This window comes from Balaenoptera borealis, assembly GCF_965194805.1.
Source record: "Balaenoptera borealis genome assembly, chromosome: 2".
NCBI classification, from domain to species: domain Eukaryota; kingdom Metazoa; phylum Chordata; class Mammalia; order Artiodactyla; family Balaenopteridae; genus Balaenoptera; species Balaenoptera borealis.
In genome coordinates, this window is record NC_138867.1 from 166,385,666 (window position 1) to 166,457,754 (window position 72,089).

Below are 72,089 nucleotides of genomic sequence, written 5' to 3' on the forward strand. Positions count from 1 at the left end.
CAATCACAGGCACTGAAATTGAAACTGTGATTAAAAACCTTCCAACAAACAAAAGCCCAGGACCAGATGGCTTCACAGGTGAATTCTATCAAACATTTAGAGAAGAGCTAACACCTATCCTTCTCAAAATCTTCCAAAATATTGCAGAGGGAGGAACACTCCCTAACTCATTCTACGAGGCCACCATCACCCTGATACCAAAACCAGACAAAGATGTCACAAAGAAAGAAAACTACAGGCCAATATCACTGATGAACATAGATGCAAAAATCCTCAACAAAATACTAGCAAACAGAATCCAACAGCACATTAAAAGAATCATACACCATGATCAAGTGGGGTTTATCCCAGGAATGCAAGGATTCTTCAATATACGCAAATCAATCAAAGTGATACACCATATTAACAAATTGAAGGAGAAAAACCATATGATCATCTCAATAGATGCAGAGAAAGCTTTCGACAAAATTCAACACCCATTTATGATAAAAGCCCTGCAGAAAGTAGGCATAGAGGGAACTTTCCTCAACATAATAAAGGCCATATATGACAAACCCACAGCCAACATTGTCCTCAATGGTGAAAAACTGAAACCATTTCCACTAAGATCAGGAACAAGACAAGGTTGCCCACTCTCACCACTATTATTCAACATAGTTTTGGAAGTGTTAGCCACAGCAATCAGAGAAGACAAAGAAATAAAAGGAATCCAAATCGGAAAAGAAGAAGTAAAGTTGTCACTATTTGCAGATGACATGATACTATACATAGAGAATCCTAAAGATGCTACCAGAAAACTCCTAGAGCTAATCATGAATTTGGTAAAGTAGCAGGATACAAAATTAATGCACAGAAATCTCTTGCATTTCTATACACTAATGACGAAAAATCTGAAAGTGAAATTAAGAAAACACTCCCGTTTACCAGTGCAACAAAAAGAATAAAATATCTAGGAATAAACCTACCTAAGGAGACAAAAGACCTGTATGCAGAAAATTATAAGACACTGATGAAAGAAATTAAAGATGATACAAATAGATGGAGAGATATACCATGTTCCTGGATTGGAAGAATCAACATTGTGAAAATGACGCTACTACCCAAAGCAATCTACAGATTCAATGCAATCCCTATCAAACTACCACTGGCATTTTTCACAGAACTAGAACAAAAAATTTCACAATTTGTATGGAAACACAAAAGACCCCGAATAGCCAAAGCAATCTTGAGAACGAAAAATGGAGCTGGGGGAATCAGGCTCCCTGACTTCAGACTATATTACAAAACTTCAGTAATCAAGACAGTTTGGTACTGGCACAAAAACAGAAATATAGATCAATGGAACAGGATAGAAAGCCCAGAGATAAACCCACACACATATGGTCACCTTATCTTTGATAAAGGATGCAAGCATATACAGTGGAGAAAAGACAGCCTCTTCAATAAGTGGTGCTGGGAAAATTGGACAGGTACATGTAAAAGTATGAAATTAGAACACTCCCTGACACCATGCACAAAAATAAGCTCAAAATGGATTAAAGACCTAAGTGTAAGGGCAGACACTATCAAACTCTTAGAGGAAAACATAGGCAGAACACTCTATGACATACATCACAGCAAGATTCTTTTTGACCCAGCTCCCAGAGAAATGGAAATAAGAACACAAATAAACAAATGGGACCTAATGAAACTTAAAAGCTTTTGCACAGCAAAGGAAACCATAAACAAGACCAAAAGACAACCATCAGAATGGGAGAAAATATTTGCAAATGAAGCAACTGACAAAGGATTAATCTCCAAGATTTACAAGCAGCTCATGCAGCTCAATAACAAAAAAATGAACAACCCAATCCAAAAATGGGCAGAAGACCTAAATAGACATTTCTCCAAAGAAGATATACAGATGGCCTACAGACACATGAAAGAATGCTCAACATCATTAATCATTAGAGAAATGCAAATCAAAACTACAATGAGATATCATCTCACACCGGTCAGAATGGTCATCATCAAAAAATCTAGAAACAATAAATGCTGGAGAGGGTGTGGAGGAAAGGGAACACTCTTGCACTGTTGGTGGGAATGTAAATTGATACAGCCACTATGGAGAACAGTATGGAGGTTCCTTAAAAAACTACAAATAGAACTACCATACGACCCAGCAATCCCACTACTGGGCATATACCCTGAGAAAACCATAGGTCAAAAAGAGTCATGTACCAAAATGTTCATTGCAGCTCTATTTACAATAGCCAGGACATGGAAGCAACCTAAATGTCCATCGACAGATGAATGGATAAAGAAGATGTGGCACATATACACAATGGAATATTACTCAGCCATAAAAAGAAATGAAATGGAGGTATTTGTAATGAGGTGGATGGAGTTAGAGTCTGTCATACAGAGTGAAGTAAGTCAGAAAGAGAAAAACAAATACAGTATGCTAACACATATATACGGAATCTAAGGAAAAAAAAAAAAAAGGCCATGAAGAACCTAGTGGCAAGACGGGAATAAAGACACAGACCTACTAGAGAATGGACTTGAGGATATGGGGAGGGGGTGGGGTGAGATGTGACAGGGTAAGAGAGTGTCATGGACATATATACACTACCAAATGTAAAATAGATAGCTAGTGGGAAGCAGGCGCATAGCACAGGGAGATCAGCTCGGTGCTTTGTGACCACCTAGAGGGGTGGGATGGGGAGGGTGGGAGGGAGGGAGATGCAAGAGGGAAGAGAAATGGGAACATATTGTATATGTATAACTGATTCACTTTGTTATAAAGCAGAAGCTAACACACCATTGTAAAGCAATTATACTTCAATAAAGATGTTTAAAAAAATAAATAAATAAATAAATAAAGTGAATTTGTTATAGGAAGAATACAGATGAATTGTATTTTTAAATCTAATCTGACAATTTCTGCCTTTCTGTAGGAGTAAAATAAGTTTATCTTTATTTAAAATTTTTTTCAATTTATTTTTGAGTTATAATTGACATGTAGAATTTTGTAAGTTTAATGTGTACATGTTGATTTGATACGTTTATATATTGTAATATGATTACCACCATAATGTTAGTTAACACCTCTATTATGTCACATAATTATCATTTTTTTTGAGGTGGGAATAATTATGATCTAGTCTCTTAGCAACTTTGACGTTTATAATATAGTATTGTTGTCTATAATTACTATGCTGTGCATTAGATCTACAGGACTTATTTATCTACTAGTTGCAAGTTTGTACCCTTAATCAACATATACTGAATACACCCTCCCCAGTCCCTGGTAACCACCACTCTATTCTCTGTTTTTATGAGTTTGGCTTTTTTAGATTCCACATATAAGTGATATAATACAGTATTTGTCTTTTTCCATCTGACATATCTCACTTAGAATAATGCTTTCATGGTCCATCCATGTTGTCTCAAATGGCAGGATTTTACTCTTTCTCATAGCTGAATAATATTCCATTATATATCATAATTTCTTTGTCCATTCATCCACTGATGAACACTTCAGCTGTTTCCATATCTTCATTATTGTGAATAATGTTGCAGTGAACATGGCAGTGCGTATCTCTTTGACATTCTGTTTTCATTTACTTTGAATATGTACCCAGATGAAGAATTGCTAGATCATATGTAGCTCTATTTTTAATTTTTTGAGGAAGCTTCCTACTGTTTTCCATAGTGGCTGAGCCAATTTGCATTCTTCCCAAACAGTGAACAAGGGTTCCCTTATCTCTGCATCCTCTTCAACACTTGATATCACTTATCTTCTTGACAATAGCCATTCCAACAGGTGTGAGGTGATATCTCACTGTGATTTTTATTTGCATTTCCCTGATGATTAGTGATATTGGCCATCTTTTCATGTTCCTGTTTGCCATTTGGATTTCTTCCTTGGAAAAATATCTATTTTGTTCCTTTGCTTGTTTAAAATATTGGATTGTTTATTTGGTATTGAGTTGTATGAATTCTTTATATATTTTATATATTAACCCATTAACTGATATATGGCTTGCAATTGTGTTAGTCACCTGTACAGCAAAGTGATTCAGTTATACATATATACATATTTTCTGATTCCTTTCCATTATAGGTTATTACAAGATATTGAATATAATTCCCTGTGCTATACAGCAGGATCTTATTGTTTATCTATTTATATCTAGTGGTGTGTTTCTTTTAATCCCGTACTCTTAATCTATCCCTCTCCCCCTTCCCCTTTGCCAACCATAAATTTGTTTTCCATGTCTGTGAATCTATTTCTGTTTTGTAAATAAGTTCATTTGTATTATTTTTTAAGATTCCACATATAAGTGGTATCATGATATTTGTTTTTCTCTGTCTCACTTACTTCATTTAGTATGCTAATCTCTAGGTCCATCCATAGTACTGCAAATGGCCTTATTTCATTCTTTTTTATGGCTGAGTAATATTTCATTGTATATATACTCATCTTCCTTACCCATCCATCTGTTGATGGACATAAAGTCCAGCTTTCTAATTTCAACTGACCAAGCCCTTCCTGACCTGGTTCCTATTTACTCCTCTGACTGCATTTCCTGCCAGCCACATGGGACTTCATACCCTTCCTGCCTCAGGGCCTTTGCACTGGCTGTTCTTGGCCTGGCATTTTCTCTGCCTGAACCTTCAAATGGCTGATTTATTGTCTTTGTATCTCTGTGGGAGGTGATCTTGTTTGTCAGGTAACTTGTTTGTAGTGTGGTTTCTCTATGAGGCTGTGTCCTCCTGAGAACAGGGCATGTCCATCCCATTCACTGCTAGGTGCCCAGTGCCTGGAATAATACCTAGCACATGGTCAGTGCTCAACAAAGTAGTCAAATAAAAGAATGAACTTTCACAAAGGTATTGCACACCAAAGTCACCAGTACAAAATCCAGACCCTGTGTTGAGGGGGAAATATTTTGTTGTAGTTAATGAATGCAATTAAGAAGCAAAATTGTGACTTAAAGCATAAAATGCAGGCTTTTCTAAGTGAGCGGAGTGGAAAGGAGGCAGTGTCATCATTGTCAATGTAGGTAAGTCCAAGGTTCCATGTCAGTGGGAATTTCCTCAAATGTGTGAATAAGGAGAAGGAATTGTGTGCCTGGCTGATGTGACCCAGGACTTGTGACCACTATAGACCAGAGGGATGCAAACTGGCTCCTGTGAGCCAGATGCAGTCTGTGAGAAGACCTGGTTTGAAGCTTTAATGTTTTATGAAACATTTCACATTTGCTGACATTTTTAGAAATCAATGATTTTATATAAAATCTGGAATTCTACCTCTTCTAGAAAAACTGGCAGACCTGGTGTCCTTGGACTCCTGTTCTTGGAGAGCAGAAATCAGTTAGAGAAGGAGAGGTGCTAATACTCACTGAGTACTCCTTGTGCTGAGCTCTGAACATAGATGCCCAGGCATCACTCAAAGCCTTCCTGTGCAGTCAGTATGCATGTCCCCATTCTACATGAGGCAGGCGATGCACAGCAGAGCTAAATGACTTTCCCAGAGGAGCAGAGTAGTGATCCTACTCTCCAGGCTGCCCCACGTCAGCATGATTTTTATAGCTGTGGTCACTTCCTGTTATGGCCTCTGGAATCACTTGGGAAAAGTCTACTCACTTTCCATGCTCCATCCTCTCTAGTATCTGCTGGAAGCTATCATTTCTGGAAATTTTCTTATCCCAGGCAGTTGAAATTGTGAAGGACTTCTGAAATCTGGGATGAAGAATTTGGACAAAGTTCAGTAGGTTATGGAAATCTTACTTTGATTTTAGATGCAGAGTTGTTCAGGTCTATAATTTTAAGCAGAAAATCGAATAAAATATTTAACATAACGTTGTTTGGCTGCACCCAGCAGGCCTACAAGGCCTACATTTGCCCAGCCTTAAGACTGAAGAAAGAGCCTGGAGTCAGCAACAGAGACATCAGTGGTTTAAAGAATGGGGGATCCTACATGTCTGAAACCAGGTTCCGGAGTGACACCCTACCATGTGCGGCACACAGTGGACAGGACATGGTGGCAGTCTTCATTCCCGGGTGAGAGGGGAAAGGAGATTGCCAGTTATAGGGGAAATTAGGTCAGGTTGGCTCATTAGTTACCAGGGAAACTAGCAGAGGGTCATGCCCCACACCACTCCTTTGCTAAGGACAATCACTAGCTGGGGTCTGGGGTAAGCATGTAGGAAGGTCAGTCATGTGAGTAGGGTATAGGTGAAGAAGGCACTGGTCGAGCAGGGGATGTACAGAGAGTAAGAGAGCCCCCATCTTGAGTGGCCTGACAATACACTCCACCCCTACATACCCTGCATGACACTTAAAATCTTGGTCTGCCCCTTTTCCACAATATCCCTGTGGTCAGGTATGTAGGGGGCGCTGCCACCAGATACCACAGATACAATACAAACAGCAGCAGCCAGAGAGCATCAAGAGTAAGAGACCTAGTATGCTCAGGACAGTCATTTGCCAGGATGTGTGCAAATTTTGGAGACAAGCACTTACCAGGTCAATGGAGAGGAAGCCAATAGCAGCAGTGCCCTGTGCAGTTATAAGGAAGGTAAGGCCACCCCTGGTTTTCACAAACCCAGAGCCACTCCCATGGGGAGGGGAAGGCCCCAGCTTTAAAAGAAACATTCTGTTGGCCTAGCCAGGAGTCAGCACAGTTACAGGTCTGCCACCCAATATTATGTTGGGTGCCATTAGGAGTGGATCCATTAAGTCTTTCTAAACAAAAAAACAGTTAATCCCACTAGTTGGACTTGTGTGTTCTGAGGCCAGCCTATTCCACTCCACACAGCATAGCCCAGGGGGCTTATGGGCAGTCAGTTGTACAGTAAGTTTACCGACGGGGGTCCTTCTGATGTGGTGGCATGTGAGACAGGAAGGTGGTGAGAGCCTTTCTCCCCCATTTTCAGTCATCCCCACATAGTCACATTAGCCGGTTTGATTTTTCGTGGAAGTCCAGAGGAGGACGACAATGGCATCTCACTGTAGACGCAGGAATTAGACTCATTTTGCAGTGAGGCCCATGTTGCTGCTCAGTCCTCAAATAGATTTCCTCCCTCAGACTAAGGACGAAATGTAAGACATCTAACAGGCGCAGCACAGGGGAGATCATGACAATAAAGCAAAATACCAGCAGTACCCACATTCTGAGATAATACCACACCCACCCGTGGTTTTTGTCTTGGTCTGCAACACAATTCAGAAAACTCAAGTTTTCAGTGATACAAGAACGTGTCTAAAAGGACGTACACAGTGGCCACCTAGTTTTACCTTGGATGTCTGAACCACAGTTACTCCAGTTTGACCTTCAAATGCATTTCCTTCCTCAATGGCCAAAGCAGATGCACAACACATGTCTGAAAGTCTGCAAAACAGGCTTCTCTGGTCAGTAAAATTTAAGTTAAAACACGCATAAGCCTTCTGACTTCCCCATACCTGAATATGGGCATATTTTCCATCATTTCCCCTTTTGATTGCAAATCTTTTGATAGAAATCAATGATGCTCAAAATATCCATCCCTCAATGCTGGGGTGCTGGCTCCTACCCCAGGTTCGGATCATGTCCCTCGCTGTTAGGTCTCCTTTATATTCACCTAGTCATTCACGTTGGGGGAAAACTAATCTGATCTCATGAACAGGCTCAGAGATATGTTAATGGGGAAACACTTTATAGGCTATACATTTTATCACTTACACTCAATTGTCACACAAGCATTGCACATGTGCTATTAGCAGCAGACTTAAAGCAAGCAGTGTCACATTTCATGAGTAGTTATAATCTGTGAAAATTTCGCTAGATAATTTTCTTTCCATCCAGAACATCAGGGCAAAAGCATGGTTAACACAATAACTGTCATAAATACAGACCTTAGCTAACAGAACTAGAATTTAACATCCACTAAAACATAGTCTTTTTTCTCTCTGAAATTAGCCTCATCTCCACCAAACACAGCCAAATCAAAACTAGTTTGTTTGCAATTGACCATATCAGCTCCTTCAAACTGGCTGAGGTAGAAGTCCTCAGGAGTTTCAGACTGAATTCCCCAAAGGCCTCTCAAGGCCAGGAAAGCCATGACAAAATCCTGCCATAAGCCTCCACCTCAGTGGATTTCTCTCTTCTAGAGGTCCCCCAAATATCAAGATTCGTGCACATGCCAGGAGACAGTCTTTCCCATTCACCTGATAAGGCTACTCAGAAACCAAGAGTCCCAGTTTTTGGAAGAACTGGGCAGAGAGAAAAGAAAAATGTTTCAATTCTACCCTCAGGAGTAGTTTACCCAGTTGCTGTAAGTCACAACTAATGTGAGGGGAGGGCATCCCTCTATCTGGAAAACACAGATCAAAACATTCCAGACAAAACCCATAAATATTATAACCATATTCACCAGTTCACTCAGTAACCAATCCTTTCATTAACTTTTTACGTAGCCATCAGGTTTTCCTTTAGGATTATTTAAGTTCTTACCCAGTTCAGCAGTGTAATCTGAAATTTATCAGAGACCTGTTATTGTCGAAAGGTCGTTCCTATGAATCTTGAAGATGAAGCACTTTTGCAAAAGCATCAGAGTACGACAATAACTGTCTATAAAAGACAAAAGACTTAAAAAGTCACAGTTAAACATCTTATCACAATGTAAGCGATAAAGAAACTTGGTTATAATAACTAGAATTATGACTGATTATAATCTTAACCTTAAAAACCTTAATCTCTGGCAAAAACCAAGAAACAATTGTGCATTTCCTGATGGGAAAGCTTAATGCTTTAGTCTTATTCTCCTAAGAAGGCAAAAGTAGATAAACTTAGACCTGCCCAGTAATTAATGTTCCAATATTTTATCTTTTTTGAAATGACCTAGATAGTCAATGAATTCTCTTCATTTAACTTAGTTTAGTTTCAAGTTACCAAAATCTTGAGAGACTATTTTAGATAGACATTCCCAAAACATAGTTACTCCCATAAAGATTTTTAAAAACCTTGCTCCTTTTTCTTCATTTACTCTTAGAGATCACATATGATTAGATTAAAGTTCCTGAGAACCCAGGTAGATGATATACATCTCAAAGGTACAGGAAGAGAAATACCAATTCCTTCTAGAGAGCTAGCTTAACCAATTACAGAAGGCTCACTTTGATACAATAGCAGAGTCATGAGGGGCCATTGTTCTCCAGATCTCTTGGCAGCCCCCATTCATCATGGACAGCCACTACAGTGTCCCACGTATTAGTAGGTATCCACTGCAGTACTACCCCTGCAACTTTCAGGATTACCCCCTCAACTTTTGGACCCCACGTGTGAATGGACACCACCCCGGGATAAAACCCACAACTTTCGGGCCCCACAAGCTAGTGGACAGCCCCTGCAACTTTCCATTCCCCATCCTGTATTTCAAAACATCTCAGTGCTCACAGGAGTTTTCTTGTTCTCCTGGATGGCTCCGCCAACTGTTGGGTTGCACCCAGCAGGCCTATAAGGCCTACATTTGCCCAGTTTAAGACCAAAGAAGAAGCCTGGAGTCAGCAACAGAGACATCAGTGGCTTAATGGATGGTAGGGGGTGTAGATTGCCAGTTATAGGGGGAATTATGTCAGTTTGGTGTATTAGTTACCAGGACACATACTACCCCTTTGATAAGGACAGTCACTAGCCTGGGCCTGGGGCAAGCATGTAGGAAGGTCAGTTGTGTGAGTAGGGTATAGGTGAAGCAGGCAGTGGTTGAGCAGGGGATGTACAGAGAGTAAGAGAGCCCCTACCTTGAGTGGCCTGACCATATAAATGTCATCAGTATTATACCATGTCCCTGTTCCCTCCTTCCTGATCCTCTACTCCACACTTCATGTAGTAAAGTCAGAGTAATTTATTTACCTATTTGGCTTTGAATGATTTCTTTACCAAAATATTATATTAGATATGATTTCTCGAGACTACTTTTGGCTTCATTATGACAATTTTTAAGGATATAAGCTGAATTTGTTTACGATAGAAATTTCTTGAAACAACTGGATCACTAGGCAGTTCTTTGGTCTTTTAAGGTTCTATAGGGAGTTTGTGTTGTAATCATGGCTTTGTATTGTGGGATTTGATCTGCATCATCAAGTCTGAATTCTTAAGGGACATCTGCAGCTACTTTCATGCAACAAAAATAACCTCACGTCCTTCTTGGCAAATATATCCATCCACAATACAGGGGCAAGTTTGTGCCTAAATATCAGTTGTATCTCACATTTAGAAATCATGATGAACCCGAACCAGTAGTTTTTGATGAGCAACAGGATATACCTGAAGTTTAGAATGAATAAAAGGTGGCCTGTTTTGACGGTGGGCTTGGCAATACACTGTGTACCTCTGTGTGGCTCACAAATGAAAAGTTAATCTAGAAAACCAGATTCATTTGGAATCAGAGTTCATAAGTTAGACATAGCCAGCTCTCAATATTCAAGTGACCAAAGGTCAATGCCGAGAATAAAGTCATCTGCTTGAAGGCCAATTGACAATGTGATAGATAAAATTCGTATAAAGCCTAGCTTTCTGCCCTCAAGCACAAGGAGACAAGATATTACAGGCAGAACAGTAAGAATCTCTACTAGGCTACAATATCCAGGGAATAGCAGGAAGGGCTTCTTCAGCTCATAAGAGATGGTGCTGGACTCTGATGGAAACAGTGGCCTTGGAACAGACACTTGAAGGACAAGTTAGAGGAAAATGATTCCATGAAACTTGAATATCTCCAATGGCCATGACATGGAGCAATCCTTGTTCCCTCCAGTGAGGACAGTATCTGGGGAAATGTGCCAGGAAGAAGGATGAGACTTTATTTCAACATTCACTGAGGTGAAGCCAAACTTTTCTCTCCAAATGGTTTTAAGTGGCTTACAAAGAGCTGTTCCCTGTTGGCTAATTAGTGCTAGATGGAAGTTGCCTGTGGTGAAGTGGGAGTGGTGCCTTTAGGGAGTCCCAGCTGCAGAGAAGAGGCTCCTGGCACAGGCCCAGCCTCTGCTAATTCAGGCCCTGGAGGGTGAATTCCCAGACACAATCCTGATTTCCTGGCTGCTCCCAGGGGGGACTCTGCCAGCCTGGCACTGCTTTGCTTCTATGGGGAGAGGGCACTAGAAGCCTTGCATGATGCTGAGCTTTAATTTATGACCACTTCATGTCATGTGTGACTCTCACATGCAGGAAACCACAACAGAGGCTGATTCTACCTGGACCCTAGAGTAAACCCCTTTTCTTATTTCCCCTTCATTCCCCTTAAGTGGTTGAAGTAATGCAGGAAGCCAGTGAAGATGGAGTTGAAGGTGGTCCCCAGAAGTAGGAGGATTAAAGACTTGAGGCTCTGGTAGAATTAAACAGCATATAACCTCTCACACCACAGCCAGTCTGAGCAAGACAGAGACCTTTCTTCTTTCTGCTCACACCACACTGCTGAGATTTCTTTTCCCCTTCAGACAGGATCTTCTGTCTGGTGAATGATGATTTCTCCCCTGAGGTGAACGAATGGGGACCATGTAGATAGAGAGTGATTTTCCCTTTGACTTTGTACCCTATTGTCAGTTCACTGATTTCTCTCTATCCTCATGCTCCTTCTCACAGCCAACTTCTGACTGAGAGTTGAGGGGGAGAGGGATGAACAATAAAACTATATCCCAAACATGGCTCTTTTCATTCAACCCTGCTGCTTCATTGGGTCCCAGAATGCAGTGAAATCTTTCTGTGTTCTGGAGTAACCTTCTCAGTACTTTAGGTCCCTAGATTTAAATTTTTACCCTTCTGATTTTTTTGTGTCTAGGAATGTTCACTTCCCAGTTTCCCATTAGACTTGCCTACCACATCATCAGTGATTTTTCAATACATGATTACATGGGATGACCAAAAACTCTACTGAGCATTGTATGGGATGTGCCCATGCATAATCTATGGTATTTTATCAAAGTGAATATGTAATGTAATAACCAGAGGAGACATGTATGCAGATATGGGTAATGCAAGGAAGAATATGATGAGACCAAAATGAGTCATGTAACCTTAAACACCAACATTAGTCCATGTTATTATATCTCGAACATTTGCACTAAACTACTTCTAAAATAAAACTTAACAGTTCAGAACACTACATTGATTTTATCACATGTAGTCAGGTTCCCACTGGCACCAACATACATTTGGGAGTTCATTTACTACATCCAAGAAGAACTATGTTGTGTGCTCAGTACATGTCTGTGAGATGTAATTAGTAAAGGAGTTAAGGGGAATGCACAATTATTAGAGTCTTAAAAAATCAAGGGAGTCTTTCAGCAGATGAATGAAAGAAAGAGGAAGAGAATTAGGAGAAAGTCATGGAACATATAATTATGTGAGTTGATGACAAATAAAGTTGTAAGTATGGCTCAGGGCCAAGACATCTTGGGCATTGTATTTGAAGGTAATACTTGGATTTATCCTGGCCTCTTCAATATTTCTATAGGGATTGGCTGACAGGATGCCATCAATGTTTTAGGAGGATTAAACTGATCCTGTGTGCAGGACAGATATGTGTAGGGGGAGGCAGGATGTAGTCAGAACCACTATAATCCTGTTGCTGTGCTCATGGTAAGAGCTGGTCAGTGTTGGGACCAAGTGGGAAAGGAGGTGATAGTGAGGACAATGAGTACTGATTTTTCACAAGAGTAGAGAAGATTGAGAAAGGAGAGAAGGCCAATGAGGAATTGAAGGCTATTGAAGAATGACCACTGGAGATTTAGGTGAGTGCTCTCTGGACACCAGGGAAGACAAGGTGGGAACCCTCAGATGTAGAGTAGGAAAAGAGGCAAGGCCTCCTGGAAACTTGCCCCATGGATTGGAACAAACTCTGGACTTGGAGTCAGAGGTTCTGGGTTCTAATCCAAATCCTGTAATTAATTCATGTTTTCATGTTCCTAAGGTGCTATAGTAACTCTGGACACTTTAGCATTAAGGGAACCTCTGCTTCTCTTAGCCCATCTAAATTTGAAGGGATACCGAGATTTATATGAGGAAGTCTAGCTATTGTCTGAGGCTCATCCCCTGATACTCATCCCTGACACCCATGCCAGGCAATAAAGCACCAAAAAGTTAGATTGGTGGTGGGGGAAGAAGAATAGTGCAAGGGTAGGTTCTGAGCTGTGAGAGGTGAGGGTAGGAATTGAGCCTAGGACAGAGGAAAAATTAACTAATTCAGTAATGACCAAAGACCCTGAAAGTAACAGGACCATTTGTAACCAATAATTGCTAGTTGTACAGCCCTGGAAAAAGTAACTTTTCTGTGACTCAGTTAATTGGGGATAATTTAACATCTCCTAATGTGAGGCCATAGAGGACAGGTGACACTGAGGAGAGCCAGCTCTAAAGTTTTCTGAAATTCTCAGACCATATGGTAGCCACTGTCTTATAGGGTTGCTGGACCCAATCCTGTCTTTTCCTGAATTTTTGTTGTCTGTAAAATGAGTGCTTTAGAATCACACCTTTTTATAGATAACTAATGGTTTTATGACTTATGAGCACCTATCAGCCTCGTATTTAAAAGCACGACCATGATCACATATCATTAATTAGAGGAATAGTCATGGGTAAATTTACACCTATAGGGACTCAGTTTCTTGGTTTGTAAAATGAAGAAATGTATGCTATCCAAGAGTCCTCTCAGTTCTAAAATTTTTAAATTATAGAATATGAAATTAGTTTCCTTAAAGCTCCCTTCGTGTCATGATTTCTCAGGCTGTAGATGAAGGGATTGACGAGGGGAGTCACCACTGTGAAGATGACAGTGGTCACCACATCTTATACTGAGTAGGAGGATGAAGGGTGCATATAGACCCCCAGGATTGCCCCATAGAAGAGGGAGACCACAGTGAGGTGGGATCTACACGTGGACAGGGCTTTCCTTATTCCATGGGCAGATGGCAACTTCTGTATATTAGAGAAGATGTAATCATATGAAATGATGATACATGTAAATGGTGTCATAAATACCAATCCACCCACAGTGAATACCATCAGGTCATTGATAAAGGTATTCGAACAAGAGAGTTTTAGAATAGGATAAGGGCCACAGAAAAAGTGATACACAGCATTGTTGGAACAAAATGTGAGTTGGACCATGAGAAGAGTGTGTAGGAGAGCATGCAGATTTGTACTGACCCGAGATGCAGCCACCAGAAGGACACAGAGTTTGGGCCTCATGATCATGGTGTAGTGGAGTGGGCAACAGATGGCAGTATAAACATCATAGGCCATCACACTCAGGAGGAACCCATCCATGTTGATGAAAATGATGAAGAAGTAGATCTGGGTCATACATTCCATGTAAGAGATAGACTTGCTTCCCAGTATGTGATTCACCAGCATCTTGGGGATTGTGACTGATGAAAAGCAGATGTCGACACAGGAGAGGTTGGCCAAGAAGAAGTACATGGGTGTTTGGAGATGACTGTCACAGTTGGTAGCCAAGGCAATGAGAAGGTTCCCAATGAGGGTGACCAGGTACATCCACAAGAACAGCCCAAAGAGAACCTTCTCCTGCTCTGACTGCCCAGAGAGTCCCAGGAGAATGAATTCTGTGACTCCAGTCTGGTTGTCTCTGCCCATGTCTGCAGGGGAGAAAATGTGGTCAAAAGTAAAAGGAAATATTTATTTAATTAGGCTCCATATATTGTTTAGAGATTACAATTTTTTAATGATACCAGATCCAAAATTTATTTCTTAATTAATAACACTTCAAATATAAAAGTAGATGAGATTGATAATGTCATCATTTGAGCAAATTTTTTATGATACTGTTTTGTCATTGAGAATTAATTCACATTAGATAATTCTATGAAGCGAGTTTTAATGAAATAAATAGCTGGTTAATTTCTATAATTCTAATTTGTGTTTAATTATCTTTGATTTCATGCAGCTTAATTCATACTTCACTAACAGTTAATGAATATCTGGTATATACAAGTTATTTTCACATACACGATTTCTTTTAATCCATATCATTCATATATATAGATTTTTGGCCGCCTCACATGGCTTGTGAGATCTCAGTTCCCCAACCAGGTATTGAACCTGGGCCACAGCAGTAAAAGCCCAGAATTCTAACCACTAGGCCACCAGGGAACTTCTGTAATCCATCATTCATAAATGAGGATCCTGAGAAAAAGAATCAGAGATGAAGAATCTGGTATTCAGAGAAATTAGGTGATGACAGATTAGATTGAAAGAACGCATAACATTTATAGTCTTGAAACAGCTGAAATGCCCTTTTCTTTAAATTCCTCCCTAGTTTTACTTCCAAGTTTCAATTATCAACCATTTATTGACACTATAACCAAGTGCCAGGCAGCGTCCTCCTGCTTTACATACATTTCTTACAGATTTAATATATGTAAATTTTAAAAATAACAAGCTTCATTAAGCAGAAGGGAAAAATGAAGCAATGAGATTTAGCTATTTGTTTAAAGTCATAAGTTCTTTTACCCAAATAACTTTATACAACTCACTCAAATTCATTCTGGATCTCTCTTATTTTCTCAGGATTATACTTCTTCTAGGCATTGAAGGATCTGCCTGGCAGTTTTCCCTCAACCTTGTAACTGGATAGCATCAAAATGTCATTGCAGTAGCTCACAAATGTTGGCTTGGATGAGCTAAGCATGCTAGTGAGTTTGCTATGTACTGAATTCTGTGAAGAAATTTCTTTTCTCCCTGTGCTGGCCAAAACAAGATGACTGGTATCTGGTATTATTTTTGAAGAGGAAAAAGAGATTCATAGAGAAAGTAAAGTTATGGGGCATATCCAAGTGATCATCCCAGCCTTAAGGAATTAATGCAGGCAGGAAGAGTCAGATAGAGCATTTTGAATCTGTAAGAATTCACAGTATTCGAATAGTAAAGAGGAGAGGAGATGGCATTTCAGCAGAGGAGATTTACAGGCTAAATGTCTTGACTTACTGGGATAAAGGATGTCACAGGCAATACTTTTAGGAGAGTGGTTGCAGGATGTATATAATATGGTGACTACAAAGTATCCTAGCATTTTGAGAGTTATATTAGTAAAACCAAGGTAAAATTCTGAGATCTGAAGCCATTTTTCTCATAAATTATATCACAGAATTAAAAGGTAGAAAGGCAGTAGTTGGCAGTATCCAGAGCTATTGAAAGAAGGTACTTCAGGGAAAGGATGTAGAATGTAGAAGTGGGGGGTACAGGGGTTGCATCAAGGAAAAACCAAAACAATATTTGTGCAGACTTTTTCATTGTGCTCCAAACAGTAGATGTTGATATTAGGGTCTTAATTGTAAGCTATTTCCCATAATGGAAATGGTAGTAGAAGGTGAAAGACGTATAGCAGGATGGCGATAGGGTTTTTCCTATTGTCTGGGAACTGGCAAAGGCAAAAACAGGTCTACAGGCTCTAAATAACCCAGACTCTATGTCGAGAGATCTGCCAGCATTAAGGTTAGCCACTTCTTGTCAATGTTTGCTGGGATAGTCCTACCAGGAGTACAATCAACGGTGCCCTCAACCCCCAAGTCAATATGATAAGAGGGCCTGGTTTCATACATTAGTCCCTTGTGAGTATCTTTAGTTTGTGACTGTCTCTGAGACATCTGATGTATTTGCAGCATTGAGTGTTTGTGTTCCTGGACCTTAAAACTGAGGATGCTTAGTGCCTGGACCCCAGCTCAAGCTGACGCCCTCTGTGGGGTTCCATGTGACATCCAAGCAACCTCCCTCTGAGACACTTCTGTAATGTGGTCATAGACCACAGTGAAGGTACACAGGGAAGCAACTAATAAAACGGTGGAGATTAAGGGCAGAACAGGAGGGTCTTGAATGTCTGACAGAAGAGTCTCTTTTGTGAGGAAGGAGGGTGGCTCTTGGCTCTGAGCTTTCGGCCAGAATTTCTAAGAGCCTGCCGTCACTGATCTTAGCACTGCTGCCCTTAGTTATCTCTTTCCTTTCCCACTGCTTAATTTTCCATTTCCACCTTGGAAACATGCTTGCTCTATTCTGCAATGGGCAGTACATCCTGAAAGAGGAAAGGCTTGTACATGTTAAACCAGGTGATGTTTCCCGTTTGAACTTGGTGAGATGCTGAAGAATTTAGTGTGTGTTTCTCCAAATGTAAATGTATGTGTTTTTGTCCGTGTGAATCTGTCTTTGTTGGAGATAACTGTGTCCTCACCTGTTTTCCCAGATTTTCTTACCTGGCTGCTCTGCTGCTGTGAGATGCTATCATGGGACCCCTGTCTCCACTGGCTCCTTGCTTGACCCTGAATCATGAGAAAGTCACAGCTAGTGGGGGAGTAAGAAAGCTTTTCTCACTGGAGGAGAACACTTAGATTCAGACAGGTGCTTCTAAGGTGGATTCCCCACAGCTCCTCATTAAAGGCACACATACTAACTGTTCTTTGTTTTTACCCTCTCTGGACACAGATATCTCAGCCTGAGGGGAAATCAGTTTAGTGCTCAGACTTGCTTCCCATTGCATCAAGTACATCTCACGCCCATGTCACAGACAAAATATACTTGGTCCCTTGCTCTGTGCTCAGAATTGACCTGAAGAAAAATTGTGAAGCCAGTGAAATTGGCCCACAGATATTCATGGTAGCTCCATTCTGAACACTTTGCTCTACACAGACTCCCTTTTGTATAATCCTTAAGTCTTTAGGACTCTGCACTCTTTCTTCTTTCAAATAAAAGGTTTGTCAATTTATAGTAAGAAAGTAATGTCTAAGAACAGACCCTCAATTCTGTCTCAATTAATCTCTGTAATAGTTGCTGTGTCCCTGACATAGGAAACCAGAGGTACCACTTAGAAATTCTGGCCTGTGGACGGGGGTAGGGAATACTGGGTGTGGGTTATATATGTGGTCATCTAAATAATATCTGTGGGCTATTGGAACTTGGGTGTGTATTTTTAAGTTTCTATTTGTGTGCATATACGTAGCAAAATTTTTACAAGGTGAGTTTTTTTTTTTTTTAATTTATTTATTTTTATGGCTGTGTTGGGTCTTCGTTTCTGCGCGAGGGCTTTCTCTAGTTGCGGCAAGCGGGGGCCACCCCTCATCGCGGTGCGCGGGCCTCCCACTATCGCGGCCTCTCCTGTTGCGGAGCACAGGCTCCAGACACGCAGGCTCAGTAATTGTGGCTCACGGGCCCATTTGCTCCGCGGCATGTGGGATCTTCCCAGACCAGGGCTCGAACCCGTGTCCCCTGCATTGGCAGGCAGACTCTCAACCACTGCGCCACCAGGGAAGCCCCACAAGGTGAGTTTTAAAACCAATTTTTAAAAAAAGGAAGAACACAAATATGAAATTGGGCAAAAATTAGAGAACATGGGTGGCATTATTAATTAAAGACAAAGCAATAATTAAGTCAACTGCAAGCATAAATCACAAAAGAGGAATATTTTATGATAACAAGGGACAAATTCATAAAACTTATCACAGTTATGAAATCAAACAAAACAATGTAGAAACTGTTTGCAATAGCAATGTAAGCAATATATAATAGCAATAGGTTAGGCAAAGGTTTATAAGAATTTTTTAAAGAAGTTGATTAATGTCTTAATGATGGACTTTAATATACAATTCCCAGAATTTGATAGATCAAGTAGTTAATTAAAAAATATGGCAGAGATTTTGTTTAAACAACAAAGAAATTTGATTTAAAAATGTATATATGTACACAGGGAACTATATTCAATACCCTGTGATAAACCATAATGGAAAAGAATATAAAAAAAGAATGCATATATAACTGAATCACTTTGTTGTACAGCAGAAATTAACACATTGTAAATCAACTATACATCAGTTAAAAAATATATATACATACAAAATACATATATTTCCACCTTGAAAATAGAGAATATATATTCTTATTTTAAGCCCAGGGAATAATTACAAATGTTGGACATTTTCTTGACTACAACAAAAACTTTATAATAGAGTCCTCAGATATTGATTTCATCGGATATATTCTCTTATGGCCTTCACCACAAAGCCAAAAATTAGAAACCAGAAATCAAAATGTAAAAAGAAATGTTCAGTTGATAAAATTTAAAACAGTGTTCTTCATAATCCCCATATCAAAAAGAAAGTTAAAACCAAATGATTCATAAATTAGAGAAAAAATATAAAAAGCTATGGGAAAATAGACTCAAATGCTCTTATTAATAATAAAAGAATATAAAAACTGAATAAATCAAGTATTTAATCAAGAATTTTTATTTTAAAATTATTTTAGTCAAATAAATATATTAGCATAGCTTTAAAAGTTAAAGTCTTTAAATGAGAAAGGTAGTTCCCTACCTATCTTTCCACTCTATGATCCAACTTCCCAATATAAATACTTTTATATATTTCTAAATAATATGCTTATAATGCTATTTTTGATCATTGATTTACAATATACTGTCTTCCCATTTTGACAGGTGATGAGTAATACCACTTCACCATCCCTTTTCCTCTTCTTCAAATGCTCCTATTATATATAGGCACATCACAATTTGGAGGTATGTCAATATTTATTATTATTTATTTATTTAATTTAATTAATTTAATTAATTAATAATATTAATTAATATTATAATATAACGCTAATAATATATTATTAATTAATAATAATATATTAATTATTCATATAATTAATAATACACAATAAAATTATAATATAATATTATATTAATAATATAATATTAATTAATAATTAATATTTGTTAATTAATATATTAATTAATATAAGTTATAATATTAATTTAATTAATATTTATTATTGACTTTCTGACTCTGTTATACACTGTTGGTAACAAAAATCTTTTTTGCTTTTCCTGGCACAACTTTTGAATGTTCCTGAAGTTAATAATTGCCTATTTTTTTCATTTGCTTAATTTTTATGCCTCTTTTCTTCCCATATTTTGAAATTCATTTTGGGGGGGTTTTGAGTTATAATTGATAGATAATAAACATTACCCATTACACTTCAATGAATTTTAAAATCATGTTGTCATGTAACCACCACCACAATCAAGAAACACAACAGTTATATCACCCTAAAAAGTTTTCTTGTTTCCCTTTGTAGTTAGCACCCTCCCATGACCAGGTAATCACTGATCTGCTTTCTTCCACTACAGTTTTGTGTTTCCTAGAATTTAATATAAATGGAATCATACAGTATGTGGTCTTTTGTGTTTGAATTCTTTCACTTAGCATAATGCTTTTGAGATTAATCCATGTTGTCAGTGTATCATAAATTTGTTGCATTTATTAACATTGTGCTCCTTTTCATTCCTGTGTAGTATTCCATAGTAAGGAGATCCACAATTTTTATAACCATTCAACAGTTGAGGAAATTGGTTTGTTTGCAGTTTAGAACTATTATGTATAATACGTATGCATATCTCTATATATGTATACAATGTGTATATAATACCACCATGTACATTTCTGTAGAAGTTTGTGTGTGGTCATATGTTTTCATTTTTCTTGGAATGTGATTACTGGGTTTTATGGTAAATGTTTTAGCTTTATAAGATACTGCAATACTATTTTTGCAAAAAATAGCTGTACCGTTTGCATTCCTATCAGCAATATTTGAGAGTTCTAATTGTTACACATCCTTATCAACACTGGGTATTGTCAGTCTTTTTAACATTAACTATTCTACTGGATGTATAATAATATCTCATTGTGGTTTTAATTTGCATTTCCCTGATAACTAGTGATGTTGAGCATCTTATACTTATCGCCTATTCATATATCTTCTTTTGTGAATTTATGTTCAAATATTTTCCCCATTTTTATTGGGTTGTTTGCTTATTTTTATTGAGTTGCTTTTCTTCTCATTTTTGAGTTGTAAGATTTTTTTTTTTATTCTGGACTCAATTGTAAATTTTGCAAATATTTTCTCCCAGTTTGTGGCTTGCTTTTAATTTTCTTATGCCTTATGAAGAGAAAAAAATTAATTTTAATGTTCATCTTATCACTCTTTCCCCTTAAAATTATGCTTTTTATGTCCTATTCATGAAATCTTTGCCTAAGTCAGTGTAACAAATATTTTGTACCATGTTTTCTTCCAGTAGTTTAACAGAATTTTGTCTTTGTGTTTAGCTCTATGATTCATTTCCTTGAGTGAATATGGTGTGAGGTAAAAATTAGAGTTAGTTTTTATCTGTACTGATAACCAGTTGTTCCAGCATCACCTGCTAAAAAGATTTCTGTTTCCATATTGAATTATACTTGCACCTTTGTTGAAATTCAATTCTATTTCTGGAGTTTCTGTGTGTTCCATTCTTTTCTATGTTTATCTAATGCCAATACCACACTGTCATGATTATTGAATCTTTATGTTAAATGTTGAAATCAATAGTGTAAGTGATCTGAACTTGTTCATAATTTTTAAGGTTTTCGGCTATTTTAGGTCCTTTGCTTTTCAATATAAACCTTTAAATCAGCTTGTCGATTTCTTTAAAATTGTCTGTTAGGATTTTGATTGGGTTGTATTGAATCTGTTGATTAATTTGGGGAGGATTAGATTCTAATCTTTTATTGCTAACAGATAGACACACAGTTGATTTTGCGTATTCACCTTATACTCTGAAATGAGCTTATTAATTCTAGGAATGTTTCTGTAGATTCCATTGTATTTTCTATGTACTTAAACATGTACACTAAAACAAGAGTTAGCAAATTTTTACTGTAAAAGGCCAGTTACTGAGTACTCTAGATGTTGCAATGTCACCTCTCCCATTGTAGAAGGAGAGCAGCCATAGATAATATGAAAAAAAATGATGATGGCTATGTTCCAAAGAACTTGTTAAAAAAAGAAAAAAGAAGGCAGAGGGCTGGATTTTGCTTATAGGCTGTGCTTTGCCAACTCTTGTTCTTGGGTTTTGCAGAAATGAAATCATATAACATGTACACTTTTGTCTGGCTTCTTTAACTTAGCATAATTGTTTTGAGATTCATCCATGCTGTAGCTGTAGTTTATTCCTTTTTATTGCTGGTAATATTCCATTTCATGGCTATACCACAACTGTTCATACAGGCGCCTGTCCATGAAGATTTGTGTTGTCTCTTAGAAATAAAGCTGCTAGCAACATTCAACTACAAGACTTGGTATGGATCTATGCTTTTTCTTCTCTTGGATTAACTAGAAGAGGAAAGGCTGGATCATTTTAAGAAATTAACATTTTTAAGAAACTGCCAAACTCTTTTCCAAGGTGGTTGTATTGCATATATTTCTTGGTGAATTGTCTGTTCAAATTTTTTGCATTTGAAAAAATTGCATTGTTTGTCTTTATATTCTTGAATTTGTATGTTGGGCATAGTTATCCTTTATCAGATATATGAATTAACAGATAAATGTTCTTATTAGATATATGATTTGCAAATGTTTTCTTATAGTATGTAACTTGTCTTTTAATTCATTTATCAGTGTATTTTGAAGAGCAGAAGTTCTTTACTTTGATGTTCAGTTTACCAATGTGTTCATTTATGGTGTCATATCTAAGACATATTTATGTAATCCAAGTTCCCAAAGATTTTTTACCTATGTTTTGGAAGTTTTATAATTTTAGATTTTACATTCAGATCTGTGGTCCATTTTGAGTTAATTTTATAATATGGTATGAGGTATGGATCCAAGTTCCGTCCCCCCTCACCCTATATGATTTAGATAGCCAACTGATCCAGCACCACTTGTTTTAAAAAGCTAGGCTTTCTCCACTAAATTGGCTTTGTATTTGGGTCTATTTCTGAATTCTTTCCTTTCCATTCATATATTTGTCTATACTGATGGCAGTACCATTTGTCTTGATTACAATCTTTTTATAATAATTCTTGAATTTGGACAGTGTAAGTCTTCCAACTTAGATCTTTTTCAAAGCTGTTTTTGCTATGCTAGGTTTTTTGCATTGTTATATAAATTTTAGAATCAGTTTGCCAATTTCTATGAAAAAGTCTGATGAAATTTTGAGACCACATGAAATGTTATCAATTTCAGAATTAACAACAATAATTAGTCTCCTGACCCAAAAGCATAGCATATTTCTTCATTTTAAAAGGTTTTCTTTAATTCCACTCATGAATATTATTTTTAGTTTTCAGTGTACGGATTGCTCATATTTTTGATAACTTTAACACTATATGTATCATATTTTATGCTACTATAAATGGTACTGTTTTTAATCCAAATTATTTATTATTTGTTGCTATATGATTATTTTTTTAAATATTGGTGTTGAATCCTGAAACTTTGCTAAACTCACTAATTAGCTATAATAGATTCCTTATAATTCCATCAAAAATTCTACATGGCAGATTATTGTGTCCACATACAAAGACAATTTTACTTTTTCCTTTCCAATCCAATTGGGTGTCCTATAATTTAATTTAATTCGGATACTAACTATCCTGACCTAGGACAGATCCCAGAGTTTAAGGGCTCAGTCCCACAAAGCTACCCCCATTCAGATGCCAATCACAAGTACTGGGCCCCCAGGTTACTCATACTCTGTTAAACTTGGCTACACATCGGGGTTTCCATGACCCCATCCTCAAATTGGATAATTTTCTATAATGTCTCACAGAACTCAAGGAAACAGTTTATTCACTATTATTGGTTCATTGTAAAGGATATTATAAAAGACACAAATGAACAGCCAGAGGAAGAGGCACACAGGGACAGGGCAAGGTCAGGAAGGGTCCTGAATGCAGGAACTTCTGTCCCACAGAGCTTGGGGTGCACCACCCTCCCAGCATGTGGTTGCTCGCTCTTCTACTTTTCCTTCTTTCTCTGGCCTGTGGTGTGGAAATGACGACTGTACCTCCAGCTGCCACCTGGACCATAAGATGAGGATGGAAAACTTACACTAAGATAGTGGAGTAGAAATTTCTGAGCTTGGGGGTCTGATGACATCTTAGATCCACTGTACCAGCCTTTGAATACCTACTTCTGAACTTATTTTGTGTGTGATAGAAATAAACTTCTATCTTGTCTAAGCCAATATTTTATACATTTTTGTCTTTTAAAGGTAATAGTACTGTTCAAAATGGCCCCCAAGCATAGTACTGCAATGCTGTCTAGTGTTCCTAAGTGCAGGAGGGTCATGAGGTGTTTAATGGAGAAAATAATCTTTGTTCAGGCATGAGTTATAGTGCTGTTGGCCATGAGTTCAATGTTAATGAGTTTACAATATATATTAAGTAAGGTATATTTAAACTGAAACACACATACAACAATGTTATGTATTGATTGGTTGACCAAAAATAGTGTGGCCAGAGGCTCACAGGAACCTATTTCCCTTAGTAGCAGTGGTTCAGTATTCACTAATTCAGTGTTTACCGTGACTTTATGGAACAAAACTACCTACATAAAGAGAATTGACTGTATTATTATCCCTAGATGATAAAGCTGAGGTGCAGAGATACAAAGTAATGAGCCCGGGATCACATAGCTAGTAAGTGGTATAGCTGATATTTGAACCCAGGGCCCCCTGGTTCCAGAACCTGTATTCTACCCCACTACACCATCCTGCCTCTTGTAGGGTGAGAGAACCCTGGGTATCAGGCTTCCTTGAAGGTCAGGGTCGGGAGTGGGAATCAGGATGCCCTGGAAAACAAACTTCTCCCCAGCCTCCTAAGAAATAATGTCAAGTCAAACCTGTAGTGTCTCAATGTCTTGGGGAGCAGGGTAGTAGGTCAGAGTTTCTTTGTAATATCAGAGTGTCCTGGGATCATCAGGCTGTTTTGGATGGCTGGTCAGAGTTCCCTTATAGGGGTAGGCTATTTTGAGGCAGCAAGGGTATTGGAATTCAGTGTGTGCTTGTGGATCCAAGTTGACTACATGAATCTTGGGTGGCAGGGCTGTCATGCAGCTCAGGTTTCTCTAGGAGGTCACAGTATACCCTGGGGTAGGGGGAGAGGGGTTGGCGTCTTGGATCAGTGCTTCTCGACTTTTATGTTGTTATGACCTGAATATTTGTGTCTCCCCACCAATTCATATCTTGAAGTCCTAACCCCAATGTGATGCAATGATATTTGGAGGTGGGGTCTTTGGGAGGTGATTAGGGTTAAGTGAGATCATGAGGGTGAGGCCCCAAGATGAGAGTAGTGTCTTTATAAGAAGAGAAAAGAGACCAGGACTGAGTTCTCTCTCTGTCTTGTGAAGACACAGAAGGTGGCTGTCTGTAACCCAGGAAAAGGCTGTCAGGAACTGAATCAGCTGGCACCTTAATCATGGACTTCTCAGCCTCCAGAGCTGTGAGAAATGGATATCTGTTGTTTTAGCCACCTTGCCTTTGGTATTTTGTTATGGCAGCCAGAGCTGATGAAGACAAGTGTACAGTCAGTTCTCTTGGGGATCTTGTTACAGTGAAGATTCTGATTCAGTAGGACTGAAGTGGGGCCTCAAATTTTGCATTTCTAACAAGCTCTCATGTGCTGCTTATACTTCTGATCCATAGATCATATTGTAAGCCTCAGGATCCTGGAAGATTACCATGTTTTTCTGTCTTGAATTGTTCTTTTAAAGGATGTGTGTAAAGGATTAGCATAACCTTGGAGATCAGACAGTCCTATGAGTACAGTGTGTTCCAAGGGGATTAGGGTGCCCTCATTGATTCAGTCTATTCTGACATTTCAGAACTTCATGCCGGGGGACAGGGATAATCTCCTAGTTGAGGTTGAATGCTCTAGGTTTCAGTGTGTCCTAGAGGACCCTAGAGTCTTAGGGTATTGGGTTGTCTTTAAAGGGTCAGGATGTCCTAGGGATGTCAGAATGTACTTCCTAGATCTAAGTAATCTCAAGAAGCAGAGTACTGAGGGTATCAGGGTGTCCTGACTGCTCAGGGATGCTGGGTATGTCAGGGTTTCCTTGAAGAATCAGAATGTCAGGATGTCATGGGAATCTCAACCTTCTGCAGAGTCCTGAGGTCCAGGGAGATCAGGATGCACCTGGAATTCAGATGCTCTTGAGGGTAAGCATTCTCTGAAGGTCTGGGTGACCTTGGAAGGTCATGGAGTCCTGGGGGGTTCTGGGTGAATGAGGAGGTGACATTTGGGAGAAGAAAGCAGAAAGTACTTGAGAACTATGGTGTCCGGGAGACTCATCCTATGGCTCAGGTTGTCCTGAGGGGGTGTCCAGTGTATTCTGAGAATCAGGATATCTTGGAGGGGCCAGAATGTACTTGTGTTTTTTAGTTTTTTAGTTTCCTGGAAAGAAGTCTTTGGGAATCACCCACATACTGAGACACAAGGCAGGCCCTACTCCTGGTCTCCATTTGCACACTCTCTCCCTCTCCTCTCATGATGAGGTTCTGAGGAGGGGTCTCAGGAGGAATGCATTTTCTCTTCCTTCCCCTGCCTGCTCCCAGGAGGGGATTTAACAGGACAAAAGAATTTGGTCCTCTGGGAATATGAGCTCTTGGCCCCAGTCCCTGGACCCTCCAACAGAGCACCTTCCCTCATCCGGCTTGTGATCCTCCCCTGATGATGGGGGCTCTGGTGACCAGGCAATGATTGGATGGGCCCACAGGGGTGAGGAACAGGTCACTCCTCCAAGGCTCAGGGAGAAAGAGTTAGTGTGGGATTGCAAGCTGGGAAAGTAGGCAGCTGAGAGCAAAAGGAGAGGACAGCATCCCAGAGAGAGAAGGGGCAGGGGGAGAAAAGTGGAGACTAAAACAGAGAAACAGGGTGAGGGCAAGGCAGAATGAGATGATACTCAAGCAAAGGAATGGGGAATTAGAAATAGAAATAAAAGTTAGAAAAAAGGAGAGAGGGAAAAAGATCTATCTATCTATATCTACACAGGGAGAGAGATTCAGAGAGAGGTATAAACAGGGGGAAAGCAGTGAAATACAAGGCATAGAGGGGAACAGAAACAGAGAAAGACTGATCCAGAATCAGAGACTCAGGGACACGAGACTGGGCTGTCTTTGGTCTTTGTTGTGAGCCATGGATGCAGAAGGGAAGAGTGAGCAGGGTAAACAAAAGAAGGGGCGAGTTTGCAGCAGTCTCTGGCCCGAGGGCTACGCAACCGCTGGGACTTTGACCTCCACGGTGGGTGAGTGAATCTCTGGGGTGGTCCTGAGGAGGCAGCAGGTGTGCACGCTCCATGCCCAGGCTCCGTGGGGCGATGGTTCGCCACGAGGAAAGTGAAGAGGAGAGATAAAAGCCCAGAATCCTAGAATGTTAAAAACAAGGGAATCTTAGAAAACATGGGGCGGTACAACTCCTCTGCTTTACAGAGTGGCGCACTGAGGCCCTGACTGATGAGGAGGGGGCAGAGGCAGAGCTGAAATCTGTCTCCTCCCTCCTGACCTCAGAGTTCGCCCACTGCACTGCTTTCTCCAAGGAAGAGAGTTGGAGGGGCCAGGGCTTTGGATCCGAGGGGAGCAGGGGGCTAAGGTGGACAGTGAGCACTGGGTAGGGACTACCCCCTGGGTCCCCATGGGGATGGGACCCTCACTCCAGATATCTTTTCTCAGTGTGTGCCTCCCAGGTGTTTCCTTTTGCTCCTGTTCTCTGTTCCCCGGCTGGCTCTCAGACTAATTACTGTGGGGGCTTAGTGAGCCTGTAGGGAGAAGAGGCAAGCCTTTCCCACGAGCTCAGGTTCCTGCAGCCTGGTGGCCAGGCCAGGACTGGGATAGGGGAGAAGATGAAATGTATGTGTGGGGAGGGTGTGTCTGAGCAGAAGAGTGAGGAATGTTTCATCTTCCCAGGTGGGGGGAATGGGACAATGGGAACAATATAAAGGCTTAAGTTGCATGTGAACCATGAGAGCAGGGAGCAAGTCATAGGGGTCTTAGACAGAGACCTGGGCAGTTTGTTAGGGTGTCAGAGCGAATAGGAGATCCACAGGGTGAGACCCAGGAAGGTGGTATGTGTGCTCAGAGAGGTGAAAGGCTTTGGAGGGGCATGCCTTACATGGGGATGCATCTGGGGGTGTGTAATAGGGAGTGGGCACACGGTGCAGAAGTGAGGCAGAGGGAGCGTGAGTGCCCAGGACAAGTGAGTCTGAGGGGCGGACTTCATGTGGAGAGGGCAGCATGGGTTAGGGGACTCAGAAGTGAAGCAGGGCCAAGGCTGAGCTGGATTCAGCTAATTCTGAATGCTGAAGAATTTCTGGTCAGGGCAGAGTGTATGAGCAACACACTGGGTCCTAGTAGAATCTGGGGGTTCCAGCATATGTGGTCCGGGATGGATGGGTGGGTCAATGCGGCAGCAAACTCTCCCTCCCCCCTCCTTCTCAGACATGAGCACTCAGCCCTACAGGAACCTCTCTGGTGTAGGAGTGGGGAGACCAAGTCTTTGCTCGCAAGGAGAACAGAGGGGTCGCCCACACTCCCGGCGCCGCCACCGCACCACCTTCAGTCCAGCGCAGTTGGAACAGCTGGAGTCAGCTTTTGTGAGGAACCAGTATCCTGACATTTGGGCCCGAGAAGGCCTCGCCCAGGACACAGGCCTCAGCGAAGCCAGAATCCAGGTGATGGCCCAGGATCCTTCCCCCACCATCCCCTGAAGAAATGCAGATTCGGTGATTGGGAACTACTGGGACATAAATTCTCAGGGTACTATAACCCTAACCAAAATGTTCACCAGAACAGAGTCTTACCCAACAGTCAGCATAACCTCATCTACGTCAGGAATGTCACTTGAGTTTAACCTTGGAGCGAACCTAATCTAACTTGAATTTCAATATCAAACCCCAACCTTAACAGTGATGTGAACTCCAACAGAAATTCAATCCTGACTATTCACACACGTATGTAACCTTGTCCCTAACCATGGCCTTGAAACTCAATCAACCTGATGCTCCCTCAATTCTAACCATAGAGTTAATTAATCTTAAGAATAAACTGTACCCTAAATCCAACCTGCTCTGTAACAATTAAACTCATCCATAGTCTTAGTCTCTAATAACCCTAGAGGAAATTTCCCATTCTCTGTGGAGGTGAAATGCCACTGTGTCATGTTTATCTCTTTCTTTTTAGAAGTTGACATTTCTTACTCACCCAAAGTTGTAGCAGGGCAAATTTAGACATGGATTGGGGGAATGGTGTGGGTCTTGCTTTGTCACTAGGCCTGGCTCAGCTATGCCTTCTGCAAGAGCTTTACTTCCTCTGGGGATGTGGGGGAGTCTTATGCTCTGTACCAGTCTGTAGCCGCATATGAGAATGCCACCTATTTGAGAGAGGGGCTCTGATGTGGCTATTCTCCCTCCTCCTCAGGTCTGGTTCCAGAACCGCAGAGCTAAGCAGAGGAAGCAAGAGCGGTCACTGCTCCAGCCACTGGCCCATCTGTCTCCTGCCACCTTCTCTGGTTTCTTGCCTGAGCGCCCTGCTTGCCCCTACTCCTACCCAACACCACCTCCCCCAATGACCTGCTTCCCTCACCCCTACAACCATGCCCTTCCCTCTCAGCCCTCCACTGGTGGTTCCTTTGCTCGACCCCACCAGTCTGAAGACTGGTACCCCACCCTGCACCCAACCCCTGCTGGTCATCTGCCCTGCCCTCCACCCCCACCCATGCTTCCCCTCAGCCTTGAGCCACCAAAGTCCTGGAACTAAAGTTAAACAAGTACTGATAAGGTAATTTCCCAGCCTGTGACCCTCACAATACAGAAAACTGGGTTGTTTCCTTTCCTTCTAAGGGCGAAGTAGAAATATGGTGAGGGACAGCTCAGAGACTGGGAATGTTAAAATGGGAGATCATGATGAAGGCTCACTGAGCTGACTGAGTGAATTTAAGGAGGTGAAACTACTGGAAGATATAGGTAAAGAGCCCCAGTGGAGGTGACTGGTGGGAAAGTGACATTGAGGGAAGCAGTGGTTGCTGCTGGTGGATGGAAATGGTTGAAGGGGATAGAACTTTTGGGACTTCACTCATTGAGATCACAGTTGAGGACCTTCATCCCCATTGTTTCTAGCTGATTTCAATAAGGCTTTTGATTTAAAGTCTACCTATACATCCCTTCCCCATCACCACCATTCGAATCCATCATTAAGTTTTGTTCATTCTATCCTGGAAATAGCTCTTGAATTTATTCCTCTCCTTTCTGTTCCAGCAGACACTTTGCTTTTTCTGGCCCCACGTTTTCTAATTAATCCTCTTCCTTGGTTCCCTTAGCTCCAGTCTTTCCTACTTCCAACAGGCTTTGTAAATCTGATCATCAAATATTAGCTTTCCAGTGTTTTATAAACAATAAATAAATAATACCTGATTTGCTAAGCCTGTAAGAGTCTTCAACGTTACCTTCAACGTAACTTTTAAGTCACCTGCATGTGGTTTTGTTATTGAGCAAGGGCTCCTGTGACTGCAGCACAGAAAGCCAAACTCTGACAGCTGATGTTTGCAGTAAAGTAAGGGTTTATTGCAGGGCGCCAAGCAAGGGAGTGGGAGACAAGCCTCAGATCTGCTCCAAATTGGCCTTTGAGTTGGGAGTGTTTTTAAAGAAGAAGAAAAAAGAAGTTGGGATTAATCATCGTCTTGTGACATCTCTTAATCATAATTGTGGAAGTCAGGATGTGTCCAGTTTACAATTCTCTAGCCACCTGGGGAATCTGTGAGCTCATCCTGCTCTGGAGAAACAACCTGAGTTTGTGTGTTAATGATGATATCTACAACAGCAATTTTAGTACATTAATGATGTTATAGACAATAGCAAGTTTAGTCGTCTGATTCTGTTTGATTAGTGTTCAGTTAGCACAGGATTGAGGTCAGAAGAGACAAACAAGGGAATAAAGTTTTGAGTAGAGAGATTAGTCATAAACTCACAAAGGGAACTCAATTTTAGAGGGGCTCAGTTTCAGTTTGTGATAGAGAAGAAACAATTTGATTAAGGGCAAACTTTTCCAAGAGCAAACCATGAGTCTTGAGGCTCATAAGAGGTCATTCCCAGGAAAGAACCTGCTGTGAAGTGCCTTAGTCTGAGCTCTCCTAACAGAAACATGGTGTGGCCTAGTTGGTTTGCCATTTATATACTATATTGCTTGTAATGTACTTATTTTACTCATAATTTACTTATTTATATGTAGGTCTACCTCACTTATGGGCAGATCCATAGAAGAATTCTGAGTAAACAAGCCTCTAGGGATTTTATTTGCAGTTTTTTATATGCATTATATTTTAAAAGTCTGGAATTGAAACCTCTGTGATGCACAATTCCATTTCCATGTAATTATCCCCTTGCGCCAGACCGCCTTCCTGAAAGATAATACTGGTTTGCATGCCTCCCAAAATGTCAGTGTCAGTTTCAGCACATCCTTATCGACATTGATCATTTTGGACACTTTTTTAACTGAGAGTGATGTCTCCTAGTTGGTTATTTTTTCAGTTTTCATTTAATCGATTGCTAGTGAAAGTTAAAAATAGTTTCATGTTTATTGGCAATTTACTTTTTTTTCTCCTCTGCATTGCTTTTCTGAGTTATTTGTGTATTTGATTTAGTTATCTCTTATTAGTGCTTGAGGAACCCCAAGTGAGAAATCTCCTCTTAATTTTACTGGCTTCACCCATGTTTTCCTCATTATTTGGATCAAAATATTATGCCTTGAGTCATCTTAAATTTATTTTAGTTTGTGCAGTAAAATAGTCATCCAATTTCCCCTCAATCAGCTAGCTTGTTTTTCCAATATAATTTATTTAACAGTCTAACACTGATTTGTAAAAACATTTTTTCACACACTAAGATTTCATATGGGGCAGTTGTAGACTCCTAATTCTTTCCCACCAATTAGCTTCTCTATTCTGATATCAGTACCATAGTGTCTTAATTACCAAAAATGTAAGGATCTTTAAAATGTTAAATTTTCTTATTCAAATACAAGGTGTGTCTTGTTATTTTTTCCAGATTTCTCTTATGTCCCTCAGGAAACTTCTTGGTATTTTTTTATAAAACAAATCTTAATAAGAGTTTTATAAATTACAAAAGTTATATAGGGTCTTTGTAACAGTCAACCCAAAAGATTTATATACATATAAGACATATATATTATATAGATGAATATGTATTATACATGAATATATATTTATACATATTAACCTGGATTAATCACAAAACCCCATGTTAAGCAATTTCAACTCAACATGAGATAAACAACATTAGTAGTGTGTATCTGTTTGCAACTTATTATGCTCATAGAAAAATATACAGACATACACATGTAACAGGGAAGAACAAGATCTGACTCCATGTTGGATCTGTTTCTTTTACTTTAACCTTTGCTCTCCATTACTTTTTGTTACTATAATCACTAAAAGGCTGTTGTCTATAGCTATAGGCATACATAATGGCCTTCCTCGGGGAACCCTGCCCCTCTGCCTGAATATTAAACTAAAGTGCCTTTGTTCAGCTCACAGGGAAACAAACACCCTGACCCTGCCCAACTGTGAATGGCTGCAGAAAAGAAGAAATTAACGCAGCCCCTCCCTGAGGATGGCCAAAAACCAGGAGATATTTTGCAAGACTTACGGCCTTTTACTTTACTTCCTCACCTCCTCCCCTTCTCTGTTCTATAAAAAAAGCTAGGGCTTCCCTGGTGGCGCAGTGGTTGAGAATCTGCCTGCCAATGCAGGGGACACGGGTTTGAGACCTGGTCTGGGAAGATCCCACATGCCGCAGAGCAACTAGGCCCGTGAGCCACAATTACTGAGCCTGTGCATCTGGAGCCTGTGCTCCGCAACAAGAGAGACCGTGATAGTGAGAGGCCCGCGCACCGCGATGAAGAGTGGCCCCCACTTGCCGCAACAAGAGAAAGCCCTCGCACAGAAACGAAGACCCAACGCAGCCATAAATAAATAAATAAATAAACATTAAAAAAAAGAAAAAGAAAAAAAAGAAAAATATCCCCCAGGAATCTGAAAACAAAGACTAGATTCCAGAATAATTACTGTGAATAAAAAAAAAAAAAAAAAAAAGCTAGCATCCAGATCCTGATAAGATGTTACTCTACAAAAAAAAACAAAATAAAAGAAGGTAAGAAAAAAGATGTTACTCTAGGACATTAGTCTGCCATCTTCTCAGACACCTGCTTTCCAAATAAAGTTGCCATTCCTTGCCTCAACACCTCGTCTCCTGATTTATTTGCCTGTTATGTGGCAAGCAGAGTGAGCTTGGACTCAGTAGCACATACACTAATATTTTTTCCTTTTTAAAAATAAAAATGAGATCCTACTGTAAGTGGATATAGATATAAAAACATCTTTCAACTGGATCACATAGATTTTTATTGTTTTCATTCCATTAACTGGCAATTTTATGAGCCATTTAACCATTCCCCTATCATTTGAGAGTCAGAGTTAGTTTGATATTTTGTTTTGTTTTACCACCACAAATGCCACTGTAGTTGTTTCATTAAAGGATAATTCTCAAAAAAAAAAAGGTAAAATCATGACTCTCAGAGATACGTAAATTTTATTTAACTCATTATTAATAAGGCAACAATAAAGATGTCAAAGCCAGTTCAAAGGACAAAGACCAAGCATATTTATATATGAGGAATAGTGAAATGAATGTGTAAATGGAGGCAAAACTGCCTTCTTTCCTAGTTGAGGAGGGAATTCAATTGACCCTTCAGGGGATGGGATTTATTTACGTGTCTACAGACAAGAATTATTTTGCATTGCTCTCAGTTATCTACAATTTACAGAGTTATAAATTAGCTCAAAGGCAAAGAAAGCCTCAGAGCGCACAAAGAATCAAAATCAAATAACCGGGCTTCCCTGGTGGCGCAGTGGTTGAGAATCTGCCTGCCAATGCAGGGAACATGGGTTCGAGCCCTGGTCTGGGAAGATCCCACATGCTGCGGAGCAACTGGGCCCGTGAGCCACAACTACTGAGCCTGCGTGTCTGGAGCCTGTGCTCCGCAATAAGAGAGGCCGCGATAGTGAGAGGCCCGCGCACCGCGATGAAGAGTGGCCCCCGCCTGCTGCAACTAGAGAAAGCCCTCGCACAGAAACGAAGACCCAACACAGCCAAAAAAAAAAAAAAAAAAAAAATCAAATAACCTGGAAAGGAGGGCCCTAAACAGTGCATGGCTTTCCATTGAATCACATTTTCCCCCTACAGTTTCCTCTGGTCCAGGTGCTTTTTACTTCTGTAGGCTAGATGTTCCAAGGTTGGACTGCTGTGTTAAGGGTTATGTACATTTAAAATTGTAAGAGATACAGCCTGATTAGTTTACCAAAAAGTGTAGCTTAGGAAAATGTCCTGTTTAGTTAAAAATTTTTTTTTCTTTAAGCCTAGAAAATTCTTCCCCCTAATATTTCTTTAAAGGTTTGATTTTTAAAAAATCTAAAATAAATACAGAACCTACTTTTGTATATGCTGAGAATCAAGGGACTGAGTATCTTCTAGATCAATAGTAAAATATACCAGCACTATTCATTAAATAAACTACCTTATTCATTGAATCAAATTGCTACGTTTATCACATATCATAAGTTAAATTCGTGTGAGGTTTAAAAATCTATTCTTGGTTCTCTATTCGAGGGTTGGTTCTCCCACTAGCTTTTCAGGATCACGCAGGCAGCGGCACACATCCGGGGTCCCCCTCGGCCTCATCACACCTGCTGGCGAGCTGGCACATGCGCGGTCAAGTATTCTGTGTCCTTCACTCCAGCCTTCCTAGCCCCTCTCAGCCTCCTGTCCCGCTGCCCGGCCCGCGGACCCACTACGGGGGAGGAAGGGGTGCGAGCGAAGGAAGGAAGACAGAGGGTGTTTGCGCACTACTGGCCCCCCCTCGCTGTCAGCCTGCACGGGTCCTGGTGCCTATGGTGCCAGGGACTGAACTGAGGGGCTGAGGCCGGAGAGGTTAACAAGGCATCTCAGCGTCCCTGCGGGTCTTAGAAAGCCCAAGAGGCAGAACAAGGCGTACCTCGACTCTTCCGGTTCCCCTGTCCTTCCTTCTCGGGATTAGAGATATCCTTACAGTTCAAACTGGCAGAAGATTGGAATCTTTGCCCCAATTGGGGTTGAAAAAGAGAAAGAAAAATAACTGCCTTTGAAGCAGCGACATCCCTTCACTCATCCCCGCCAACCAAAGGGGAAATGCAGCCACGTGAGGGTAAAGAAGTCACGAATTCTTCTTTGCGTTGGGAAATCTAAATCCCTGGTTTTTCAGGAAGCTCCATTCCCAGTAGGATCCAAATCTGAGTTCAGAAAACGAAATGACTTGGAGTCCGAAATGGGTGTGCAGGGCGTAAGGGGCAGAAGCTCTGGGGTGGCGTAGCGGGGCGCACTGCTCCAGGCGACTTTGGAAACAATTAGGGCGCTCCTGCAAACTACTGAAGACTGCGGGGCTGAATCGCGGAGTTTCCAGGCGCTCCTAGAAGGCTGGGAGGTGCGGTCCCGGAGACCCTACAGGTCCGGGCTGGGAACGGGCGGGGCATGCTCGACGCAATGAAAACAACCAGGCCTAAGAAAGCGGAGGAGTTAAAACATTCAGCTCCTGTGAGAAACCTCCTCCCAGACACCTGGGGACTCGAGGCCTGGGCCACTTCTAGCTCTACCAGCCTCACCTTCCCGGGAGCTCGAGCAACGCGTTTCTAAGCGCTTCAGACACTTCTTGGTCCCGGGGTCTGGCTCCTCTCCAGCCCGAGCTCGGGGTTTTTTGCCCAATGCAAACGACACCTGGTCCCTTCACGGCCGCAGGACAAGTTCTCTAGGTTCTGAGCTCGCGGCCTTAAGGGTCTTGAGAAGAGTCCCTCTCCGCGCATCCAGACCGGGGGCTCCTGGCTCCCGAGATTGGCAGGAGAACACGTGAAGACCCCGGCCCACTGCCTGCCTGGCGGCTGCTCCCTCCTATACCAGAGACCTCTTCAGTTCGCCCGTTCCCAGACTGCACATCTAGGCGCTGTCTGAACCGTCCACCCGCGCAAACAGCGCCCCCTTCGGCTCAATGACTCCCTCTTTGACTCAGCCGCCTTTCGGAGGATGAAACCTGGTAATATCTTGCAGACCCAGGAAGCGAGATCAGTGCCATTAGGGCAGGGAATCGCGGTACAGGCGACCTAGGTATTAGACCTAAGCGGGGAAAGGAGCTGGAGCTCCAGGTGGCAAGCGCCCTGGACCCTGAAAGCTTCTCACCTGGTGGAGACAGGAGCGGCTGGATGAGGACCAGAGAGGGCCTTCAAAGTGCTGGGTCCAGAGTAGGGGACCCAGTGCCAGGCTCTAAGACTGTACTGGGTGGGTTTTCCCCTGCAGGGGCTCCTACCAATCAATCCTCCCGCTATTTTCCCGGTTTTTCCAAATTCTCCTGGAATTAAAATGCTCACTCTTTTTCACGCTAGAAGCAAAAGCTGAACCCAAAGTCCCAGTAACAAGAGCAGCTCGGAGACTCAGTCTCTTTTGAATTTGGTCAACTAACTTCAGAGTTTTCCAGGTTCCTGCTCCAGGAGGTCCTTCCTCCACTCCCTACGACATGCCCCTCAGATTCAACTCCCTCAATACTAGGCATCTGAAAGCCTAGGGGGTCCCTTACAGCTCTCCTAGCACCCAGCTAAGAAGCCCAAGATGGAATAGGGTAGGCGTCAGCCCCACAGGGTGACTCATTGAAGGTGTGTGTGTGTATGTGTCTGTGCTAGCATGTGGGTGTGGGTCTTTGGGGGCTGCAGTGTCTGGATAGGCCTAGGAAGCCACATGGCCTAAGGCTTTGGAATTCAGGGTGCTCAAAATGTGCCCTTATCAATTTGTTTGCTGGACTTCTGGGTCCATCTGAGCCCTGGCATCTCTGTACCAGCAAACAGAACCTGAGGAGCTGGTATAGGGTATGTCAACTAGCAGCTAGAACACCTCTGGGAAATTCTGGCATTTTCTAGAGTGAGATGGGCTCATATGCATTCAGGGTCAGGAAGCCATGGGCACCTCAGAAACTCAGGCTTGGAGCCTAAGCCTGGTCAGGTGAGGGAGGTGAGGGGGAGCATGGGTAGAGACAGCTTCCTGTCCATCATATAAGCTCTGCCTTCACAGGGACATGAACCCCAAGGTCAAAGAAGTCAGGTCCTCTTGCCCATCTCCAGAGGATAGAATTGACTCCTGACCAAGCTACCTGCCCTAGCAGCAGTGTGGCAGGGCAAACTGCTTAGTCCCCAAGACTTCCACTACCACCTCCCCCTTTGCTGTTATAAACACTTCCACTTTTTCTGTTAGGCTTCTCAGTTATCAAAGCTAGAATTCTACTATCCTTATAGAATTCCATGCAAACATTTATTGGGTACCTTCCTAGTGCCAAGTGGGAGTCAAAAGCTGGAGATTCATCTCGAATCCAAGAAATTCCTGTCAGACACTGGGACATACCAAGATAGGAGAGGACATGTGAACCCAGCCTCTGACGAGGAAGAAAAGAAGTGTCTGAAAGGAGATCCCCAACACCCCACTTCAGACGACTTGTCCTCACTCTGCTGAGCTCCTCTCTGAGCTCACTTACAGGCGCTGTCCCCTCTGTGTGGGGAGCAGAGGGTCGTGGAGAAAGGGAGGAATGTGAGGGTCATGGCAGCCGCTGCTCAAGACAGGCACCCACAGAAGCCCTTGGCCTTGAAACCTAGCCACTCTGGACACAGAATCTCTGAGTATATGCTGGCCGCCCAGGAGAGGTATTTCGTTGGTTTACTGATCTCCCGCGGTGGACTTCTGAAGATCTAATCGCGGTGCGCTTCCTGACATCTTCCTGGGTAAGCTAGGTGTCTCCAGCAGCGCATGGGCCAGAGAACACGCCTGGCAGCAGAGCCTCCTCCCCGGTCCAGGGTAGGGCTCTGGGCGCACTCAGAAGTCCCACCTTTGCAAAGCCTCCAATTCAAGGAGCCTCCGCAGCTGCTTCTTCCTTGGAGGCCATGCAAGGGGTCCAGACACCCTTTTCTGCCCTCCCAGGACCACACTGGAAGTGAGAGGTCTGAGTGCGAGGGAGGTCCTGTGCCAGAGGGGGGCAATGGTTCTCTAGCAGGAGAGAATGCCTCTGGGCTGGTCCAGGAGGGTCTGTGGGGGATGCGACCCAACCTTGGCCCAATCAGGAAAAGAGAAAGTAGCTAATGTGATCTATATATATCTCTCCCTTGTTAAACACTCCTTACCTCTTTAACCAAACCAAACCAAAAGAAAACAAAAAAGCTACTTCAGCAATTCCTCCTCCCTACAGGAATTCAGTGTGTGAAAAATGCAAATTTCCTTCTGATGCCACTGTAAGCCCAAAGGACACTCCCTTCCCTAACCAGCTGCTGCAGGTGCCTGAACATCATCCCTAAGGACCAAATACCAACAGACAGGAATTGATCCCCAAGAGTATACTGAAGAGGTGGCTGCTGCTTCTGGAAGTTGGCAGGGTGTATATTTAAAGTTAATAATAGTCATAATATAATAGCCTCAGTGGCTCAAACCTGCTGTTTTTCTTACTTGCAGAAGAGATAAAGCAGTAGCATTGACTGCAGGATCCTGGCAGAGACCCAGGCCCAGCACCATGGTCAGGTGCAGGGGCAAGTCTGGCTTCCAGGAACTGGGATCTGTTCACAGGAGAGAAGTGGCCAGAGCCAAGACTGAGACACTGCATGGGGGCCTGGAGGTGAGCTCAGGAGCCGCAGAGGGGGCTGGGGAGGATGGGCTTAAAGGTGCAGCCATCCCCACTCTCTGTGCCCAGAAATGCTTGGTGCTGTCTGCACAAACTCCCACTAATTACAGTTGTGGGAATTAATTTTTATCACCCTTAAACTTGAGACATTCAACTTGCCTGGGGTAATGAATGAAAATTGGTGCTTGGGCTTCAGATTGACAGGGCAGGATCCCAGTGGGGTCAGCCGGAGTAGAGGTTTGGTTTTATCATAGTCCGGTGGACAGTGTTTTTTTTTTTTTTTTTTTTTTTTTTAAGAGGAGGTGGTAGATACACTCAGGTCCAGCAGTTACTCTGAAGAGGAGAGGAGTGGAAGTACTGGCGTCCCCCTTTCACCACAGAGGCAAAGCACAGAAGCAAGGGAAGTGGGAGGAGCGCAGGACCAGGAGCTGGGGCTTTGAGTCTCTTGTTTTTGAAGGGACGTGTGAAGGATGTATTTCCTTCCTTAGGGCTAAAAGCAAACCCCGAGTTCCCCCTTGCTGTTTTATTTTGTTTTAGACTCTTCAAATCCCACCTCTTCCTCTGGAGCTTGTACACTCCTTCAGGGCACTTTGTCCTGGGCACACTGTCTCCTGCATTTTCCAGACCCCAGAACCCGCCCCATTCCCGCAAGTATCAGACCCAGCAGGGCCTAGTCCCAGCCCCAGGAAACTTGAATCTTGAACTCCTGCCTGTCCTTAGAGTGGAAGTCAGAAATCTTCCAGGCACATTCATCCATCTGGGCCCTTGGCCCTCAGACGTGGTAGAGATGGTTCTCTCTCCCTTCCTGCATCCTCATTCTTTTCTATAATTGCCCTTCTCCCTCCTTTTTCCCAGGCTCACTCTGCTCTCTTCTTTTTCTCCCCTACATTTATCCTTTAACCTTGGGTGAACTTGGTTCAGTCCTGCTTTAATAACCACAGCACCTGGACCAGGCAGGAGTGTGGGGTGGCTGCAAATGGTCTTTGCCTCCCTTGCTTCCTCCTTCTCATTACCTGTCTGTCCCTAGTGTGGGGGACTGAGACAACTTCCTACCCCGACCTTCCTTGAGTACAGGATGGGTTGGGAAGTAGGCAGTGGTGACATGAAAAGAGAAAAATAATCATTTGGGAGAGATCAGGTCTAGGGCATCTGGTCCAGCAGGGATAAGAGGGCAGTGCCCATATTTCCTGTCTGTACAGTTCTGGGAATGTCACCACTGGGGTTGGTAATGCGGACTTGGCCCAAGTCGGGTCACCTCCTCCTATTCCTGGAGGCAGCTGCCTTTGGGTGAAGAGTTTACTTCCTGTGCTCAAATCTCAGAAACTTTTCCTTGCTTCTGGATCTGGGGAGGGGAAGAGGGAGGGACTGCAGGCCATCTGAGGTATGTCTACTCCATAACTTGCCTGGGTGGAGTGGGTCATATGAAGGGGACCCAGGCACCCACCTCACCTTTTCCCCCTCCCTCCCAACTGGCTACCCTTCTTGGAAGCTATGAGGCTTGGTCACTGCTTGGTATCCACAGTATTCATCATCACTCCAAGAAAACTTAAAGTAAGTGATTCAGGCTGAAAGACTACAATATATGTCAGAAATCTGGATCTACACAAAGAAATGAAAAACGTTGGAAATAGAATAAATGAAGGCAAAGTGAAATCTTTTTATTCCTTATTTTTATCGCTCTAAAAGCTAACTGCTTAAACAAAAGTTGTATGTATTGTGAATTTATAGCATATTTAAAAGTGACATGTATGACAACAATGGCAAAAGGATGGAAGAGAGGAATTGGGAATATACATGTATAAGATTGTTACATTACAGGAGAAGTATAAAGTAAGAGGTTTAAATAATAAGAAGTTAATAGAGGAGGTGAAGAGAAATCATAAAGTTTAATCCATAAAGGCAAGAGAAGAGGGGAAAAAAGAAGACAAGTTGAACAAATAGAAAACATCCAGCAAGAAGACAGATTTTTAACCCAACGATATGAATAATCACTTAAATGTGGATGGCCTAAACAATCTCTGTTAATAGATTTGGGGAAAAAAAAGCAAGATCCAAGTAAATGTGGTCTATAAGAAACATATTTTAAATAAAAAGACATAGGTTAAAACAGTAGTTATAAAGGAGAGTGGGGTAATTTTGCTCACGAGGGTACATTTGGTAATGTTTGAAGACATTTTTGGTTTTCAAAACGAGGAGGTGCTACCCACATCTAGTGGGTAGAGGCCAGGGACACTGCTAAATATCCTAAAATGGACAGGATAATCCCCCACAACAAAGAATTATTTGTCCCTAAATTTCATTAGTACCGAGGTTGAGAAACCTTGGGTTAAAATTTAAAAATTTGAGAGATGTCATGAAAACAGTAACCAAAAGAAAGTTGAGGTCATCATATTTATTCAAATAAATTAGACTTCAGAACGGCAATATTGTCAGGGATAAAGTGGAGCATTACAAATGAAAAAGAGGTCCATTCTCCAAGAAGACATAACAATCCTAAATGTGTATGAACCTTCACACATACACAAACTTCAAAATATATGCAACTAAAGCTAATAGATCTGAAGAGAGAAATTGATAAATCCAAATAATAGTTGGAACTTCAATACTCTTCTCCCATTAGCTGAAAAAACAAGTAGGCAGAAATTCAGTAAAAATATGGATACCTTGAACAGAACTATCAACCAACTTGACATAATTAGCATTCATAGAACACTCTAGGCCCCAAATAGCAGAATATATATTCTTTTTGATGCACATGGAACATTGATCAGGATACACCATGTTCTGAGAAATAATACAAACCTTAAAAAATTGAAAAAAATTGAATTAATAAAAAAGTGTGAGCAACAGTCAGCTCTACCCACCACCAGAGCCTCCCATCAAGCCTCTTAGATAGCCTGAACCACCAGAGGGCAGACAGCAGAAGCAAGAAAAACTACAATCCTGCAGCCTGTGGACCAAAAACCACAGTTACAGAAAGATAGACAAGATGAAAAGGCAGAGGGCTATGTACCAGATGAAGGAACAAGAAAAACCCCCAGAAAAACAACTAAATGAAGTGGAGATAGGCAACCTTCCAGAAAAAGAATTCAGAATAATGATAGTGAAGATGATCCAGGACCTCGGAATAAGAATGGAGGCAAAGATTGAGAAGATGCAAGAAATGATTAACAAAGACCTAGAAGAATTAAAGAACAAACAAACAGAGATGACCAATACAATAACTGAAATGAAAACTACACTAGAAGGAATCAATAGCAGAATAACTGAGGCAGAAGAACGGATAAGTGACCTGGAAGACAGAATGGTGGAATTCACTGCTGCGGAACAGACTAAAGAAAAAAGAATGAAAAGAAATGAAGACAGCTTAAGAGACCTCTGGGACAACATTAAATGCAAAAACATTCACATTATAGGGGTCCCAGAAGGAGAAGAGAGAGAAAGGACCAGAGAAAATATTTGAAGAGATTATAGTCGAAAACTTCCCTAACATGGGAAAGGAAATAGCCACCCAAGTCCAGGAAGCACAGAGAGTCCCATACAGGATAAACCCAAGGAGAAGCACGCCGAGACACACAGTAATGAAAGTGGCAAAAATTAAATACAAAGAAAAATTATTGAAAGCAGCAAGGGAAAAATGACAAATAACATACAAGGGAACTCCCATAAGGTTAACAGCTGATTTCTCAGCAGAAACTCTACAAGCCAGAAGGGAGTGGCATGATATACTTAAAGGGATGAAAGGGAAGAACCTACAGCCAAGATTACTCTACCCGGCAAGGATCTCATTTAGATTTGATGGAGAAACCAAAAGCTTTACAGACAAGCAAAAGCAAGGAGAATTCAGCACCACCAAACCAGCTCTACAACAAATGCTAAAGGAACTTCTCTAGGTGGGAAACACAAGAGAAGAAAAGGACCTACAAAAAGAAACCCAAAACAATTAAGAAAATGGTCATAGGAACATACATATCGATAATTACCTTAAACGTGAATGGATTAAATGCTCCTACCAAAAGACACAGGCTCGCTGAATGGATACAATAACAAGACCCATATATATGCTGTCTACAAGAGACCCACTTTAGACCTAGGGACACATACAGACTGAAAGTGAGGGGATGGAAAAAGATATTCCATGCAAATGGAAATCAAAAGAAAGCTGGAGTAGCTATACTCATATCAGATAAAATAGACTTTAAAATAAAGAATGTTACAAGAGACAAGGAAGGACACTACATAATGATCAAGGGATCAATCCAAGAAGAAGATAAAACAATTATAAATATATATGCACCCAACATAGGAGCACCTCAATGCATAAGGCAACTGCTAACAGCTATAAAAGAGGAAATTGACAGTAACACAACCATAGTGGGGGACTTTAACACCTCACTTACACCAATGGACAGATCATCCAAAATGAAAATAAATAAGGAAACAGAAGCTTTAAATGACACAATAGAGCAGATAGATTTAATTGAAATTTATAGGACATTCCATCCCAAAACAGCAGATTACACGTTCTTCTCAAGTGCGCACGGAACCTTCTCCAGGATAGATCACATCTTGGGTCACAAATCAAGCCTCAGTAAATTTAAGAAAATTGAAATCATATCAAGCATCTTTTCTGACCACAACGCTATGAGATTAGAAATGAATTACGGGAAAAAAACGTAAAAAACACAAACACATGGAGGCTAAACAATACATTACTAAATAACCAAGAGATCACTGAAGAAATCAAAGAGGAAATCAAAAAATACCTAGAGACAAATGACAATGAAAACACGACGACCCAAAACCTATGGGATGCAGCAAAAGCAGTTCTAAGAGGGAAGTTTATAGCTATACAAGCCTACCTCAAGAAACAAGAAAAATCTCAAGTAAACAATCTAACCTTACACCTAAAGAAACTAGAGAAAGAAGAACAAACAAAACCCAAAGTTAGCAGAAGGAAAGAAATCATAAAGATCAGAGCGGAAATAAATGAAATAGAAACAAAGAAAACAATAGCAAAGATCAATAAAACTAAAAGCTGGTTCTTTGAGAAGATAAACAAAATTGATAAGCCATTAGCCAGACTCATCAAGAAAAAGAGGGAGAGGACTCAAATCAATAAAATCAGAAATGAAAAAGGAGAAGTTACAACAGACACCGCAGAAATACAAAGCATCCTAAGAGACTACTACAAGCAACTTTATACCAATAAAATGGACAACCTGGAAGAAATGGACAAATTCTTAGAAAGGTATAACCTTCCAAGACTGAACCAGGAAGAAGCAGAAAATATGAACAGACCAATCACAAGTAATGAAATTGAAACTGTGATTAAAAATCTTCCAACAAACAAAAGTCCAGGACCAGATGGCTTCACAGGTGAATTCTATCAAACATTTAGAGAAGAGCTAACATCTATCCTTCTCAAACTCTTCCAAAATATTGCAGAGGAAGGAACACTCCCAAACTCATTCTATGAGGCCACCATCACCCTGATACCAAAACCAGACAAAGACACTACAAAAAAAGAAAATTACAGACCAATATCACTGATGAATATAGATGCAAAAATCCTCAACAAAATACTAGCAAACAGAATCCAACAACACATTAAAAGGATCATACACCACGATCAAGTGGGATTTATCCCAGGGATGCAAGGATTCCTCAATATACGCAAATCAATCAATGTGATACACCATATTAACAAACTGAAGAATAAAAACCATATGATCATCTCAATAGTTGCAGAAAAAGCTTTCGACAAAATTCAACACCCATTTATGAAAAAAACTCTCCAGAAAGTGGGCATAGAGGGAACCTACCTCAACATAATAAAGGCCATATATGACAAACCCACAGCAAACATCATTCTCAATGGTGAAAAACTGAAATCACTTCCTCTAAGATCAGGAACGAGACAAGGATGTCCACTCTCACCACTATTATTCCACACAGTTCTGGAAGTCCTAGCCACAGCAATCAGAAAAGAAAAAGAAATAAAAGGAATCCAAATTGGAAAAGAAGAAGTAAAACTGTCACTGTTTGCAGATGACATGATACTATACATAGAGAATCCTAAAACTGCCACCAGAAAACTGCTAGAGCTAATTAATGAATATGGTAAAGTTGCAGGATACAAAATTAATGCACAGAAATCTCTTGCATTCCTATACACTAATGATGAAAAATGTGAAAGAGAAATTATGGAAACACTCCCATTTACCATTGCAACAAAAAGAATAAAATACCTAGGAATAAACCTACCTAGGGAGACAAAAGACCTGTATGCAGAAAACTATAAGACACTGATGAAAGAAATTAAAGATGATACCAACAGATGGAGAGATATACCATGTTCTTGGATTGGAAGAATCAACACTGTGAAAATGACTATATTACCCAAAGCAATCTACAGATTCAATGCAATCCCTATCAAATTACCAGTGGCATTTTTTACGGAGCTAGAACAAATCATCTTAAAATTTGTATGGAGACACAAAAAACCCCGAATAGCCAAAGCAGTCTTGAGGCAAAAAAACGGAGCTGGAGGAATCAGACTCCCTGACTTCAGACTATACTACAAAGCTACAGTAATCAAGACAATATGGTACTGGCACAAAAACAGAAACATAGGTCAACAGAACAAGATAGAAAGCCCAGAGATAAACCCACGCACCTCTGGTCAACTAATCTATGACAAAGGAGGCAAAGATATACAATGGAGAAAAGACAGTCTCTTCAATAAGTGGTGCTGGGAAAACTGGACAGCTACATGTAAAAGAATGAAATTAGAATACTCCCTAACACCATACACAAAAATAAACTCAAAATGGATTAGAGACCTAAATGTAAGACCGGACACTATAAAACTCTTAGAGGAAAACACAGGAAGAACACTCTTTGACATAAATCACAGCAAGATCTTTTTTGATCCACCTCCTAGAGTAATGGAAATAAAAACAAAAATAAACAAATGGGACCTAATGAAACTTCAAAGCTTTTGCACAGCAAAGGAAACCATAAACAAGACGAAAAGGCAACCCTCAGAATGGGAGAAAATATTTGCAAACGAATCAACGGACAAAGGATTAATCTCCAAAATATATAAACAGCTCATTCAGCTCAATATTAAAGAAACAAACACCCCAATCCAAAAATGGGCAGAAGGCCTAAATAGACATTTCTCCAAAGAAGACATACAAACGGCCACGAAGCACATGAAAAGATGCTCAACATCACTAATTATTAGAGAAGTGCAAATCAAAACTACAATGAGGTATCACCTTACACCAGTTAGAATGGGCATCATCAGAAAATCTTCAAACAACAAATGCTGGAGAGGGTGTGGAGAAAAGGGAACCCTCTTGCACTGTTGGTGGGAATGTAAATTGATACAGCCACTATGGAGAACAATATGGAGGTTCCTTAAAAAACTAAAAATAGAATTACCATATGACCCAGCAATCCCACTACTGGGCATATACCCAGAGAAAACCATAATTCAAAAAGACACATGCACCCGAATGTTCATTGCAGCACTATTTACAATAGCCAGGTCATGGAAGCAACCTAAATGCCCATCAACAGACGAATGGATAAAGAAGTTGTGGTCCATATATACAATGGAATATTACTCAGCCATAAAAAGGAACAAAACTGAGTCATTTGCTGAGATGTGGATGGATCTAGAGACTGTCATACAGAGTGAAGTAAGTCAGAAAGAGAAAAACAAATATCGTATATTAACGCATGTATGTGGAACCTAGAAAAATGGTACAGATGAGCCGGTTTGCAGGGCAGAAGTTGAGACACAGATGTAGAGAACAGACATATGGACACCAAGGGGGGAAAACTGCGGTGGGGTGGGGATGTTGGTGTGCTGAATTGGGCGATTGGGATTGACATGTATACACTGATGTGTATAAAATTGATGACTAATAAGAACCTGCAGTATAAACAAACAAACAAAAAAAATAAAATAAAAATTAAAAAATTTAAAAAAAAAAGGTGCTACCAGAAAACTACTAGAGCTAATCAATGAATTTAATAAAGTAGCAGGATACAAAATTAATGCACAGAAATCTCTTGCATTCCTATACACTAATGATGAAAAATCTGAAAGTGAAATTAACAAAACACTCCCATTTACCACAGCAACAAAAAGAATAAAATATCTAGGAATAAACCTACCTAAGGAGACAAAAGACCTGTATGCAGAAAATTATAAGACACTGATGAAAGAAATTAAAGATGATACAAATACATAGAGAGATTATACCATGATCTTGGATTGGAAGAATCAACATTGTGAAAATGACTCTACTACCCAAAGCAATCTACAGATTCAATGCAATCCCTATCAAACTACCACTGGCATTTTTCACAGAACTAGAACAAAAAATTTCACAATTTGTATGGAAACACAAAAGACCCCGAATAGCCAAAGCAATCTTGAGAACGAAAAATGGAGCTGGAGCAATCAGGTTCCCTGACTTCAGACTATATTACAAATCTACAGTAATCAAGACAGTTTGCCACTGGCACAAAAACAGAAATATAGATCAATGGAACAGGATAGAAAGCCCAGAGATAAACCCACGCACATATGGTCACCTTATCTTTGATAAAGGAGGCAAGCATATACAGTGGAGAAAAGACAGCCGCTTCAGTAAGTGGTGCTGGGAGAACTGGACAGGTACATGTAAAAGTATGAAGTTAGAACACTCCCTAACACCATACACAAAAATAAATTCAAAATGGATTAAAGACCTAAATGTAAGACCAGACATTATCAAACTCTTAGAGGAAAACATAGGCAGAACACTCTATGACATAAATCACAGCAAGATCCTTTTTGACCCAACTCCTAGAGAAATGGAAATAAAAACACAAATAAACAAATGGGACCTAATGAAACTTAAAAGCTTTTGCACAGCAAAGGAAACCATAAACAAGACAAGAAGACAACCCTCAGAATGGGAGAAAATATTTGCAAATGAAGCAACTGACAAAGGATTAATCTCCAAGATTTACAAGCAGCACATGCAGCTCAATAAAAAACAAACAAACAACCCAATCCAAAAATGGGCAAAAGACCTAAATAGACATTTCTCCAAAGAAAATAAACAGATGAAACAGACACATGAAAGAATGCTCAACATCCTTAATCATTAGAGAAATGCAAATCAAAAAAACAATGAGATATCATCTCACACAGGTCAGATGGCCATCATCAAAAAATCTAGAAACAATAAATGCTGGAGAGGGTGTGGAGAAAAGGGAACACTCTTGCACTGTTGGTTTGAATGTAAATTGATACAGCCACTATGGAGAACAGTATGGAGGTTCCTTAAAAAACTAAAAATAGAACTACCATACGACCCAGCAATCCCACTACTGCACATATACCGTGAGAAAACCATAATTGAAAAAGAGTCATGTACCAAAATGTTCATTACAGCTCTATTTACCATAGCCAGGACATGGAAGCAACCTAAGTGTCCATCATTGGATGAACGGATAAAGAAGATGTGGCACGGAAAGTTTATTTTAGTGTGTTCAAAGAACAGTCAAGTTCGAGAGCGCTGCCATAGTACACTCTCAAAAGTTAATGGCAAGCTGCACTCCTCGAGTGTATAAAGGCCCAACAACTGTGAAGGCATTTCCCTGTGGGCAAAAGAAGAAAACAAAAAGGCCATCTCCCCAAAAAGAAAAGGGGCGTATGGGGCAGAAAAAGAACGACAGTATTTTTCAACTACGGCTCTTTCAGTGTATGGGACCTGATACCATGGCTCGCTGTGCCTGGTAAAGTTTCAGAGGTCCTGCCAAAGATCTGTGAGGTTTCCAGGAGAGCTGCCGGAAGCCTGCGGTTCAGAGGCCAGAGGAGCGTGAACTGGCTGCAAGCAGCCTGCCTAGGCTTCCTCGCTCCACAAGTATGCGTTTTCCCCAGGAAGGAGTTTGAACCTTGAAAGGCCTCCGTTACTTGCAGGGGTCTGGCATGTAGGAGAAATGAAGGCTGCACCAAGGCGTCCTCAACAGAGTGAGCTCTCAAACTATAGTTCTCCCTGGCAGTGGTGAGACATTCTGCAAATCAAGATAGTGACTTGGACCATAACAGAGACCTTCTCCAATAGCCCATAGGCTCGGGAGGCTCCCAGTGAGGTAAAGATAGTTGGATGCAACAACCACTCCAATGTTTTGGCCCCAGTTGGCTCGGTAGACGTCATGCGCATCCTGAATAGAGTCCCTTAGTGAAATCCTCGGGTAAGTAAGGGTAATCCTTAAGTGAGCTTGCTTCCAGAAAATAGAAGCAAGGAGATGATTGGCAGGGAAAGGCTCTGAGATTGCAGCGGTCAGCACGAGCTTGACAGATGCAATGTCACACAACGTTTCTTATCCCAGGAAACAACTCCAAAGCAGTGCATTCTTTCCTGGACTGGAAGATAATCTATGAGCTCTGTGGCAAGACCACTGTTTGATTGTGACGTCCTAGAGCTCGTTGGACTCGTCCTCTACAGCTGCACTCATTTCTCTCTGGCGTATGCCAAGCAGTAAGCAGGCCTCGTCCACAGCAGCAGAAGCCTGTTCCCCCAGCTGCGAAAATACAGATAAGGGTGAAGCTTCAAGAAGAAAGAGGTGTGCCACAGACAGTGCTCTCTGCAAAGGTTACAGGAAACCCTGCGTAGGACTACCTAAGTTAGCAGAGTGGTAGGAGTTCTGCCCACAAACCCTTTGGAGAGCTGCAGCCCCCGCCACGTAGCAAGCTGCGTTCAGAGGGTAAGTGGAAGCAGTACGCCTGTGGAGCCTGTGAAGGCTTTGGAATATTGAGTGTGGACATCGGGGTCAGAGCATGCACGTGTGCTTAGACACTTTGCACCAGGGACGAGGGCAGGTAAGTCGTTAGTTCAGAAAAGCAGAAGGTTGAACTTTGCACAGGCTACGGTGATTGTAGGCACAAAGTAGCCTTCTCCAAGAGCAGAGAAGCAGAGGCCGTCTCGACCAGCATCACAAAGAGCATCCAGTCACAAAAGGAACACATTGGAAGCAGGCTACCAATGCACAGTTTTCGAGGAAGGTACCTCAAGGCCAAGAAAGTGATACCTTGGGGGTGACCCGGACAACGATGTCTTCCCCCAGAAAGTAATTCTAGCACTTGTGATTCCTAAGTGAGCTGAGCTGCACAACCCTTGCCCCACAGTGGTGAGGCACAAGCATTGCAAATGGCCAGTGAACCACCAAATACACAGGTGCAGTAGTACCACCCACATCTCTCAGAGAACAAAGAGTTTCCATGCAGTGCATTCCCTCGTCATATGGAACGTGTATTTTAGTGTGTTCAAAGAACAGTCGTGTTCAAAGAACAGTCATGTTCGAGAGCGCTGCAATAGTACACTCTCAAAAGTCAATGGGAAGCTGCACTCACTCTAGTGTGTAAACGCCGAACACTGTGAAGGCATTTCCCTGTGTGCAAAAGAAGAAAATAAAAAGGCCATCTTCCCGAAAAGAAAAGAGGCCTAATGATCTCAAAAAGAATGAAAATATATTTCAAGTACGGCCCTTTCTGTGTACGGGACTTGAAAGCATGACTTGCTGTGCCTGGTAAAGTTTTAGAGGTCCTGCCAAAGATTTGTGAGGCTTCCAGGAGAGCTGCCGGAAGCCTTCGTTTCAGAAGACAAAGGAGCGTGAACTGGCTGCAAGCAGCCTGCCTAGGCTTCCTCGCTCCACATGTATGCGTTGTCCCCAGGAAGGAGTTTGAACGCTGAAAGGCCCCCTTTACTTGCTCGGGTCTGGAATGTAGTAGAAATGAATGAAGCACATAGGGATTCTCTTTAAATAACCTATGCTCTGTGAAAGACACTGTTAAGAGAATGAAAAGACAGACCATTGACTAGGAAAAAAATATCTGCAAAACACACAAAAGGCTGGTATCCAAAACACAGGGAGAGCTCTTCAAACTCAACAATAAGAAAGAAAACCATCAATTTAAAAATAGGCTAAAGCTCTGAACAGACATGTCCTCAAAGAAGATATACAGATGACAAATAAGCGTATTATAAGTTAATCCACAGTATATGTCATTAGAGAACTGGAAATGAAAGTAACAATGAAGTATCACTACGCATTTACTAGAATCACTAAAATCTAAAATACTGACAACATCAAATGCTCGTGAGTATGTGGAGCAACAGGAACTCTTATTCATTGCTGATAGAAATGCAAAGTGGTGTAGCCCCTTTGAAAGACAGTTTGAGAAGTTATTTAACAGCAAAGCATAGTCTTACCATATAATCCAGTAATCGAGATCCTTGGTATTTGCCCAAATGAGTTGAAAACATGTCCACACAAAACTTTGCATGTGGATATTAATAGCAGCTTTGTTCACAATTGCCAAAACTTGGAAGCAACCAAGATATCCCTCAGGATGTGAGTGGATAAATAAACTGTGGGACATCCAGAGGATGGAATATTATTCAGCACTAAAAAACAATGAGCTATGAAACCATAGAAACATGTGGAGAAACCTTAAATGCATATTATTAAGTGAAAGAAGCCAATCTGTGAAGACTACATACTATATGATTCCACTTATATGTCATTTTGGAAAAGTCAAAAGTATGGAGACAGTAAAGGATCAGTGGTTGCCAGGGATTCAGGGAAAGGAGGGAGGAATGAATTGGCAAGGCATAGAGGATTTTAGGGCAATGAAACTATTTTGTATGATAGTGTAATGGTGGATACATGTCACTGCACATTTGTCAAAACTTGTAGAATATACACCAAGAGTAAACTCTAATGTAAACTATGGACCTTGGTTAACAATAATGTATCAGTATCAGCTCATTAGTTCTAACAAATATAGCACACTAATGCAAGCTGTTAGTAATAGGGGAAACTTGGGGGGGGGGGGCGGGCCAGGGAATATGTGGAAAGGCTATACTTCTCATTTTTTTTTTGTAAACCTAAAACTGCTCAAAAAATAAATAAAGTTTATTAAATTAAAAAATACCTCAACAGAGCATCAGAGGATGGACAAACAAAGCCTGGACAAAACAGCAGGAAAAGCACACAGTTCAACAACCAAAAACAAAAAAAAAGAATTGGCACAGTGACTCTGGTTGGCCATAAGGGGTGTGTGTGTGTGTGTGTGTGTATTGAGAACTGGGATGCTGTATGATCTTCTGTAAGCGGGGAGAGACGTTGGGTCAGATACAAGTAGGGTTGACTCCTGACTACCACTCGCTATGTGACTAGGCACATCTGAGATAGAGGGCACCACGAGGCCGTCCAGAGTCGGCTCAGAGCCGGTGTTGCTCCCTCCAGTCTCCCTTCATCCTGATAGTTCTCCGCTCAGGGAATTCCGCGGGCCTGGGAGCGAGAGGGCCCGAGCTCCGGCCCTCTGAGAAGGAACCGGCACCACAGAAAGTGATGCGATGGAAACGTGTGGGGAAGTGAGCCTTAGAGATAGCGGCAATAATGGGAGAAGACAGGAGCCATGAAGGAGGACGGGCTGTACGATCCGTGCCAGGGCGAGAGTGAGGCCGACCTGGTGGAACCCCAGTTCCCCTGTGCCCCCGAAATCGCCGCCACAGTCTTCCAGCTTGGGGGCGCCCCACTCGGCCCTGCCCAGCTTGTGCTTCTAGGGGTCTCAGGCTCAGGACGCAGGTGGGACGCCAGCGGAGGCTCCAAGGCGAGTCCCTGCCGCGTTTCTCCAGGGCCCGGGAAGAGGGAACTGCCCGCACATAAGGTGAGGGCGAGGGCAGGAGCTCAGCAAAAGCTGAGCAGCCCCGGAAGCGGCAGAAGCTCAATCGCGGGTTCCCAGCCCCGGATACTCGCTTCTCACTCTCAGCCGGGTCCGGCCGCAGCTGCCCCTCCGAACCCCCTGATAGAGGCCTCACCCGTGCCCTTGACTGGGCCCACTTGAGGCCCTGGAAACAGAGACTCCTGAAGAGCTGCCCTGCGCCTGATCCCTGGGGGCTCCCCAGACCTGGATGGGTAAGGTAAGGCTGGGTCTGCCCCCAGACTTGCCCTAAGCGCTCAGGAGACCATGAGCAGAGACACGAAGAAGCCCCTTCTGCTGGCCCTGGGTGCCCGCCAGGGCTCTAATTGACCAAAGCTGAAACCCGCTGGAGGTGACAAAAACGACTGAAACCTGAGTCCCCGCTTCCGTGTGTTGATGCCCTTTGCTGATTCTTTGTAAAATCCAAGTGGAACCTTGCAATCCTGGCTCACAAACAAAGCGGGTGTCCTGGAGAGGGTGTAACCACAGGGGAACACCGCCTCCTTGTGGTCAGTGTTTGGTGGCTTCAGTGATGACGGGAAAACCACAAAAGGCTGGTGAAACTCAGCAATAGAGCAGGGGAATCACAGAGGCCGCTGGGAGTATGAAGAGCTTAGAGCAATGGAATATTGTTTCTCCTACCAAACTGGAAAACGTTATAAAACATAAGTCCTCCCTCATAGGGAGATATAGGCAATGCATCTCTAAATCCACCACACTGTATGTATATATGGTATATGTTTTCAGAAAATGAACTACTGTTAAAATAATGTCTAATAATAAAATAATAAAAATAAAATAAGTGTCTATGCCCATGGGAAAAAATCTGGAAGGAAAACAAAATGGGGACTCCAGTAGAATAACTGAAAAAGTGAAGAGGCCCATAATGGTTGATTATACGTATCAATTTGACTGGCCATGGGTTGTTTGTGAGGGTGTTTCTGGATGAAATTAACTTTTGAATTCATGGAATCAGTAAAGCAGATGGTCCTCCCCAAGGTGGACCAGCCAATTCATAGAAGGCCTGAATAGAACAAAAGGTGGAGGAAGAAGAAATTCCTCCCTCTTTCTTCTTACCCAGTTGCTTGAGCTGGGGCATCTATCTTCTGCCCTGGGCTTCCATGGTTCTCAGGCCTTGGGGCTCAGCCTGATTTACACCACCAGTTTTCCTGGGTCTCCAGCTTGCAGCTGGTAGATTTCTCAACCTCCAGAATTATGTGAGCCAATTTCTTATTTTATACACACACACACAATTGGTTCTGTTTCTCTGGAGAACACTGATTAGTGCAAGGCCCCTGAAATCTACCTTCTTATCCCAATGGATTCTCTCTCCTTTATCTGCCACAAGATTTTCAGGACAGAAGATCTTCATGTCACTTGCACAAAGGATTGTTTTATACAAAATGTTAACCATGAGGAAATCTCCCTTGTTTTAATCTCCCCCAGGACTGCACATTCTTATCCATGACCTCATGGCTACATTGAAGGATGGTCCTGCACACACTCAAGTCCAACGTTAGATGATGAAATTCCAATTAAAATCCCACTAGGGTTTCTGTGGGGATAGGATAAAATGACCTTAACATTGATATGGAAGACCATATGCATATTTCTGACCAAACTGCAGGCAAATTTTACGCAAGAAAAATAATGACAGCAACTTTATTTATTGGACATTAGAAAACACCACATTCCCACTGTAATAAAGTTTATTTTTAATGATGAAACAGATAAACAAAGCAAAATAACAAAGTTAGAGTCAGGAGCAAGATTCCAGGGTGTATTATTTATAAATAGCTTTCCATATCGGTGAGAAAAGGATAGATTATCTAATATAGATTATCTAATAAATGATGTTGCAGTGCCTATCTATCTAACTGTAAGAAAATGTAGCTGGACCATAACCTCACAGGATATAAAACATTACTTAAGGATTAAGTAAATATTTAAATAAGGGGAAAAATAACCTTAGCAGAATGTTTAAGAGACTGTATTAGTTTTGTATTGGTACTGTAACAAATTACCACAAACTTAGTGATTTAAAACATTACAAATTTGTTATCACACAGTCCAGAGGTCAGAAGAATCACACTGAAAGCAAGTGTTGGCAGGGCTGTGTTCCTTCTGGAATATCTCAGAGAGAATCCATTCCTTTGCCTTTTCCAGCTTCTATAATCCGCCTGCATTCCTTGACTTACAGCTCCTTGCATCTTCAAAGCCAGCAACTACATCACTCCTACCTCTACTTCTGTGGTCTGACTCATTCACTCTGCTGCCTCCCTCTTTCACTTATTAGGACTCTTGTGATTCACATTGGTTCCACCCAGAAAATCCAGGATGAACTCCCCATTTCAAGGTCAGCTGATTAGCACCCTTGATTCCATCTGCAAACTTAATTCTCCCTTACCATGTAAAAGAACATGTTCACAGGTTGTGGGGATCAGGACATGGATATCTTTGTGGGAGCCATTATTCTGCTTACCACAGAGGTTATATGGATTTAGAAGTTGGGAAGAAATTTTAAACCAAGACATGAAACCCAAAAGCCATTTATTAACTATATAATAAAATTTTAAACTCATTAAAAACATGAAAAGCAAAAAATATGATAAACAATGTGGAAAGAAAAGGCAGATTGGGAAAATGGATATGTATATAAGTCAGGTAAAGGATAAGAGCATTAATATACGATATATGGATCTTCTAAATTGAAAACAAAATCAAAGAAAAAAGTCAAAACATATGGGTATCAAATTCACAGAAGAACTAAACAAAATAGCAAACATATATTTGAAAAAGACTTTCCTAGTAGTGGGGAAATGCAAGTTGAAATTATGATAAAATTATGAAACATCACCTTACTTAGACCTATCAGGCTGATGCAAAATGAGAAAGAGTGAAGACATATTCCAAATGGTGTTCAGGAAAGTATATTCTCCTACATTGAAATGTAAAGTGTTACAGCTCTGGGGGAAAGCAATCTGGAAATAGCAATTATTTAAAATATAGATAAAATGTGCCCAGCTATCACACTCCTAGGAACCTATTCCATAGTAGTCACAGGTAAGAAGAATGTATAGAACAACAAGGATATTTCTTAAACATTGCTACACTGAGAAGCAAAAGAATGGGAAGGAAGGAAGGAAGGAAGAAAGGAAGGAAGGGAGGGAGGGAGGATTTATATAGAATAGGTAGTATTTCTTCTTCAAATGTTTCACATAACTCCAGTGGAAGCTATTTGAACCTGGAATTTTGTAAGAATATTTATAATTACAAATTCAAAGTCTTCAGCAAATTATAGAACTACAACCAATCCCCGAATTAGGATGGTTTGGCTTATGATTTTTCAACTTTACAATGGTATGAAAACAATACACTTTCAGTAGAACGCATACTTCGAATTTTGAATTTTGATCATTTTCTGGGTTACCAATATGCAGTATGATACTTCCTCATGACGCTGGGCAACGGGAGCAGCCGTAGCTCACAGTCAGCCGCATGACCACAAGGGGAAACAACAGATACACTTACAACTATTCTGTTTTTCACTTTCAGTATTCAATAAATTACATGAGATAGTCAACACTTTATTATAAAATAGGCTTTGTGCTGATGATTTTGCCCAACTGTAGGCTAATGTTTAAGTGTTCTGAGCACGTTTAAGGTAGGCTAGGCTAAGCTATAATGTTCAGTAGGTTAGGACATATAACTTCCCATCATAAGTTGAGGAAGATCTGTTTACAGAATTTGTGTGTGTGTGCGTGCGTGTGTGTGTGTGTACGTGTGTTTTGCTCTAGACAGTGTCTTGGCAGTTTATTGATATTTTCGAAGAACTAGCTTTTGGTTTTACTGGTTTTTCTCTGTTCTATATCTGTTTTCTATTTCATTAATTTCCACTTTAATCTTTATAATTTCCTTTCTTCTATCTGCTTGGCATTTAATTTGCCTTCTTTTATTAACTTCCTAAGGGAGGAGCTTTGATCATTTCTTTTTCCTAATGTAAGCACCTAAAATCATAAATTTCCCTCTAAGCTTATTTGAATCCCACAAATTTCAACATGTTGTGATTTCATTATCATTTGATCTGAACTGTTTTCTTAATTACCTTGTGATTTCTTCCTTGACCAATGGGTTGTTTCATAGTGAGTTTTAAAATTGCCAAATATTAAAAAAATAAAAATAATAAATATTTTTGCTTTTCTAGATGTTTGCAGGATTTCAATCACTTGAAATCTATTGAGACTTGTTTATTGCTGGACATATGATCTACACTGGTGAATGACATGTGCACTTGAAAAAAACCTGTATTCTGCAGTCATTGAAAGTTGTGTTCTAAAAATGTCAATAGCTTAAGGTAATGGATGCTGTCACTTAGATCTACTAAATCTCCATAATTTTGGGCCTAGTTTAACTGTTAAAATCTCCAATTATGATTGTGGATTTATCTATTTCTTCCTTAATTTTTCAGTTTTTGCTTTATGTATATTGAAGCTCTATTATTATGTATATATACATTTATATCTTTTATATCTTCCTGATGTACTGACCCTTTTCATTATTATGGAGAGTGCTTCTTTGTCTCTGGGAATACTCTTGACCAAAACTCTATTTTTATCTTAACACGCTGACCTTGTATCTCTTTCTATGGGGTTCTGTCATTCACTCTTCTCACACTTCATCTTTACACTTTACAATTACAATAATTAAGAATTAATAATCAAAAGTTAATAAGCAAAGCATTGCTGAGGTGAAGTAGGAATTCCAGGTAAGCTCACAACCTCATCTCCATCTCCCAGGCACAAGCACAGAAATATTATATATTAAATTGGATTTGGGAGATGAGGAAAATGAGAGACAACGGTGTCCCAGATGTGGTGAAGTTGAGTGAAACAAAAGCAGAAAAGTGTCCAGATGCCTGATGAAAAGATGGGTGAATTTATAGAAAGTATCTTAGTAATTAGTAAAATTAGGAAAAGAAGGAAAGATAGACTACTGTTTTGCAACTACACATGAAAACAAAGTTGCTTGCAATGATCATCAATGGCTTCCAACATCATAAAAAGAAAGACAACCAGACAATGGGATGGAAGCCACAGCCCAGCCTACTGAGTTGTCTTGGCAAAGAATCAAACCTCCATCTGATCCAGTCTCTGGACCTAACCACCAATGCAAAGGAGAGCAGAACAAACTAGAGAACACCTTGGGCTGCAGTCAGCCACATCTAGATGGGACAGGCATCCCTGAGGGGGCTAGTGCCTCGAGGGGTGGGATTGGCCGGAATGAGGCTGTCACTGTGATCCAGTCTCCTAAGGGCCTGGTCCCCTTGCAAGAGCTGCCTCACATGGGACAGGGTGGCCCCCTGGGGGCTTTGGATCCCAGCTCTTGGTCTGCCCTACCCCCAGGCATATCAGTCTGCCACCAACGAAGACTGGGAACCTGAATGGGGCAGTGGTACTGCAGCTCCATGTTGCCATTTCCAAGTGAGGAGGAGCAGGCGATGGCAGAAGCCCAAGCATTTTTCTTGGCTGTCAGTGGCTCCCCTCATCCTGGCAACGCAGGAATCATCAGTTGGGCAGGAATCCATGGAGCAAAAATTATTACCCATCCTTTCACGAGGCCCCTGTAAGGTACCTGCCAGTTCCAGAAGGTTAAATCCAATGAGAAAGCCAAGGGCGGGAGGAGATCTGGGGATCTCAGATCTCATATCTCCTCGGATATGCCTGCCTTCAGAAGCCTTTCAGCTCCAATCTAGCCAGAGTCCTGGAACAGAGCCTCCTGTTCCAGGTCAATCTGTAGAAGTCCAGAAGAACTTAGGAGGGGCATCCCTTGTCTCCCAAGCAGCCCATGTCACTCATAGCCTTAATTACCATCCCCCGCAGGAGAGCCCTGAATCCCGGCTCCAGCTAGCCTCCAGGCAGCACTGTCTCTGGGCAAGGCTTTCGCGTCCTCTGTCTGACCAGGACAATGGAACGCTGGAGCCCGGTCAAGGAGGTCTCTACTAGTTCAAAATAAACAGATTCACAGACTTCCCAGGGAAGGCCCTTGGAGGTGGAGCTGGCATTCACGTCCCAGCAGCCTGAGGAGCATCTGTGTCAGGACAGACTAATATGAACAGAAATTAAACCTTGCCCCATAGGGTTAAAAAACCCATCACTAAGAGAAATTCTTGAGCTTATCTTACAGAACTGCAGATAAGGAAGCAGGTTGTTAAAATCACCTCCTCTTACAACATGACAAAATTGACTGAAACCAGTTGGAAAGAGTATGGCAGATTGGAGTCTGTGAAAAATAAACTTGCTTGTCCAATGCATGACCTTTTGACATCACAGCCCATATTTCCCCCACATGTTTCATACCAGCTCTCCAGGAATTTGCACCTGCTAGCCATGAAGAAGTATGAAGCCCTACACATAAGAATCCATCACTCCCTTAAACTTTGTAACCAACCACTTTTCCCCCCTTTCTGCTCCAAAACCTGAACCTGTAAATATCAACCTCACCTTGCTGTTGGGAAGACAGATTTGAGCCTTGCTCCCTGCCTCCTTGCAATAAAGCTTTTCTCAAAAGCTGGTGCTATAACATAGGCTTCTATGTGCATCAGGCATCAAGCCCTTTGCTCCATAACAGAAGTATCTGCCCTTCCAAAGGAGAGAAAAGCTGAGATGAAAGACCAGGGATAGAGTGGGGGAGTGTCCTTAGGAGTCTGTGCCCTTCTCTCCAGGATCCCCCTTCAGGGTGTTTTCATTCTGGACAAGCGGAGCTGGACAGGAGTCTCCTCAGTTCCACCTCCTGGAGCTTCCATTGCTCTGCTTCCCATGCTCCCTTCTGCCCTCAGTGCTGACTCCAACCTCCCAGAACCCCCAGTACTGCTCCCTCTAGAGGCTGTGGGCACTAAGTGTCTACCTCTGCCCCAGACCCCAACTTGTCTCTGTTCTTGACTTTTCCTCTCCCTGCCACCCACTTCCCAGAGCATGACTCCAGCTACAAAAGGCTGATCACTCAGACCATCAAAGCTTGTCCCTTCCAGCTGCAACTTCAAGGCGGCCTCTGAGTGGCTGTGCCCATGGGTGGGGGCAGGCAGCTCTGGCTTTATTTTTCCCCCTGTCCTTTTCACTCTCTCACCCTCCTTTTTGTCCTGTTGTCTCCAGTTTCTTCCCTAGAAATTCTCCATTTTTATCCATTTCAAGATGCGTTTAATATGTGTTTGTTCCATGTGTTTATGCAAAGGGGGGATTGAGGTCCCAGGATGGCCCTCTTCCCTCCTCATGTCCTTCTAGGAAAGCATTTCCACCTGGGAACTGGGCTTTTGCCCTAGCAGGAAATTCTGCACCTCCTTTGTAAGAGTGAGAGTGGAAGGAGGGGCTCTGAGGGGGCGAGGTGTATGCAAATGAACAGGGAGCCACTTTGTGGGATTTTTTATATTTTACTTTTATTTTTTAATTTTTATTTATCTTTTTATTTTATATTGAAATATAGTTGATTAACAATGTTGTGTTAGATTCAATTATACATATACACGTATCTATTCTGTTTCAAATTCTTTTCCTTTTAAGTTGTTACAGAATATTGAGCAGAGTTCCCTGTGTTATACAGTACGTCCTTGTTGGTTATCTATTTTAAATATAGTAGTGTGTATATGTCAATCCCAAACTCCCAATTTATCCCTCCCCCTTTGGTAACCATAAGTTTGTTTTCTAAGTCTGTGAGTCTGTTTCTGTTTTGTAAATAAGTTCATTTATATCATTTTTTTTAAGATTCTGCATATGAGCAATATCCTATGATATTTGTCATTCTCTGTCTGACTTACTTCACTTACTATGATAATCTCCTGTTCCATCCATGTTGCTGCAAATGGCATTATTTCATTCTTTTAATGGCTGAGTAATATTCCATTGTATATATGTACCACATCTTCTTTATCCATTTATCTGTCAAGGGACATTTAGGTTGCTTCCATGTCTTGGCTATTGTAAACAGCCATTGCATTGTATTGCAATGAACATTGGGGTACATGTATTCTTTTGAACCATGGTTTTCTCTGGATGTATGCCCAGGAGTGGGATTGTTAGATCATATGGTAGCTCTACTTTTAGTGTTTTAAGGAACCTTCTCCATAGTGGCTGTACCAATTTACATTCTCACCAAGAGCGTAGGGAGTGTTCCCTTTTCTCCACACCCTCTCCAGCATGTATTGTTTGTAGACTTTTTGATGATGCCCATTTTGATTGGTGTGAGGTGATGTCTCATTGCAGTTTTGATTTACATTTCTCTAATAATTAGCAATGTTGAACATCTTTTCTTGTGCCTCTTGGCCATCTATATGTCTTCTTTGGAGAAATGTCTATTTAAGTCTTCTGCCCATTTTTTGATTGGGTTGTTTGTTTTTTGATATGAGCTGCATGAGCTGTTTGATCAATGGAACAGGATAGAAGGCCCAGAAATAAAATCAAGAACCTGTGGTCAATTAATCTACAACAAAGGAGGCAAGGCTATACAATGGAGAAAAGACAGTCTCTTCAATGAATGGTGCTGGGAAACTGGACAGATACATGTAAAAGAATGAAATTAGAACATTATTTAACACCATATACAAAAATGAACTCCAAATCGATTAAAGACCTAAATGTAAGACCTGATACTATAAAACTCTTAGAGGAAAACATAGGCAGAACACTTTTTGACATAAATCACAGCAATATCTTTTTTGATCCATCTCCCAGAGTAATGGAAATAAAAGCAAAAATAAACAAATGGGACCTAATTAAACTCAAAAGCTTTTGTACAGCAAAGGAAACCATAAACAAAATGAAAAGAAAACCCACAGAATGGGAGAAAATATTTGCAAACGATGTGACCGACAAAAGATTAATCTCCAAAATTTACAAATGGTTTACGGGATTGATGCCTCTCCCGGTCCTGCCTAGTGATGCACCAGGGGAACCCAGTGGTCTCCCAGATCAGGGAGGAGGGAGATAGAAGGGACTCCAAGCCCCCAGCCTCCAGCCCCCTCCTCCTGTTCAGACCCAGGCTTGAGGTGGGGGGATGGCTCTGGACTGTAGGGCACCCTGTCAGCTCCTTCAGTTCCTTCTGTCTCCCAGTTCCTCTGTCTTGCATCCCCTTCCATGCTCCTGTTTGGGCCTAAGGCAGACCATCCCAAAATATGCCACAAAGGCATATTGATTATTTTGAATTAAAGTTACTTGAGAAACAGCCTGGGGGTGGTTAAAAAACCACGCCGACACCCCTTTTCCTCCTGAAAGCAGGAGATAAATCATCCATGTGAAGGTATCCACCCTGTACCAGGAGGATTAAAAGCATCCTTATCACCAGAGTTAAGGAATTCAAGACTATGAAAGATGTATAAACAAACTTTGTTACTTCTTCAATAGTCTGCTACCCCAAACACAAGCCCCTTTGTTTTGTTAAATGTTCACAAATTGTCTAAAATGATCTGTAAACAAACAGCCTATTTTGGTCCCTTTTGTCCACTCATAGAGTGGAGTCCCATTTCTATGAGACCTCTGTGCTTATGAATTAAATTGTTTTTTTTCTCCTGTTAGTCTGTCTTGTGTCAATTTAATTATTATAACTAATCAAAAGAACTCAAAAGGGGCAGGAGGAAAATTTCCCCATCCTGAAACTCCCTTTGATTTCTTTCTGGCTCATTTTGGCCCCCTTCTTTCTTGACAAATTCACCCCTTTCTCTCTTGGATTTCCCACCCCCAGAGAAATAGGTATGCTCCAGTTTTAATGACTAACTCATAGAAGCAGCTCCTGTCCACAGCACCCCCTGACCTGATCCCTCGAGTCAGGCTCATTTGGGACTCCAGAAGGTTGGACCTTGGACTTATGCCTCAGGGCATAAGTCAATGAGAGCTCAGAGTCAGAGCCCTGCTCCAGGGTCACACCAGGAGACTGTCCTTCTCCCTCATCCTGTGATGACCCAACTGCCTGTCTCTGTCTGCAACCCCTTAGGTCCTCACTTCTGGGGGTGGGGCCACAAGGACCCTCTGGAGAGGCTAACGTGGGAGGTGGAGCCACCTATTCCCAAGTCCCCTTCCTCTCTGCAGATGCGGATCTTGGAGTGGTTCCTGGGCACCCCAAGTCCTTTAAAGTTTAGGAATGAATGGGTTCCACTGTCCCCAACCCTCACCCCCATAGCTACTTAAAAGACTACTTCAAATGTGGAGAAGTTTAAGGTCATAAATTCTATTTCAGGTGATGATGCAAGAAAATGGGTTCTCTCACATGTCCCAGGAGGAAACATTTTTCAGTCTATTTTGGAAAACAGTTTGGCAATGATGTCCAATAGTATTAAAATATATCTATTCCTAGACCCAACAATCTCATTCGTGGATATCCATTCCGAGAAAATATTCACTAAGATCACATACAAAGATGATATTGCAAAATTTTTCCTGGTGAGGGGCTGATGAATATGGCAGAGTAGGAGGACAGGGAGTTCACCTCTCCCCACAAATACATCAAGAGTACATCTACAAGTGGAACAATTCTTGCAGCGCACCTGCTGAACACTAGCAGAGAACTTCAGACACCTAAAAGGACAAGAAATATCCTCGCATAACTGAGTAGGATGAAAGAAAGAAAAAAAAAGAAAAAAGGAAGCGGGAGAGGGCTTGTGTCCCTTGGGGGGTGCTGAAGGAGAAGAGAGGTTCCTGCATCTAGGGAAGCCCCCTTCACCAGTGGGGAGATCAGCTGGGACAGAAGGTGAGCTTCAGGAGCTCAGAGGAGAGTGCAGCAACTGGTATTGGCAGGCAAGACAGAGTAAGACTCACACGGATGGTCTGTGCCACAGCTCTGCATGCCCCAGACACTGGTGTGGACAGGGGCTGGGTGCTGGAACGTGGGGTTTGGAGAGCAGACCAGGAAGAAGACTGCTGTTGGCTGTGAGGAGACAGCCTGAGGGGACCAGAGTGTGGAGCTCCACAACAGGAATGCTTGTGGAAGAAGTCTGGTCTGTCATAGAAGCAAAGCACCATTGTTGAGTGGTGCACAAAGGATGGGGTCGTCATTGCAGCCTCTTTCTCCATGCCCTGGCCCCTGCCTCTGGGGACACTATGAGGGGTCCCCACTTGAGCAGCCTCATGCACCCTGGTCAGTCTCTGCCCCCACCCCCTCCTGCCTGAGCGGGCTTGCCTGACCCAGTGAGTTGCTGCCTCAGCCTCTTCCCACCTGGGTGGGCTCCAGCTTTAGCAGCTCTAACTTTAGCAGCTGTGGGCTTTGTGGGCACATACATGTGGAGGTTGGGCCAGGCCAGAGTCTGAGATACCTCCAAGGTACCCACAGCAGGCCCAGGTGCATGATTACTGTAGTCCTGGGACCTGGCTTCAGTGGATCTGTGCTGATGACTTGGTGAAAACAATGCCTGAGAGACACCAGGGCCAATTGCTGGCATACTCACAGTTAAGGTGGGGCCAAGAGCAGTGCCAACAATGGTGTAATTTGTGAGCCTGCACAATGGGTGAAAGGTGACACAACAGAACATGCTCACAAGTGAGCAGCTCCAGAGGGGGAATACTCACTCAGTGGCTTCTCTCCCAGTGGGAGTACTCCAATCCGTCCTACCTCACACTGAAGATCAGAAACACAGATCAGAAATAGATCTGGGAGCTCTACTCCAACAACTAAAGAGCAGACCCTGCCCTTGACAGGGCAGTGAAAACCACAGGGCAAAGGGAAGGTCCCACTCAATATCCAGTGCAGACTCTGGTCACCACAACATCAGTCACACCTCCTATCAAGGGGCTAACGGCCAGCATACAGTGAAGAAAGAGGTGGCAGACATCCATACTAAAAACAGCCCTCACACCAAAAAAAAAAAATTAAATCCACTCAGGCTACATAGGGACGTTCCCACATAAAATAGCCCTTCAAGACAGTCTGAGGGTCTGGCTTCAGATGGAAGAAACCCCAGAGTGTTTGGCTTTGAAGGTCATTGGGGCTTGAGTGCAGGAGCTCCAGAGGGCCGGGGAAAACAGAGACTCCACTCTTGGAGGGCACACACAAGGTCTCACATGCACTGGAACCCAGCACAAAGTACCTTGATAGGAACCTGGGATAGACATACCTAGGGGTCTTAGAGGGTCTCCTGAGGAGGTGGGGGTTGGCTGTAGCTCCCAGTGGGGACAAGGAAACTGGTGGCAGAGGCCCCAGGGAATATTGATTGGCGTGAGATCTCCCAGAGGTCCCCATTTCAGCACCAAGACCTGGCACCACCCAAGAGCCCTCAGGCTCCAATGCTGGAACACCTCAGGCCAAACAACCAGCAAGATAAGAACACAGCCATCGACAGGCTACCTAAAGTTGTACTGAGCTTGCAGCCACCTCAAAACACACCCCGTGACAAAGACCTGCCCACTAGAGGGACAAGACCCAACTCCACAGACCAGAGGGCAAGCACCAGTCCCTCCCACCAGGAAGCCTGCACAAGCCCATGGATCAACCTCACCCACCAGAAGCAAGAGGAACTACGATCCTGCAGCCTACAGAAAGGAGACCATAAAGACAGAAAGTGAGACAAAATAAGATGACAGAGAAATATGTTGCAGACAAAGGAACAAGATAAAACTGCAGAAGAACAACTAAATGAAGAAGAGATAGGCAATCTACCTGGAAAAGAATTCAGAGTAATGATAGTAAAGATGATTCAAAATCTCGGAAGAAGAATGGCAGCACAGACCAAGAAGATACAAAAAATGTTTAACAAAGAACTAGAAGACTTAAAGAACAAACATAGATGAATAACACAACAACTAAAATGAAAAATACACTAGAAGGAATCAATAGCAAAAAAACTGAGGCAAAAGAACAAAAAAGAGATCTGGAAGACAGAGTAGTGGAAATCACTGCCACCAAACAGAATAAAGAAAAAAAGAATGAAAAGACATGAGGACAGTCTCAGAGACCTCTGGGACAACATTAAATGCACCAACATTCACATTATAGGGTTCCCAGAAGGAGAAGTGAAAGAGAAAGGGCCTGAGAAAATATTTGAAGGGATTATAGATGAAAACTTCCTTAACATGAGAAAGGAAACACTCACTCAAGTCCAGGAAGTGCACAGAGTCCCATACAAAATAAATTCAAGGAGGAACACACCAAGGCACATATTAACCAAACACTGACAAAAATTAAATACAAAGAAAAAATATTAAAAGCAACAAGGGAAAAGCAAAAAATACATACAAGGGAATCCCCATAAGGTTATCAGCTGATTTTTCGGCAGTAATTCTGCAGGCCAGAAGACACGATATATTTAAAGTGATGAAAGGGCAAAACCTACAACCAAGAATATGCTACCCAGCAAGGCTTTCATTCAGATTCGATGGGGAAATCAGAAGTTTTACAGACAAGCAAAAGGTAAGACAATTCAGCACTACCAAACCAGCCTTACAACAAATGCTGAAGGAACTTCTTTAGGTGGTAAAAAAAAAAAAAAAAAAGAGGCCACAACTAGAAACAATAAAATCACAAATAGGAAAGCTCACCAGTAAAGGCAAACATACAGTAAAAGTAGGAAATCATCCACACACAAATATGGTATCAAAAGAAACAACCATGAGGAGAGTACAAATGCAGTAAATGGGAAATGTATTTCAAATTAAGAGACTAACTTAAAACAACCTTGTACATATATATGTAGACTGCTATGTCAAAGCCTCATGGGAACTGCAAACCAAAAAACTACAATAGATAAACACACACCAAAAAAAGAAAAAGCAACCCAAAACAGAACACTAAAAATAGTCATCAAATCACATGAGAAGAGAACAAAAGAGGAAGAAAAGAAAAAAGACCTCCAAAAACAAATCCAAAATAATTAAGAAAATGGCGGTAAGAACATATATATCAATAATTACCTTAAATGTAAATGGATTAAATGCTCCAACCAAAAGACATAGACTGCATGATTGGATACAAAAACAAGACCCGTACATATGCTGTCTACAAAAGACCTGCTTCAGATCTAGCGACACATAAAAACTGAAAGTGAGGGGATGGAAAAAGGTATTCCATGCAAACGAAAATCAAAAGAAAACTGGAGAGCAATACTCATAATAGACAAAATAGACTTTAAAATAAAGACTGTTACAAGAGATAAGGAAGAGTACTACATAATGATCAAGAGATTAATCCAAGAGGAAGTTATAACAACTGTAAATATATATGCACCCAACATAGGAGCCCCTCAATATATAACACAAATTGTAACAGACTTAAAAGGGGGAATCAACAGTAACACTATTGTGGGTCTTTAACACCCCACTTACAACAATGGACAAATCATTCAGGCAGAAAATCAATGAGGAAACACAGGCATTAAATGACACATTAGACCAGATGAATTTAACTTATATTTATAGAACATTCCACCCAAAAGCAGCAGAATACACTTTCTTCTCAAGTGCACATGGAACATTCTCCCAGATAGATCACATCTTGGACCACAAATCAAGCCTTGGTAAATTAAAGAAAATTGAAATCATATCAAGCATCTTTTCCAACTACAACACTATGAGATTAGAAATCAACTACAAGAAAAAAACTGTGAAAGACACAAACACGTGGAGGCTAAACAGTATGTTACTAAACAAACAAAGGATCACTGAAGAAATCAAAGTGGAAATAAAAAAATACATAGAGACAAATGAAAATGAAAACACGATGATCCAAAACCTATGGAACAAAGCAAAAGCAGTTCTAAGAGGGAAGTTTATAGCAATACAATCTTACGTCAGGAAACAAGAAAAATCTCAAACAACCTAAAGTCACACCTAAAGCAACTAGAGAAAGAGGAACAAACAGAACCCAAAGTTAGTAGGAAGAAAGAAATCATAAAGATCAGAGCAGAAATAAATGAAATAGAGATGAAGAAAACAATAGAAAAGATCAATGAAACTAAAAGCTGGTTCTTTGAAAAGATAAAAAAATGATAAACCTTTCACCAAACTCATCAAGAAAAAAAGGAAGAGGGTTCAAATCAATAAAATTAGAAATGAAAAAGGAGGAGCTACAATGGACACCACAGAAATACAAAGGATTGTAAGAGACTACTACAAGCAACTATACGCCAATGAAATGGGCAACCTAGAAGAAATGGACAAATTCTCAGAAAGGTACAATCAACACTGAACCAGGAAGAAACAGAAAATATGAACAGACCAATCACACATACTAAAATCAAAACTGTGATTTTAAAACTTCCAACAAGAAAAGTCCAGGACTAGATGGCTTCACAGGCGAATTCTATCAAATATTTAGAGAAGAGCTAACACCTATACTTCCAAAACTCTTGCAAAAAATTTCAGAGGAAGGAATACTCCTAAGTTCATTCTATGAGGTCATCATTACCCTGATACCAAAACCAAAGATACCACAGAAAAAGAAAATTACAAGTCAATATCACTGACCAACATAGTTGTAAAAGCCCTCAAAACATACTAGCAAACTGAATACAACAATACATTAAAAGGTTCATACGCCCTGCAAGTGAGATGTATCCCAGGGATACAAGGATTTTTCAATATCCACAAATCAATCAGTGTGATACACCACATTAACAAACTGAAGATTAAAAAACCATATGATCATCTCAACAGATGTAGAAAAAAGCTTTTCAAAAATTCATCACCCATTTATGATAAAAACTCTCCAGGAATTGGGCATAGAGGGAACCTATCTCAACATAATAAAGCTTATATAGGACAAACCCACAGCTAACATCATTCTCAACAGTGAAAAACTGAAAGCATTTCCTCTAAGATCAGGAAAAGATGTCCACTCTTGCCACTTTTATTCAACATAGTTTTGGAAGTTCTAGCCATGGCAATCAGAGAAGAAAAAGAAATAAAAGGAATCCAAATCCTAAAAGAAGAATTAAAACTATCACTGTTTGCAGATGACATGACACTATACGTAGAAAATCCTAAAGATGCTACCAGAAAACAACTAGAGCTCATCAACGAATTTGGTAAAGTTGCAAGATACAAAACTAATTCACAGAAATGACTTGCATTCTTATACACTAACAATGAAAAGTCTGTAAGGGAAATTAGGGTAACAATCCCATTTTCCATCACATCAAAAAGAATAAAATACCTAGGAGTAAACCTACCTAATGAGGCAAAAGACCTGTACTCTGAAAACTATAAGATACTGATGAAAGAAATCAAAGATGACACAAACAGATGGAAAGATATACCATGTTCTTGGATTGGAAAAATCAATACAGTGAAAATGACTATACTACCCAAAGCAATCTACAGATTCAATGCAATTCCTATCAAATTACCAATGGCAATTTTCACAGAACTAGAGCAAAAATTTTCACAATTTTTATGGAAACACAAAAGACCCCAAATAGCAAAAGCAATCTTGAGAAAGAAAAATGGAGTTGGAGGAATCAGGCTCCCTGACTTCAGACTATACTACAAAGCTACAGTAATCAAAACAGTATAGTGCTGACACAAAACCAGAGATATAGATCAATGGAACAAGATAGAAAGTCCAGAGATAAACCCATGAACCTATGGTCACCTAATCTATGACAAAGGAGGCAAGAATATACAATGGAGAAAAGACAGTCTCAATATCAAAAAAACAAACCTAATCAAAAAATGGGCAGAAGATCTAAATAGACATTTCTCCAAAGAAGACATACAGATGACCAACAAACACATGAAAAGATGCTCACCATCACTAATTATTAGAGAAATGCAAGTCAAAACTACAATGAGGTGTCACCTTACACTGGTCAGAATGGCCATTTATCAAAAATTCTACAAACAATAAATGCTGGAGAGGATGTGGATAAAAGGGACCCCTCTTGCACTGTTGGTGGGAATGTAAATTGGAACAAGCATTATGAAGAACAGTATGGAGGCTCTTCAAAAAACTAAATATAGAACTACCATATGATCCAGCAATCTTACTCCTGGGCATATATCTGGAGAAAACCATAATTCAAAAAGATACGTGCACTCCAATGTTCATTGCAGCACTATTTACAATAGCCAGGACATGGAAGCAACATAAATATCCATCAACCAAGGAATGGATAAAGAAGATGTGGTACATATATACAATGGAATTATTAGCCATAAAACGAATGAAATAATGCCATTTGCAGTAAACTTGGATGGACCCAGAGATTATCATACTAAATGAAGTAAGGCAGACAGAAAAAGACAAATATCATATGATATCACTTACATGTGTAATCTAATAACAAATGATACAAGTGAACTTACTTACAAAATAGAAACAGACCCACAGATCTCGAAATCAAACTTATGGTTACCAAAGGGGAAAAAATGGGGGAAAATGATAAATTAGGAGATTGGGATTAACATATACAGACTACTATATATAAAATAGATAACTAATAAGGACCTACAGTGTAGCACAGGGAACTATATTCAGTACTCTGTAATAATCTGTATGGGAAAATAATCTGAAAAGGAAGGGATATGTGTATTTGTATAACTGATTCACTTTGCTGTACACCTGAAACTAACACATCATTGTAAAGCAACTATACTCCAATAAAAATTTTTAAAAAAATAGTGAGTACATTGCAGCTTAATTCCACATGAATTAGGGCCTCAGAGTCAGCATTAGAGTTTATAGGGTCTGGGGAATAGGGTTCTGGTGAGGACCCTAATGTTAGGGCTGGACTTAAGGTTGGGGTAAGGCCTCAAGGTTAGGACTTTTTAGATTTAAGAGTTAGGGTTAGTGTTTGGGTTGGTACCTTAGGGTTAAGTGACTATCAGGATTAGGATCTTAAAAGGAATGATCCCTATCAGCTCTAAGAGCAGAGCTCTTAGACGTGTTGTTAAGGAAGAAAAGCAAGATACACAAAAGTGCATACTTTATAATCCCATTTTTGTAAAACAAATGGTACCAAATTTTTCTGTGTGCCATTTATGTTTATTTATGTACATTCATAGGAGAATATCATTAACATTGGATAAAGGCGGGGAGTGGAGGGAAAAAGACTTTTAACTGCATTTTCAAAGAAGGGGTACCCACCTCTGTTGACCTCACTGATCTAATAGGGAAAGAATCATGGGTCCCCAAGCTTCCATCTTCTGCCTGGCTCCTGTCCACCTTTGCATATCCAGTTACTTGTCTGTGGACACCTTGATTTACAAGATGATGAATACAAATGATATCCACATCCTTAGGAAAGAGGCAGACCCTGCCTTTTATGACCACAAGAGGCAAAATAGAATACAAAACACAAAATGCAAATATCTCTGATAATAAACCTAAGGCCTCTGAGAGAAGAGTCTCACATACAGAAGTCAGGGTATCGTCTTTGCAGCAGACCATGCTGAAGTGGAAGCAGTGGATGTCCCTACCCCAGGTCAGCACTTGCCTCATCCAGGAGGCTGCCGCTCCATGAGCCCATGGTCTCTTAAGTTATGCTAGACACTCCCCTTGCACTTAAGCCTGTGAAATTTGGCACGTGTCCCCTGAATCACCTATCATATCTTGAGGCCCTGAGCCAGCCTGCTGTGTATGCGTCTGATCTCTGCTAGGGGAAGGTGAAGGAGTCTTGACCATAGCCAACCTTCTTAGTCCCCTGGTGCTGCCATCCCCTGATGCTCAGCATCGGCTGTAGGAAACAAATGCAGCAAGGGTCATATATTGCCTGTCCAGTGTCTATCATTCCACAATCAGTGACTCTCTCCCAGGACAGTCTGCTGTGGGAATTCCTCCTCCTCCATATCCATCAAGGGGCCCATAGGGGATGGTTAGGGTGGGATCACTTTTCTCTCCACCTAACACTAGGTTCTCTTTCCCTGTCCCAATCTAGAACAGTGTAGTCTTCCTCTGGCACTGGCCTCACAGAGCCCTCTGCTCCAGTGTTGGTGTCACATCTTGCCTCAGCCTTCTCGTCCTCATTTAGGACTTATCTCTGATTCAGTTCTCAGGCCCCTATTCTCTTAAACAGTTGAAGCTCTGCCCCGGCTCTCACTATTCTAGAATAGGAAACTAAATTGGATTTGATAAAGCTGGTGATGGAGAAGATGAGTGGCTGGAAGTGGGATGGGAAGACAGGTGAAATTTGAGGGGAAAAGAAGCAAGAGAGAAGGAGGAGTGTGTGTGTGCAGGACAGTGGATTGGCATCTGTCCTTGACCTGGTCTCACGTATCTGACTTGAGCACTTATGTAGAGAGGGAGGTCAGAGGTTGAAGTTGATGGTGCCACTGACAAGGGGCTTTATGATGCTCTGGACACACAGACGCTTCAGTGGCATGGCACAGAGAGTGTTCCGGAAGGAGGAAGGGGTGCTTCCCCCAAGCTTTGCATGGAAACTGGAACTGCTTGTGGCTCCTTGGGAAATGAAGGGTTGAGGAGCGTCCTGAGCCAGCACCTTAGCTGAAACATGAGCATTCTCATGACAGCCAAGTGAAGCAGGAGGATTCTCTAAGGGAGGACAGATGTAGTCAACAGAGGGGGGCACTAGTCATAATAAGAGATAAAATGTACCAAACACTTAAGTATATGTCACACACTACAGTTAGCACTCTAGATGATTATCTTATCTACGTATAAAAATAACCCTACATGGAATGTGATATTGCACTACAAGAACGGAGTACAGCCTAGGTGCTCATGTTTGAGGGTCAGCTCCTATGCAGATGAGTCATGATGTCACCATTCTCAAGTTATTTGATTGCTCAGGGTCTTAGCTCCATCATCTG

The 72,089-nt window shown here is 41.4% G+C and overlaps 2 protein-coding genes across 2 annotated transcripts; one reads left to right on the plus strand and one right to left on the minus strand.

Moving 5' to 3' along the window:
- Positions 1-12,290: 12,290 nt before the first annotated feature.
- Positions 12,291-18,278, minus strand: LOC309623005 (olfactory receptor 1f45-like). Its single transcript, XM_082379559.1, has one exon. The coding sequence runs from the start codon at positions 14,612-14,614 to the stop codon at positions 13,808-13,810; it is 807 nt and encodes a 268-aa protein (XP_082235685.1). The 5' UTR covers positions 14,615-18,278; the 3' UTR covers positions 12,291-13,807.
- A 1,348-nt stretch (positions 18,279-19,626) lies between these two features.
- On the plus strand, positions 19,627-32,542 carry PROP1 (PROP paired-like homeobox 1). The gene is made up of 3 exons (XM_082379592.1): positions 19,627-27,082; positions 28,272-28,504; positions 29,250-32,542. Exons 1-3 carry the CDS (start codon positions 26,974-26,976, stop codon positions 29,586-29,588), a joined length of 681 nt encoding a protein of 226 aa, XP_082235718.1. The 5' UTR covers positions 19,627-26,973; the 3' UTR covers positions 29,589-32,542.
- Positions 32,543-72,089: the final 39,547 nt, after the last annotated feature.

What these genes read in the sequence shown, in the direction of transcription:
- PROP1 (XM_082379592.1), top strand. Translation starts at nt 26,974, where the DNA reads ATGGATGCAGAAGGGAAGAGTGAGCAGGGTAAACAAAAGAAGGGGCGA. An exon ending in GACTTTGACCTCCACGGTGG is followed by an intron (nt 27,083 to 28,271) that starts GTGAGTGAATCT and finishes CCTCCTTCTCAG; the next exon opens with ACATGAGCACTCAGCCCTAC. An exon ending in TCAGCGAAGCCAGAATCCAG is followed by an intron (nt 28,505 to 29,249) that starts GTGATGGCCCAG and finishes CCTCCTCCTCAG; the next exon opens with GTCTGGTTCCAGAACCGCAG.
- LOC309623005 (XM_082379559.1), bottom strand. Translation starts at nt 14,614, where the DNA reads ATGGGCAGAGACAACCAGACTGGAGTCACAGAATTCATTCTCCTGGGA.